Source organism: Augochlora pura, chromosome 4 (assembly GCF_028453695.1).
Source record: "Augochlora pura isolate Apur16 chromosome 4, APUR_v2.2.1, whole genome shotgun sequence".
NCBI classification, from domain to species: domain Eukaryota; kingdom Metazoa; phylum Arthropoda; class Insecta; order Hymenoptera; family Halictidae; genus Augochlora; species Augochlora pura.
This window is the reverse complement of record NC_135775.1, coordinates 2863375-2932209: the sequence shown is the minus strand read 5'-3', so window position 1 is coordinate 2932209 and position 68835 is coordinate 2863375. Positions and strand designations below refer to the sequence as shown.

The window sequence follows — 68835 nt, the reverse complement described above, 5'->3', positions numbered from 1 at the left end:
ATAAATGCTATATTTAACTATGTATAATACGGTATACTTGAATATAAATATTATACTGTGCTAAAATATACCTTTTCAAGCTTATCATTTTCAAGCTTATAGATCTATGTATTAGCTATTCTTTATATTATTATTCTATTAAAAAAGAAAACATATTTTATTATACCTTAATTATTTAATGTCAGTAAATTAAATTTGCAACAGTAAAAATTAATTTATCCATTTACATATTACTGTAGCATATAATTACGAATTAAATGAATGAATAAATAAAATTGCGCTGTTCAAAATTGAATCCACTAACATAAAATAATCTTGATATAAACAAATATGTTCTCTCTACTAAAATAATAACCACGTAAAAGAATAAAAATATAAAAAGCAATTAATAGCTAGTTAGCTTCTCAACCAACCCTTTTAAAATTACTGTAATGCAAAATACTCTCGAAAAAATCCAAGCGAACGAATTCTAAAAAAGCTTGCGCCTTCGAAAAAGCTGTCAAGATTTCGACAGTGCGACGCACATAATTTCAATCACTCCACCCTTCGGAAGCGCCCTTAACAGTGACGACGACCGTGTAGTCGACTGCGCAGAGGTCTCCGTATAAAATATGATCGTCCCGGGAACGAACAGCGCACAGGATCCGCGTTGAAAAAAAGGATCGACAACGGGATCGGTGAAATAACAGGGTGTGCAGCGGATCGACTCCGGGTTGTCACGGTTCCTTTCATCGCGTGAAGGCCGCGGGACAACGAAAATGTCTTTTGAAATATCGCCGGAATGCCGGCGGCGGAGAGAGGAGCAAGAGAAAACGAGCGAAAGGGTAAGAGAGAAAAAGGGGGTAAGAGAGAAAGAGGGAAAAGAGTAAGAGAGTAAAAGAGTAAGAGATTAAAAGAGTAAGAGAGCAATAGAGAATAAGAGAATAAGAGAGTAAGAGAGTGAGAGAGTAAGAGAGCAAGAGAATAAGTGAGTAAGAGAGTAAGAGATTAAAAGAGGAAGAGAGTAAGAGAGTAAGAGAGTAAGAGAGTAAGAGATTAAAAGAGTAAGAGAGTAAGAGATTAAAAGAGGAAGAGAGTAAGAGATTAAAAGAGGAAGAGAGTAAGAGATTAAAAGAGGAAGAGAGTAAGAGATTAAAAGAGGAAGAGAGTAAGAGAGGAAGAAAGAAAGAATAACAGAGAAAGAGAAAAATTGTAAGAGAGTAAGAAGGAAAGAATAACAGAAAAAGGGAGAAAGGGTAAAAGAGGAAGAATAACAGAGAAAGAGAAAAATGGTAAGAGAGTGAGAAAGAATGAAGAACAGAGAAAGAGAAAAATGTTGAGAGAGAAAGAAAGAAAGAAAGAGATAGAGAAGCGGATGGCAAAGAAGGGCGAGAGGGGGGGCGGAAGAGGTCGCGGGGTCGAGGGAGGGAGGACACGGAGTATCCCAGCCGGAGCATACGATCCTCGAGAGTGGTCGAGCTGACAGAGTAACCGGGTTGGCAACAGCCTAGCAGGATCAACTGCTCTTCCGGTAAGGGATGCGTTGGCCCGTGAACTCGCCGATAACGCAGAATTATAGTCTCGGTCTCTAGCCGGGGAGGGGGGACACCCGGCCTTTCGGCGGCAACCGTGCGACTCCCTGGAAAACGCCTATCACTGCACGTAGCGAGGCGTGAGCAAAGGGTCGCCTCGCCACCCCTCACCCCGTCGAATCCACACGCGTGTACCTTTCCGCCTCGGCCGCCATTACGCCTTTGTCCGGCGACCGTTAGCAACCGGTGCACCGGACTGTGCCTCCGTGTGGGATCGTCTTCGTTTTTCACCGACCGACAAAATTGTCCGCGAACTCGAAATGTCGGTGCACTCGAACGGTCAACGTTACCGCGCGATAATACGACGATAATGGCGGTCGACCGCGGCTCTGACAGACTCCGCGCGACGGAGGAGACGCCGAGGGAATAACGAGGGGCATAAACGGATCTACCTATCCCACGTATGATGATAAAGGAGCTTCGGCTTGTTGCGATCTCGATCCTGAATGGCTGCGCACTGCGACCCGACAAAGGACGCGTCGTTCGCTGGCTGGCTTCGTATTCGTTTGGAAAGAGATTTTTAATTCCTCCTTTTACCCTCGTCATTTCTCTGTCGCTTGCTCGTAGCGCCGATTTCTTCTCCGTGCACCTGGGTCTCGCAATTATTATACTATCTTTGAAGGTGGTACCTTTTTCTTTCAGCCTTTCGCGATTATTTCCGTATTTAGTTTCACCTAACCTTACATTACCTTACTTTACGTTACATTATATTATTAATACATTACCTTACCATTACGTTACGCGATGCACCCCTAAATTATAAAAATATATATATATATATATATATATATATATATATATCTTATAGAAAATAAATTTATAGAAATATACACATCACACACATACGATAAATTATATACAATATAAACGAAGCAATTCGCGAGCAACCCCTAAATCTCGCAAGAATTTCGCCGCGCGATCCATTACCACCGGCGGACGCCTTACGCGCGCCACGGAGGAGATAAAAGTGTCGGAAGGTAACCCGTTTCCGTTCGAACAGTTCCATAATTATCAGTTACGGGATTCTGTTCGTATGCGGGAACCCCGGGACTGAATCGTCTAATTGGCAGCGTGCGGTCGTAATCGCGGCCCGCCTTAATTTACGGGGGCGAAATTAACGGCGCCGCCGCCGCCGCCGCGACTATCGACTCATCTATACAGAGTAATTTTGGAGAAAATTTAATGGCGGATCGGCGTAATGGACGGCCGTGTTCGGAGGCGTTGGAGAAGGGCGCGGGCGGCCGCCGTCATGTGCACAGGGTATCGTCCACCACCGTGTACAGTTTTATCGTGCAACTTACAGATAGGATCTCGAACGCCGGTTAGAATTAAACCCGTCCACTGCGGCGATCTATTCGCAAAGCGTCCGCCAGCGCAGCTCGAATTATTTATAATCTTCGTTTCGCGTTGACCGCTGAACAATTTTATACATATTAAAATTGACGAGTATCAGGATCGTCTCGCGACATCGAGGAAATAATTAAGCACGCAACCGGTCGTAATCAACGCGGCACTGAAAGAGGTAACAGCGGAAGGGTTTAAACGACGAGAGATTAATTATTACGTGTTCCCGAGACGTCGTCGTCCGCGCAGACGTCGCGATGGCTCGGCGGTTGCAAAACCGGAATTATTTTTGCAGCCGGCTAATAATTACCGGGGCGCGACGCGCGAAACGTCTCGGTGAGGCGGCGCAAGGAGTCGCGGGGGCGGAGGGGAAGATCAATTACCTGTGACGGATGGAACCAGACGGAATTCGAAGGAGATTTGCTGGCGGCCGGGTACGCGCGACGCGACGCTCACGGCGATGAAATAAGTCTCGCTGTTCCTCGGCGGTGCGCGCGATACGAAACCAAAACTAATTTCCGCCGTGGAAGTCGGCACGGCGGGGACAAAGAGCCGCGAGAGGTAAATGAGAAGACGCGGGGGTGGGCGCGCAGAGAGAAAAGTAGGTGGATCGAGGCAGCCAGGCAAATTACTATAATCAACCTCCGCGATGAAGTAACAATTACTTACGCGTCGCGTCGCAACGGGTCCCGAACAGTCAAAGGGAATCACGGAGTTCCGGCGCGGCTGGAAAACACGTCTCATTTCGACCGGAACGTGGGGAGGGCCGGAGCGACGCTTATTGGAACTGATTTGTGCCGGCATCGGTCAGGAAATTAATCTACCGGTGTACGGGGTGTTCCTAAAGTCACCACCAATCATTAAATGACGGATTCCTGAGGGCATTTGAAGTAACTTTTTCCTTTGCGAAAATGCAATCTGTGGCTTTGTTTAAGAGTTATTGAGGAAATACAGTGACCAATGAGGGACGCGAGGCGGCTGAGTTAGAGGAACTGGCCGCGTAACGCTAGTCGCGCTACCCTCTCATTGGTCAGCGTTTTTCGTTAATAACTCTTAAACGAAGCCGCGCATTGAATTTTCGCAAAGGAAAAAGTTGCTTCAAATGATTCAAGGAACATAAAACTAACATTTTGGAGCTTTGCATTTAATTTTGCAAAAATTCGGTGGATCGCGGTAAGATCTTGCTATAGTGTACGGAGGACGTCGGTTTACGCCGTGAACGAGATAAAAGGACCGCACCGCTGAAATAAGGCCGCGATTCCGAGCCCGATAATTACGACGCGGTCGCGCCGCTGTCGTGGCGCCGCAACCCCTTCGATAAATAACGAATAATGCGCGCCGCAACGTTGTCGCGCAACCACCCTCGCTGCCGATATAATGGGCGAGCTTCCCGGATCAGGGCTATCCTGCGGAGGCCCTTCCCCTATCTGCGATGCAACCACCAACGCGCCCAGACCGGCGAGAGTTTGTCTTAGATTTCGAAGAAAATTAATTGGTCCCACCTAACGAAGATAGGAAACGGTCGTTGACCGCTCGGAGCCGCTTCGATCGCGGTCGAACGCTGGCTTCGCGGAAAATAGATTTTTGATATATCGGACGGACTATAAATAATTGAATCTGCTCGCGAAATAGAAAATTTGAGGAATAAAGTTATTAGTTAATATTTGAGATATATTTGAAATAGTATCTCCATATGTGATATGGATTATTTTATATATATTATTTAGAAAAATATTTCTTTACCAAATTCTGTATTTATAAAAAAGGATAGAAATATTAATGGTCTATTTAGTATTTAACTATTTAGTGCTCTTAACAGAATCCCAACGCAACGCTTTCTAATCTAAGAAAACCATCGATCGGAGAGAATCCATTCAAATCGAGAAAATGAAAGGAGACGCGTTACACCGACGAGAATCGTCGCGGTCCGTTCGCCGGCGAACAGCGGCGTCGCCGCTCGATTTCCGGCGGATTAATCGCCGGCTATTTCCGAACGGAACGGCGACGCCGCGTACGAAAATTTTCAATTACGCGCGTCTCGCTCGACGGAGTCGGCGTCCACGCGTGACACGTTGCTGAAGGGGCGGTGGCGACGAGGGGCAAGGTGAACCGACGGGAGAACGGGGTCCAGACGGCGGAGGGCAGAGGTGCCGGCGAAAGGGGTCGTAGGTGGACGCCGGAGGAGGAAGAGGCGACGGTGGGGAAGAGGGGGAAGAGGGGACAGCGGTTTTCGAGAGGGTATGGGTTCGGCGCAGAGACAATAGTAGGCGGACAAAAGCGTGATATACGACGAACCCCGGAGCAGTGGTATTAAAATCATATTTTTAAGCCCTCCGTCCAACGGCCCCGGGACCTCGACCCCTCTCCCCCTCTCGGCACCCCCGTGTCCCGCGCGCCGGACCACAAAATGGCGGTGGACGGGTGGTGTCCCTCCGCGGGTCTCCCGCGCGACGCCTCCGGATTTAATTGGATTCGTCGGCTGCAATTAATGTGGCCCCCATCGGTCGCGGAAAGGTGTTCCGCCCTGCGAAGGGCTGTCGATTTCTTTCGCGCGACTCGCAGCCGTTTCGACCGGCGGAGGACTCCGGGAAACCCCGAAGCTGCGGAGGAAGGAACGCCGGTCAACCCATTCGCATCGTCGCTCTATTTCAACTGCCCCGTTGAAGCATCAGCGACGTTCAACTGACGACCGACTCGTATCACCGTGGTCCATCGTGTAGTAAGACGGTCGCGGTTCGCGGAATATTCCGCGCTCGGTGATAGAAGGCGATCCACGGCTCGCGGAATATTCCGCGCCCGTCGCGCCGATAACGTCGCGTTATCGTTATCGCTCCCACTCTCCACTGTTTCCCCCCGCATCAACACCCCGCCGAGGTCCCTGAAAAGAGTGCCGGCCGATCGAAATTCGTAAGAGCGGCGGGGGCGGGGGGGTGTCGAAAAAAACTGCTCGACGGGGTCGCGTCAAAGGTTCGAGCAGCGCGCGGCGTCCATTTTCATTTGGAATTCCGTGTACACGTCGGCCGGGCGCGCGCGGCGTATCCTCGAACCGCGGCCGGGTTTATTCAACCCTCTCCTCCTCCAGGCCTGATTTAAAGTCCTTCGAAAGAGATGATACGCGGGCGGCGGCGTCGGCGGTATGCGCGAGCCCTGAATGTGCCCGCTCGCATTTGCACGCAGGCACGCGTGAAATGAACACCTCTCTCTCTCTCTCTCCTTTCTAACCACCCCTTAACCCCCTCCCCCCGCCTACCTCGAGACCGCGACCTACCGCAGACGCGTGTATTTCATCCGCCGCTATCATTATTTCAGAGAAAGAGGGGACCCAACGGCAGCCGGCGCCTGCGGAACGAAGACGGATGGGAGACCTCGGCTCTCTTTCCCTTTGAGCCGCGAAGGAGAGAGCACGGGCCCCTCCCTCTCTCTCTCTCTCTCCCTCCCTCTCTCTCTCTCTAGCTGGCTTAGTTTCGTCGCGGATGGCGGCTCCGCGGTCTCTCGACTTTCCCCGCCGCTTTCCATTCGCGTTTCAGGGAACACGCGGATTATCAATTACTTTAACCCCCTTCCCACCCCCTCTCCCGCCCGCGCGTACCCGACACGACGTTTTCGAGGTCTAGACAACGCCGCGTCCCTGTTCTCGCAGCTACCTCCCGCGCGCCACGTCCTGCGGCGGATCGGCCTTTGAGACCGGGAGAGCCACGCCGCGGATACACTTTGTGTCCCCGCAGTCGTTGACCTGTTCCACGTCTCTCTGCCCGGCTTATGGTTCTTTTCTGTTTTACGTAGGAGCCTGGCGCGTTCTTCTTCTTCTTTTTCGCCTTGGTCAAAATTTATTCTGTGCTTAGGCGGCGACGACATCGTACTTTTTGCGAGCAACGATTTTAGGTGTGTTGACCAAAGATGGTGGTTAATTTTATTCTGCTACTTTGAAGATATCTACTTTGTATAGTGATTAACAGGTCAATATAGTTTGCTTGAACAGAGACAGTTCTATTATTTTTACTTTTTATTATTTTTGATTATTTTATATTACTTTGTCTGCTTTATATCATTTTGGCTATTATATATTATTTTGGCTATTTTATATTACTTTGTCTATTTTATATTATTTTGTCTACTTTATAATTACTTTTCTCTAGTTTATATTACTTTGTCTACTTTATATTACTTAGTCTACTTTATAATTACTTTGTCTACTTTATAATTACTTTGTCTACTTTATATTATTTCGTCTACTTCGTCTAACCAAGCGTAGTTCTCGTTCACTTTCTCCGTCAGTTACTTGCAAACCCTTATCTACCTTATCTACCCGTGGCAACCAATTTCATTCGATGCAATTAACAGTTTAAAACTATCATACTTAGCGCTGTTCCAACACGAACTTTATTCTTGCTCTGTTTGACTAAGACAGTCTAGACGAACTCTTCTATCCTACCTTGTCTGACCAAGGATAGTGCTCTTCTACTTCCTCCGCCAGCCTCGTTTACCCTTTTTGTGTAGAACGCTTTTTTGCGTTGTTTGTACATGATCAACTGATTCTACTTTATAGGATCAACAAGTCTGGCCTATTTCAAGCTGACCAAATATTGCCCTTGCTTTTATCATGTTTCTTTAAAGATGGGTCTAACTACTTTGTACTGTGATGAACGCTTTTACATATTTTGCTTCAATAGATACAATTGTATTGTATTTATTTTTTATTATTTTGGCTATTCTATGTTACTTTGTCTACTTTGTTTAATCGAGAATTGTTCTTAAATTCTTTCTTCATTGGTCGCAGGTAACCCTTTCGTATAGACCTTTATCTACATTTTATAATTTTACATTTATAATTCTATATTGTGTAGAGAATATACACCTTGTCTATATTTTATATAACCTTTTACATAATTAATTTTATATTCTTTTAATCTTAATTAATTTCAAATCTTTTTATACAACCATTTATATAACAACACAACCTTGGCATCGCCAGGCTACTTGGAACCGACCAGAGACAATCCTTATTTTTCCGCTATCTGTTCAGAGACAGTCCAATCTACTTTGTGCAATATCGCATGCACAACCTTGGCACAAACTTGATACAGCCAGCCTACTTGGATCTGACCAGAGACAATTCCTATTATTCCATTATCTGCTCGCAGACAGTCCAATCTACCTTGTGCGACACTTGCAGCCTATTTAATCCACAGCTATTAGGTCGAGTCATAAATAACTTCCGATGCAAGCTAGATAGAATCTATTGTTCGTGTCTCTCCACTATGAGTCACCGAGATAGGCGACTTTTTGCATTCACTGAATTGATAGGGCTTCGAAATAAATAAAAAATAACACCGCGAAGAATGAAATGAAATGAGTAAAGATAAGATAAAAATAAAATAAAATGAGTAAAAATAAAATAGAATAAGTAAAAATAATAGTAAAATAAAATAAGTAAAAATAAAATAAGTAAAAATAAAAATAAAATAAAAATAAAATAAAAATAAAATAAAAGAACCTTGACATAACTGAATAATGTACAAAAATACTAAAGAAAGGAAACGACCTAACTACGTACTAACAATCTAAGTCTAGTTCTCGCAGGGTCCTTGCTTCGGTCGATTAAAAGCGGCAGACATATGGTTTAAAGGATAACGAACAATTCTATTATTCCCAGTCCGAGCAGGACCGTCTCGCGCGCGCGGGAACACAGAGACGGAGGGGGTGCTCGCGCGAGCCGGGACTCTCGCGCGTCGGGGATGCACTTTGTTCGAACTTTTTAAATCTCGTCCCGTGTCGTCGTCCGCGCGCTAACTCGCGGAACGACCGAGTTTCGCGATACCGAGATGAATTTGCTGGTCCCCTGAACGTCGTTATACCTACTCTCGCCTCGGCTCGGCGCCGCCACTTTTCCACGTTTTCCACGTTTTCCCGCCTAAGTGTTTCGTTCTGTTTGCCCGTTTTGTTGTCGGCCCTCCCTCCCCCTCCTCCCCCTCTCCTCTCCTCTCCGGTCACCGGCTCGCGCCGTAGAGAACGGCCGCCGGTTACGTCGAACGTTGCCGCGACGGGGAAACTTTGCGATCCCGGCGTTCACCCCTTTTCCCCAATTCTTCCCGCGCGCGTCTCTTCGCCGGCGCCGGGCTTGTTGCGTCTGCTACACCTACAAATTCACCGAACTCGAGGTATTCCTCTTTCGCGCAGAATCGCGCGTTCGGTTCGTTGGTCGACACGTTTTCCCGTGCAACCCTTTTCGTTCTACGTTACGGCGACGTCGGACGATTTCGACGACCCGTTTCAACGACGCGAAAACTCGCGGACGAAATTTTCGGAGCGGGAATTTCTCGTCAAGTTTTCTTCCTTTTTCCGCCCCGGAATCAAAAATGCGCGCGCGCGTAGAATCCGCGGTCTAATTTTGCTACATTTTCCACGCGAACGGATTTCGGCCGCGTTTCTTGTTCGACCGTGTTCCACGTGCTTTTATCAGGACTTTTTATCCGGTTTAATACGTGCCCCCGCAAAAATTCGTCGAATTTCGTATACGATTATAAAGCAATCCTCTTGTAATCCCCCGTATGCGCGCATGTGTAATGGGGTAATTATGGTTTGCGCGATGTTATGGGTTAGAGTAGAACAGCGGCCGGTTTTATTAGGGTCGAACTACCACCATGATAATTTATCCTTTGTTCCGAGTAGGTTTATTGTTAGTAGAAGTAGCATTATTATTATTATTATTATTATTAATATTACTATTATTATTATTATTATTATGGTTGTTAGTATTAATATTGTTAGGTCAACAGTAGCGTATAAAATTCTCCAGGTTCCACAAAATGGAAACGCTGTAAGTCTGAACAAATATTACGGATTTCCATATATTTCGACTCCGACTTTAAAGGGTTAAAACAGCTAACATTGTCCAGATCCTTGGACCGCGTCGATTCTCGCCGAGTCTCTACCGGCCACTCAGCCATCGAATTCCTTATTTCCTTGGATTTTCTTTGCGCCAGACCCGGATGGAAATCAGAATCCAGCTGAAAACAGAACCATCAAGACACTCGAGTTCTCGCGAAGTACTTAATGGCTTCATTGTCTGCGCAGAATTACCGGGCTTTATATTTCCTTCGAGTTATACCAACCGGCGTCTATTAAATCGAAAATACTTCTCTTCGACGAAGAAAACCCCCCGCGCGCGCGCGCCAAGGTTTACGGCGAGCAGACATTCTGTGTTATACAATCGCGTCTTTATCAATGCGCGCATACTTAACTGCCGTAGCCCGCGTTTGATATTCTCCTCCTCCCTTTTAATCGTTCCGAGCGGAGGACGGTCTTTGTGTTGTATCTTATCCGCGAACGACTCTGTAACGGTCCTCCTAAAGGATCCTCCCGGTTTGTTAGATAAATCAATAAGCGAATTAAGAAAGAAATGAAAGGAATCGATTTAAATCGATGGAAAATTTACTTAATCGAACTATCGCTAACCCTGGCGAGCGCCGGGTCAATGTGGACCCAGATTTATTATATGTAAATTCTAAAAATTATATGTAAAAATGACAGTCCAATGCGGGTATTAATAATTTATATCGATGCTGGAGAAAGTTTGAATCAATGAAAGATTCGGGCGTAAACGCTAGCCAGTCGTAAACGCTAAAAAAATGTCCGGCGTCGAAAGGTTAACACGCGGAGCGGCGTGATACGCTATCGCCGACGTATGAAACGCGTCGGCGGGACGTTCGCGGCCGGCTCGCAACAAAAAAAAAATCGTTATTAAAACCATCGGAGTCGGGATAGTTCGCGTAAACCCAATTATGAACTCGACACGGCCAATTTCATTCGGTTCTCCCCGTCGGCGGGCGGGCTACGGGGGAAAAAAATATTTGAAACGGCGCGGCCCGCGCCACCGTATCTCATGCCGCGGCGGTGTAATTTTAAACCGTTTCGCGATTGCGATCCGCGGCCGATATACACGATATGGTTCAACAATTGGAGCGCCCCCGCGTAAATTGCATCGTCGTTCCGGCTACTAGCCCCCCGCGCTTTTCTGCCGCCGCGATGCCGGACCGGAAGTGAACGATTCGCGAGAGCCGATATATAAAAAGGGACAGATAATAAGAGGATTCGTTTACGACGCGTCGTAAAGGCCGAACGGTTACCAGCTGCGGACCTCGTAAATATCAGTCGGCGGTGTCGGCCCCGGCTCATGAATTTATGGACTGGTCCGCTGCGCGATACCCTTGATAAGAATCGGCAAGTGACCAGCCATCGCAGCTCGTATTCCGTGCTGCGCGAATCTGGCGACCGGTTCGTTCCCCTCGACGTCGCCGCGTCGTAACGCGAGACAGCGAGAAACGAAGACGAAATTCGTACGGCTTTTACTGCGTCCGCGACTGTTTCGATTCGCGAGCGATTTTACGGCCGCCGGTGTTGGACGTGTCGACTGGCGTACTGCGAACGGCGGACGGCTTATTTTCGAGACGCCGTTTCGATCTCGGTTAATTTGTGACGGATCGTTAATATAAGTTCGCACGTGTCGCTAATTCGATACCGAGACATTTGAAAGGGGAATATCATTTGGAGACGCTTTAGAGGATGAAGTAGGTTTCTGAGATAGGGTAGTAACGTGGAACAGCGCCATGTTGAATTATATACGATATAGATATGTGTTATAACGAATGAAACGAAGTATTAGCTTGGAAACTATGAAACGGGCGCTTTTGTCTAGTCTGTATACGGCTGCGACGCCCGTTTCATAGTTTCCAACCTAATACTTTGTCTCTGTTGAATAGAGCGCTGTTACTTCATTGTTTAACACCTTGCCGTGATATTTTCACCAGAGTTACAAGGATGAGCGCTTTTTCTACTGTAATAATTTTTTGGAAGAAAATGGAAAAATATTTATTGCGTTCATCTGCATTGAATTAAATGATTAAATACCGGTGACGAGAGGACAAACTTTTATTCCGGCTTAATAACATTTATATCTAACAAGATATTTTCAAAATATCATCGAAATACTATCGTCAAAATACGGCAAGGGGTTAATTATTTATTTCACGGTTAACATTCAACTATAGAGAAACTCTGATCGCTGCGACGATGAAACAAATCACTCGCAAGGAACTAAAAAGACTTCTTAAATCGATGAAATCGTCGACGGATTTTCGATCGATTCCAACGACGTCGATGCATTTCTAATCGATTCCAACGTGGTCTCTGGTCTCGTCACCGTGTCTCCGGCAATCCTAAATCCTCGAAGGGTTCGCAGAAATTTCGAGAACGATTGGAGTAGCAAGGGAATCACTGCGGCGGACGCCCGTAGGCGGCGAACGCGGTCGAGAGGGCGAATTTTCGAATAAAGCGGAACGGATAATCCGGTTACTATACAAACAACCGCGAGACAAAATCGTCCTTAATTATATGCTAACGACCGATCTCGGGACGTCGACGTCGGAAGGGTGGGTTAGGTTAGGGTAGGAGGAGAGAGGGTTTTGACTTTGGACGGCCGCTCGCAGTCGGTCGGGGCCCCGGCCAAGTTTTCCGGCGCGGGGCGCGGCGTCACCGCGCCGACAGCCTCAATTAACGAGAGTCCTTTTAATTAATTTCTATTATTAGCCGCGTCGACGGCGCCCGCGAAAAAGGAGCCGATGGTAAACCAACGGGGGAGACCCTTTCCTGGAAAAGGGAACGGAGCCCCGGGGCGGTCTGCGAACTCGGAAAGAAGTTAGGGGGACGCCGCGCGCGCGCGCGCCTCGCCGTCGATGCTTCCCGGTTTCAGCAACATTGGACTCGCGACGGCCGAACGGTGGATTTATCATTATGCATTTATGCAGATCGGAATTAATATTCCGGCGATCCATCCTTATCCCCGCGTCTTCTTCGATCGTCGACCGTCTACGCGGAGTTAGGAGACTTTGGGCTTAGCCGCCTTCGAAGTTCGGGGAAGCCAATGCACTCGGCGGTGAACTAATTCTTGATTGGACGATGAGGGTTTAACCTAAACAATTTTTAGTTTAATTGTGGGAGTATCAAAACTGGTCTCTGAATTTTTCTTTTTATGATTCCTAATATTATAAATATATTTTTAGATATGCTCTTTTATTGATATATAAATACCGTTTGCTCAGACGCCATAAAAATGTCTTCAATGTCCCATGAACATCCTAGAGACGTCTTACAGACATCTTAAAAATATCCTAGAGACGTCTTAGAGACACCCTAAAAATATCCTATAGACGTCTTAGAGACATCTTAAAAATGTCCTAGAAACGTCATAGAGACATCTTAAAAATATCCTAGAGACGTCTTACAGACATCCTAGAAATATCCTATAGACGTCTTAGAGACATCTTAAAATCCTAGGACATCCTAGAAATATCCTAAAAATATCCTCGAAACATCCAAAAAAAAGTGCTATGCCACAAATCAATACATCCTTAAAACCTTTTTCTTAACACAAAATGTCCCGTTTAAAATGAAGATTTCGCCAAAACAACATCCTCGCATGGAAGAGTGGCGGCAGCGGAGCGATTACGTCGCCATGAATCCGTAGCGTTGTTATCGAGCCGTGTTCCCCCCGGGCTACGGCGGGTGCCACGGCACGCCGACAACAAAGCGTCTCGCATTTATTAGAGTCAACAATTTCGCCGGCTGCGGAACGGATTAGCGGTACATCCGGTAGGAACAAATTACCCTCTCTGTCTTGGACGCGTTTCCCCTCTTGTACAGCGTCTTCTGCGCCGTTGCTGTTCCATCGCGTCCGCGTTCGAGCAACTCGCGGTTGCACGAGTTCGTTGCACGAGGGGGGAGGGGGAGATCGGTTCGGCGACCGACGCGGCCTATCTTATCCCCGGCGCGATTCGATTATTAAGAGGAAAGGGTTTATCGTCGGATGGATGGAAAGAGGTTGAAGTAAGGGAAGAGGAGGAACGACGAAAGCGGGATGGAAAGAGAGAGAGATGGAGAGATGAAGAGAGAAGGGGAAAGATAGAAAGGGAGTGGAAGAGAAAGAGAGGGGCATAAAGGGGGTGGAAGAGAAAGAGGGGTCCCGGGGAATCGACAAATAAGGTCGATCAATCGCGGGCGAACTGGCGGCGAGTCCCCCGACGGGGAGGAACAAATTCGCTCCCATCGCTTATCATTTCTTGGCGATTACTCGGCGCCCGGATTAGCCGTGCATTGTTTCGCGAGAGGAAACAAATTAGCCGGTTCACGGGGGCGGAACGCGGCCCGTGTTCCGCCGCCGCGGGTAGAGGGGCCGTTCCTCTCGTGTCGGGAATACGGGAACACCAGGAGGGGGGAGGGAGTGGGGAGGGAACGCTCCAACGGTTCTGATCGTTCGTCAGGATTACTTTAGCTTCTGCCGAGGTGCTTCTCGGAGAGTAGCGCGGCGGCAGCCCGCGCGGCGAAGAGGAAACGCCGAGAGAGGAGACTCGCACAGACCGGCGCCCCGGCTACCGCTTTTGCTACCCGGCGGGAAGCTTCGCGGAGGAATCATTTAACCGGGGGGGAAAGAGTTAGAGACGATGGGCGAGGACGGGTGGTAAAGGGTGAGAGAGAGGGAGAGAGGAGGGGTGCCGGAGGAAGCGAGGAGACGCCTGGTAATTATTTTACCGGCACAGTCGAAGGGACAAGGGAGGCACCCTCTACCCTTTCCTTCCACCTAGTTCTTCTTCTTCCGCTACCTCCTGCTACCTTCTCCTTTATCTGGCCCTCTCGCGCCCGACCGTCGTCTCTTCAGCCCCTTCTGCCCGGCTCGATGCTAATTCTTACTAATTGGTTGCATTACTCTCGTTTCATTCACCTGCGCGGTCGCTTCCTTTCCTTCGCGCGCGCACACACACACACACACAGCCTGTTTCCACGATTACTCTCGCTTCCTTCCGTCCGTCTTCCGCTCGACGAGAGCCTCCCCTCCCCTCCCCTCCCCCCACCGGCTGCGTTGCACAGTCAGCGATTGATTCCGGATGAGTCGACTCGCTGTTTTCCCCGGCGTTCCCCGATAACAGCCATCGGGCCCGTCTTTCTTTCCCGACCCTAATCCGTTCCCCTCTCGTACCCGCGGACTTAATTCGCTCGGGGGAAAATTCAGTTGACACTTCGGATAGGATGGAGAGAAGCGGAATCGACGGTAATTGTTCGCCACGAAACGCGGGGTGGTTTTCGTCGGTGCTCGGATTCGTAATAACCCGACGACGACGGTTGAATAAACCGCGGATTAGGCGGGTCGAGGCGCTCGCGAACAAATCTACGCGACTTATTATACAGTTATATATATATAATATGTTAATAAATTAATCATTATAGACTCATATATATAATATCTTAATAAATGAATTATTATAGACTTATATATATAATATATTAATAAATTAATTATTATAGACTTATATATATATAATATCTTAATAAATTAATTATTACATACTTATATATATATAATATATTAATAAATTAATTATTACATACTTATATATATAATATATTAATAAATTAATTATTACATACTTATATATATAATACAGTCGGGATCTCTCTTCGATCACCCGGTTTTAACGACTCGACGGACAACGACGGACATGACGATGGTGAACGTTGCCGATGGTAATTGGCACAGGTGTTCATCGACGCGCCGAATTAGACGTGGATCGCGTCGAATTTCTTAGCAAAACCTGACGGTGCACGAATAAAGCGCGCGGTCGGATTGATCGAACGCGGTTAGAATAATTCACGAGCTAACACGGTTTTCGGCGCATCTGCGACCGAGAGGAACGACCCCGTGCACGAACGGCGGCCGAAGTCGCGGGTGTCGTTTCCTGTCAGAATCCGTCACGTGTCCGTCGAGGAATTCGCGAGCTATCGCTAAATTTGACGATCCCGGCGAAATAGAATATGCTAGACGACCGACCTCCCGCGATCAGTTAGCGCGGCGATCATGGCGCGAGAGGTTCTTCAGCGTCTAAATATCTGCTCACTGGCTTTGATCGTGTCTGCTTTTCATAGTAAGTTCACTCATTTGAATTAGGCTGGCTGGCGGCGTTACTGCGAGATGAACAATTGCAGTGCTTTTTATTTCTGAAAAAATTAATTGTATATTTATCGCGTAATTTTTCTAAAATATATAGAAAGTATTAAATTTTCTAAAATATATATATTATCACGCGAGATATCTTAAATTTTTATATTCAAAAATAAGCTAAAGAAAATGAACTGGAAGTATACTTAACTCTGTATGTATAGTTTGAGTCATTAAAGCTTTTAATTAAAAATAGAGAAAAATAAAATGAGTCAAAAATATACAGAAGAAACCAAAGTAAAGGCACGGTAATTGGACATCCCACAGTAACTGGGTCCGCTGTCTTATCCCAGAAAAGAAAGTAAACTCACAATAATATAAAATAATAATAATCTTCTGAAATGAGTTACGTCAACGAAACCAGTATAGATCGGAAACGGATACGCCCTATCGGTTAATTAGGAAGGGGCGAGAGATACTAGCTACGACGAGTTTTCTTGCAGGGGCGAGTTCCACGGCGGCGTCGCCGGTCGATTGCACGAGATTCGATATCGCCGAGCTCGAGGACTATTTGTCAAAAGTCCGTCCCGGGGACCCGGCCTGGACCGATACGATGATTGGCAAGTTCGCGTCGACGTCGACCGAGCCGCCCTTTGGCGCTTTGAAGTCCGACTGGCCGAGACTGTTGCTCCTGCAAAGGGCGCAACCCGAGGGCTCGATTTTAAGAGAGAAACTGGGTCGTCTTTTCAGAATTCTAGCGGTCGCTTACTCCGAGACCGTGGCACCCTCCGATATCACGGAGCCCGTCTTTTCAACCGGCAACCGGTACGTACCGTATCAACGTCAGAAAAATGTACAAGATGTTCGAGGGTTTTGCCGGACGATATCACCGGTGAAATTTCTCGGTTATGTTTTTATGTTGGCGAAAATTCCTTTAGTTATTAATCGTGGAACGACCACCGTCTGTTGCGAGTAGTATTACGGGGTTGCGAGCCGGAATCATGTCTTGATAATTAAAGTATTGTATATAAATATCATACATTGATATTATATATTATAAACGTAATTATATATATAATATAAATTATATATTAATTTTTTTAATACTAGTGCAAGTGTCGCCACGATTTGACGACAATTTCGTTACTATATAAGAACATAATATATAATATTATATAATATTTTATTAGAAATATAATAGGATAATAGTAGAAAAATTTTTGAAGACAGAAAAGCAATGCAAATTTATAAAAGCAATTTTTATTCGTTCCTTTATAAAATATGATACAAATTAGGAGGGTGAAGCACGTCGCAGTGCTTTAATATTTAGTAACAAAATTGCAAAGAAATTAAAAATCTTGCGAGATAATATCTTAAATCTAACTATCATATTGTTGATTTTATTGCAACAGTTGGGATGCTATTACTGATGACAGCACAGTACATTTCGTAGACTCTACAAAGACGAGTAAAATCATCGAAAATTCAACCCCCATCACCGCGTTACCAGACCTTAAAGAATCGAGACACACGACTGAAATTGGGCAAACTACTCTTGCAACTTCCAATGGAACGAAATCGTACATCAGGTCTGATTTATCTACATTTATGGACACCGTTGCACCCACCCCTTTCGATGCAACCACCTTCGCAACGATCGCTGTATCCACAACGCAGACACCAAGTAATCAGAACAGCACGCATAGTTTTAACATCTTCGACAAGAACGACGATCCAGGTACGAACACCATCTACGAAGACCCTCCCCTAACATATAAGTCAAGAGCGCAAGAAATAAATGGTGCAAAATTCGCGACTCCGCCCTTTGATGCAACGATCGCGACGTTCGCGACGCGATCATCAGAAAACACCACCGAAGCGGAGAGAAGCCCCGTCGACGTAAAAGTCGCGGCAGCCGACGAGAAGTCCTCGGCCGATCCGCCTAACAAGCGCCAAGGTATAAAGATGACAGGAGAGGGAGACGGAAGCCGGGACGATCATTTCCGCGGAGGCGAGCAGATCGGCGGTTTTGTCGCGGGCAAATCGAGCGTCGCCGGGGTAGTCGCTCGGCCAATTACGTCGCCGGTATCAGAGACCGATACACCGTTTACGCCGGTCGGCAGCGATTTTTCATCGAGCCGGGATCCCGGACCGGGAACTACGAGCGTCGAGCTGGCAGAAGGGATAAAGGAATTGGATTCCGTTCGGAAGGCGGGCGCTGAAATTGCGGGAGCCGATCCGGGCCGCGCGGGGGCCGGGGGGGATGATTCCGGTGCAGTTTATGCGGCCGTGAATTCCGAAGATCAAGAGAATACGGCCGGCGGCCGGGTGGTGGGGTATCGCGTGAATACAAGTGACCCGGAGATGTTGCCTGTAAAAACCACGAGCGGACCGAGTCGCGTTCATACTGATAGAATTCGGGGGAACGAGGTACCCGGCACGGACGACGACGACTTCCGCGGCCGGCTGCCGGTTTACCGGGAAGACGGCGGCCACGCGGCTCCAGGGACCAGTCCGCGGACCGTGCAGAACTCCGACGTCTACGGGGGCCAGATAAGGAAACCGTCGTCGATTTCGGACATCGAATTTTCGAGCAGCACCGTGATCCCACGAGTGGCTGGCTCGGCTATCCCGAGTGACCGGCCAGATCAGTGGCGAGATAACTGGCGCCGAACCGGCCCGATCAAGTCCAAGAAACGCGGAAGCTTGAATACGAATCTCGAGAAAACCTTCCGATGGTTTTACAATGTCGGCGGGGATCGCGACAGGTAAAGCCGAGTTTACAGCTTCTCGATGATTCGCCGGCGAATCCAGTTCTTTCACTTGTTCGATTGTTGCAGCAAGCAGCGAGGGATTCGCGTCGAGTGCAACGGAACGGCCACGGGGATTGACCAGCAGAGTTAATTACCATGGGGTAGAAGATTATTAACTATTTCTTTTTTGCTAAACATCTTTATCGTACGTGATAATGCAAATTTTGTTATTTGAGTTACTATTATCGACCTGTTGAAATAAACATTTTGCTTTCGACTGCCGAAGCACTGTTAAAAAATTTTGTATCATGTTCCTAAACAATTTTTACATTGTCCGATAAATTTAAAGAACCGTATTAATGTTAAGTGCGTAAGATTACAATTTCGTATAATCAAAAACGCGACAAAATTTCTGTGCCACACGATTCTATCTATTTCCTGAAATCCTGTGCCCCAAAGAGTTAAACAACCCGTTCGAATTCCTTTCCCATAGGATTTTCCATGGTCGCCCAGATAATCGCGTCGTCTTGCGCGGCGTCCGCGTAAACGCTGGCCGAGTGCCACGAGCAGCGGAGCAGTCGGTCCGCGAAATCCTTCGAGTTCCGCGAGAGATTTTTATTGTTACGAGGCCTATTGCCGAGGACAAAGGGCGGCCCGTCTATTTACAAGTACCCCATCCCCTCCCACGGAAAGAGAAAGCGAAGCAACGGGGTAGCAATAGGCCGCGGAGCCAGTTGCAGTTGCTGTAGCGCAGACACGCGATCGTTTTGGTTCCGCAGTCATTCAACGGAGCCTCTTCTCTCCACTGTTTCCCGTAACAACCGAGCCACCGTGCTATCGCTTTAATCGTTTCAACGCTACTCTGCCGTGTCCTCCTCGGTCTTTTGTTCGCACGGGGCTCGAATTAATGCAGACTTTTCCCCGTTCGGCGAATTAGTCGTTTGCGAGAAAAAAGAAAACTGAGGGGAAAAAAGACGAGGGGAAGATACTCGGCCACGCTCGTTACACTGAAATTAACGAACCGCGACGGATTAGTTTTGTTCTTCCGGCGACGGATGATCGGATTGACGACCGACAAATTTGCAATATTCGCGACGGAAGTGTGCTACGAGGACCGGGCTATTGTTAAGGATTATTGAAAAGGAAAACGTTTGGATTTGAGTATTGAGTCGATTTGCTATAGTATCAGGATCCATAATTGCATTCGTGTTGTCTAATCGCCACTGTCACGAACGCGTCGAACTCGCAGTCTGGTAATAAGTCACTCTCAAACGTTCCATGTTATCGTTATCTTTATTATCATCATGATCATCATTAATATTAATATTAATATTCTTTATCATTATTGTTACCACCAACGTCATCCTCGTTCTCGTCCTCGCCCATCATGATCATCATCACTCATCGTTCACATCATCATCATCATCACCATCATCGTCAGCATCATAATCGTTATTATTATCATTACTATTATAATCTTTTTGCTCCACAAATATACTCGCGCGCCTTATCTATTTATACGTGTCTAAATTTGTATCATTTGTTGGTTGTTTGTTTGTTTGTTTATTTGTTTGTTTGTTTGTTTGTCTGAAACCCTGAGACTATGATTCTACCTCGACGGCGAATCGATAAAACGTACACAAAGGAAATGCTCGTTAAAAGTCGTGGACAATACAACCTAATGACCTTTAGGATCCGTAAAAATATTTCTCTTTCTGGCCCTTTGTTCGCAATGATCGCGCGACACACAACGACGGAAATACATGTAAATCGTATCTCCAGCGTTTCATTCGTGGAACATAGGTAACATTATGCCCGCGACCGTCTGCGTCTCTGTCGATACGATCTGGTCGCAACAGATCTCGCGCCGGCTCTATCGAAGGTAATACAGAAACAACGCGGCACGGTTTTCCAAGCGGTGTCCTCGACTATCGAATATTTTTCGACCGCATACCGGTAATTCTGACGATTACAATTTTTAAACTGTTTTCTTTTTCCTGTTCACGCGAGTCTTTTTATTGCACATATTCCTAACATCGTCGAAAGAACGACTACGAAAATCATTCGTATATGGACCAGGAAACAAATATTTGCTAGCAAACGAAAGGAAATTGAACGTTCGAGGAGCCGGAGGTACAAAAAAAAAAATACGGAAACGAAGTGAAAACTGAAAAAAGTACATGCCGACCGATCGATCGACGGAAACAGTGCACCTCGGTCGCGTGTCTCCTAATATTATTGCACTCTAAAAACATTTTACACGACTATTCCGCAGAAACTGCCGGGCGCCGGCCGGCTCGGCGGCTCCGTCGGTAGAATTTCAACGTTTAATCACAATAAAAATATCATTTCATCATATTATATCTACAACCATATTCATCCATTAAACAGCCCTTGTCCAACGACGATCAACTATTTTTTTTTTCCATATTCCGTTAGCCAATAGGCTCTGGTCGCGTCGAACACCACGTTTGAACACGAGTTTGAACACTTATCCTTTATCGCTTTCAGTTTCTGAGAACCTAAATTTTTGAACGTAGTCGCACCTCCAACATTCGGCATTCGTTGACTTTAACGAAACGATCGTAGAGGCTCTACAAAATACATTATAAACATTTGAACAGTGTCTATGCCCTGTACACGCTTACAGTTTCATTCAATTGCATTTAAATGTTCGTAATGACACAAATGTTGGAAAGAGCCTATAGTAATCGTTTCGCGCGTGCGACATCGATTTCAGCGATTTAGAAAATTGAATTTCTCAGAGACAGAAATTTTTTTTTAAAAAATTTTTTTACACGATTCACCTGTTGTTTAGCGGAACACGAAAAACGCGTTGGACAACATAATTTCTCTCCTTTCTTGAACCTTACGCCAAACAACGAAACGGAGGGCCGACGAGTCGGCGCGAGCCGAAAAAAAGAAAAACCTCGCTAAACAATTTTTTTGCTTCAAAAAAGCATGTCTCTCTCTCGAAAACAAATGAACTTTTGCGTGTGAGTAGCAGCTCCGAGACGACGTCCTACCGATTTCTTCCATTTTTCGCATGCTTCGAGGAAAGCGATAATATTATGCGCGGGAGCCGCGTGTGCTGCGACAATCCCGGTAACAGTAGTAACTAGACAATAAAGATCCCTGAATACATATAATACAATAATATATAATAATATATATTCTCCTACGCTCTCTGTGTGGCACGCGCGAATAACATTTCCCATTTTTTGTCCGCACAATCATTTCAACAATCGATTAAATTTTCTTCTCTCTCTCTCTCTCTCTCTCTCTCTCTATCCTTCGCTCACATTTCCACTCTCTTTGCCAAGAGATCCCGGCGACCAGGCCAGGTATACGTTTCCAGAAACAATTTTTCTTTTCTTTCACGCCAACGCAACGCTTATCATTCTTCGAGCGTGGAACAAATAAAACAAAGTACCAGCATGGCCCGACATGGAGAACGATCCAGTCATTCTTTCGCTTACTGTCTTCTTATCTTTTTACATTGTTTACTGGCCAGCCCAGCTCTTGTTTCGCGTTAACTTGGTTCGATTTGTACAACGGCGCATACTAAATTCATCCCTCCCTCTCTCTCTCGCTCGCTCGCTCGCTCGCTCGCACGCTCTTTCTCTCCCTCTCTCTCACTCTCACTCTCTCGCACTGAACTAGAACTATGGATGCTCAATGCAACAGTATTACACGCACATCGGTAGGTTTCGTTTTCTATTTTACATTTCGCATCGGTCGACACGGATTCGATGGTATTAAAACGTGCAGCTTTTTTGTTACTCTACTATACAAAACGACGTACTCTTCTCTCGTCGACGATTTATGAAAAATATAAGAGTGACCGTCTTCTCTCTTCTTCTTTTTATTTTTCCTCGGTCCCCCCCGAAAATTGACAGACCCCCCAACACCGCCGGAGAAAAGACGTTGCTAAAACAACTGCAGCCAGCGCGTCGAATCTTTTTTGATTGAACTCTGGTAGTCATTTTTGGTAATACGATGCTAACTATATGTAACGTCAAACACCCACAGTCAGTTACGTTCGTTTCTTTCCTCTCCTTTTCTGCGATAATTAGCTGCCGTAAAAGATCCATCGACCAAATTCGATGACCCGCGGACACGCGCGGTAGCGAGCACTTTTTCAAGTAAAATATTTGAGCTATTCAAATATACGTTTTTTTTTTATACATCTTAAAAGCCATGGTCGCGGAACATCGACCGCGATAACGCTTGCCCGAGGTCATCGGAATTGGCGATACCTCCTACTCCGTATATAATTATCCTTCCCTCTCGCTTTGATTTCTACGACCACCGGGCGCGTCGGTGTGTCCTCTCCGCGCACAAAATGTACATACATTTCTTTTGTTCCTATACTTTTTTGTTTGCTCTGTTTATTTGGTAGGTTGCTCTGCCCGGATCCGGACAGACTTTTTTTTCGTTTATAGAACTATAAACTAAAGCGAGAACCTCAGGGGATAAAGCGTCTCGCGCGTCTTGTACTAGGTACCGTACCCTATCCTGAAATAACATCAAGTTTTAGTTTTCTCCGTACCTGTAAAAGGGGTACTCGAAAAGGAAAGTTTGGTTACTTCGACGAAAAGAGCGTGTGCCTGCCTACATCCCTAAAACACGAACTCTCCTTTTGTCTCTCTCTCCCTCCCTCGAGTTTTCAACGATTGCTGGGTAATTCACCGGCCGAAAAAACCCGATTCCTGCACTGTGAAAAATAAAGCCCTTTTTTTTATCTATTTTTATCTCTTGCTCTGCTTGTCCGTGAGTCCTTCTTGTGAACGAAAAACAAATAGAACCGCACACACGCACAGTTTCCCCTCTGTCTCCTCTCTCCGTCACTCTCACTCTCCCTCTCTCTCTCTCTCTCTCTCTTTCTCTCTTTCTCTCTCTCTCCCTTTCTCTCTATCTCCCTTTCTCTCGCTCTCTATCTCACTATCGGCTCACTGACACTCCCAGAGATACCTAGGAACCTGCTCTATCATGCTCATTGCCACAGTGTCATAAGTGGAACGCCGACACCGTTCGTCGTCAAACGGAGTACAGTTCTGTGCAGAGTCCTTCAGGTTTGTATTTGTTGGTTTTGAAAAGCGATTTCCGTCGTTGACACGCTTCATCGGTAGTAAGCTGCCTCCAGCATCTCCGCGAACAACTTGTTCATCGGTACCTTGCCCGTTCGGTAGACGTTCGACCAGAATCTACGAACGATACCGTCCATCTGCCTAAGACTAGGCAACACTAGGAACATGTTTTGGGTGGCTCGCAACGCCTGTCCAGGTCGCACCGTTGCTACGCAATCCGATAACGAGTTCAGTATTGCGTCACGGAAACGATAAAGCGCCTGCGGTTCATCGGACCTCGCATCACTGTTCGCCAGTATCAATGCTTTCAACATGTAATACTCTTCCCTGGTCAGGCCTAGCCGCTGAAGCCTCTCCACGATCTGAATGCACTGAACAAACAGAAGAAAATTACATCCTCGTAGATTCGGTAGGGGTGTTCTGGTCAGCTCCGGAACATAATTGTCCAACCGTACACATTGCAGAGATTTTGGGGAACATAGGGGTCCCAGGTTGCGGTGAAGTTTATCCACTTTGTTTTCAATCTAACTTCAAATCCCAGGGTGAGAACCGAATGAAACTTTGAAAACGGACTTGAATGCCAATTATGGTTCGGGAAACTAGTATATAACGATGCAACAGTGTAGTTTCTAAGTTAAATTGAACATTTGAAAATGCTACTTACGTGCGTGTAAAGCTCCGTACAGTGACACTCGCGCGCGAGCCGCTCGTCCAGGGTGAAATCCTGGGCGAACCTTAATCTACCGTTGTTCGGCATACTCCTCCATGCCAGACTGAACGTCAAGATCTCAGCCCACGTGCTTTGCAACAATCGCATCTGATCGTTCAGAGCCAACATAGTGAATCCGGGGATTTGCTTCGCCCAACCTTGCGATCATTAGCACCGTATTAATTAAGAATTATTCGAGTCTTATTTTGCAGCTTGGACATACCTTTAGAAAATGTCCTCACTTACCGATTATCCCAACCAATTCTCGATCGTACAGGTCCGACAGTTGTCCTAGGATCCTCTGATCCGTATCGAGAGTATGGGAGAGATTAGAGACTTGCAGCATGTCAGGTTCGCAAGCAGCCAATGCTTCCAGCATTTTATTATCTGGCAATAGATAAAACCGTTTATCGTTTCAGTCTCGCCACGTTTTCAGAGGAATACGAGACACGCGTTTAAACCGAGAAATATTTCTGCCGCGATCAACGAGAACCGCGCGCTTCGACCATCCATTAACACAAATTGAGAGAAGCCGTTAGCTTACTTATTATTTCGTTAGAAGCTCCTGTCCCTACGTTTGCTAGAAACAACAAAATTGTCCAGATTTAATCACTCTGGCCGTGGCTGACGGTGCATTCTACACAGATCTACTAATATTAACTCTCGCCATACAGTGCCGGGGTCTAGTTCGACCCTGACGTTATGTATATTAGGATAAGCGTATAAATTAAACGATTAGCAATGCAAAAATGAATAATATCTATCTATCCTTGAGACACCGTTTCAAAACGGTCACAGAAGCAAAGGATCATCAGCACTGTCTTCTTCAGGGCTGCATCAGTATTGCGAGGGTTAAAAGCAATGTACTTCACGAAAACAGGATTCAAAGAGGATCACCTTCCAATGGAGCCGTCTTCACCGGCGTGTAGGGATCGGTGGATCTTCTATATTTTTGCCTCCCTCCTCGAACACGGTCGAGCCGAACCCCTTCCTTCAGCATGCCCTGTCGAAGGCACTTCTGAAACCTGCACGCCTGACACGCTTTCCTCCGGCGCTTGTTTATCTCACACTCGCCGTTCGCCGGACACGTATACTCGATATTACCTGTGAAATTACTCGCTATTTTATCGTAATATACATGGTCCTTGCCCAGGTAGCACCAATGCATCATTCGTAAGAAGCTCCAAATCGTCTTGCCGTCGAACAAACACTTTTTGACAAACAAACGGAGTGGTCTATTTACTCGTTTCGTTTTATTCTACGTAGCTTGGTCACTTAGACGAAACGAGTTTTCGTGCAAGCCTCCAAGCGATATGTTCGACAAGCCTTGAGACCGGAACGCGTTGCATAGAACGCAGCAGTGTTAAGGGCAGCTCGAGGTCCCGAGGAATTATTATCAATCGAGTGGTGCTACCTGGAAAACGGTTCAAAAGAGAATATTTATAAGTACGAAGAAACTCTTCTTACCTTGTATAGTTCTTTTAAAAAAGGCTTTGCACGCTTCACAGGAAGCGACCCCATAATGGAACCCACTAGCCACGTCCCCGCACACCAAGCAAAGCCTTCTGGGTATCATGCCCTCCTCTTTGATGCCTTCCTAAAACCAGACAGATTTTTCTTTCGTAAAACTGACGAACGACGGAACAACAATTACAACGTAGAGAATTTCGACGTCGTACCTCGGGTGTACCCAGGGGCTGCGTCGTCGACGAACAGTGATGCATCTCTGGACTTTCGGGACTACCCCCGCCGCCCACGTAATCCGTCGACACCTCGATCTTGCTGCAGATCACCTAAAATCACGGCGAAGGTGTTACTCGTTACAACGACAAGGTAAAGTTTCGTCGATCCTGCTATCGGACACCGTCGATTAGGCGACGCCAAGCGAAACCGATCGTCCTTTCGTTTGGCATTACCGATACACCACGTGTACCAGCGTACTATGACGAGCTAGCATTATCGATCCCCGAGTTTCGTGGACAAGTGTAACCCCGTTGCAGAAAATAATACCTGTTGTGCAGGCGCATGTAAGAATTGAGGTATTTCTTCGTAACCATAGACACTATTTATTAACAATAAATATATATGTGCAATATAATTACGGAGGAGGGTTGTTTAATCTATTCGAAAGTTTCCCGGTTCCTAAATCCATCAACAATACCTCTTGATGTTGAAGAGTGGTGGTCGGCGAGCAGACCTGGTAGTTTTGGATAGGCGTCGTGGGATTCTCGACTTCTTGCTTGATGTTCGCCATGGTCCGGCTGTTGCCGACCATGCTCTCGGTACCCGCGCCAGACATCATACAGACCTGCAAAGAAGGAAACTTCGTTAGAAAAATGTCTCCCCGGCCTCGCGACAGACGGAGGTATGCGGCGGTGCCTCCTCAGACAGGAAACGCGCTAGTCTAGCCGGATTCGCGACGTTCCCCCAAAAACCGAGGACACGCGGGGTCCCCGTCCGTCCGCTTTGCAGTCGGCTGCAGTTTTTTTCCCCTCGCCGCTATTTTTAAGCGCGACCAACGCCGCAAGCATTTTTAGAATCGACTTCAGAAAACACTCGTCCCGCCCGGTATGCGCTATCGATGTTCTCGGAAACATGGAACCGCGGCCGAAACAATTGCGAAAGCGCAACACCACCTTTTACTTTCTACGAGCAGGCCATTTTTTTGCTCTCTCGCCTCGCACGCGAGAGATCGATCGACAGGCTACTCGGACGAACGCTGTTTGAATAGTGGGAAAAGTGAAACCGTCCGAGACGGGCTGTTCGTCAAACGAAATTTCCTATTAATTGGTGGGAAGACGATGACTCATACCCGAACTACGTGTTTCGCCGTGATCGTCCGCGAACTTCTTGGGGAACGCGATTTTTTAAAATTTGTAATTTGTCTGAACGGCGATATGACATCGACTAAGACTAGCGATGAACATTTTAAATAGTAGTCATCAATATTTAATTCTTAGTTAAAATGTCTTATCTACCAATTCAGTTTTCAGGATATTTGAAAATATTTGGAACTGTAAAAGAAAAAAATCAATCCTAGCAACAGTCTTATGAATATTTAAAAAATCCTTTTGCCATTTCATTGCCATAACCGCAGACCTTCCTACGAAATAAAAGCGATCTCCATCCAACGAACGCAAATCAAATAGAAATATCTTTATTTTTCTAAAGCCTGTATCGTGTTGAAAAATAATACACAAATGCTCTCAACTTCTCTCGTGTGAAATTTCACCTACTCGTTATTTAACAAACGCATAATATCCGCAATCTCCTCATAACATGCTGATAAATCTGCGATCTGTCCATAAATTTCCCGCAACGAAATCGATTTTTGCGGCTGCTAACGGAACCCCTAAATATTCCCCCTTCTCTCTTCAATATCAGTTCGTATTTTCATCGAGCGTATAGCCGGCCGGCCGGCGATTATTTTCGCCGAGATAATTCGGCAAAATCGCATCGATTCGGAGGCTGAAATCGAGGGATTCCTGGAACGAACGGTAGGTAGGGCGAACAAAGTAACGGTGAAAGGATTGCGTAAGCATGTCTCCCCCGTCCTGCCCCCCGGCCACGGTGTCGTATATTAAATGTACGCCGAGAAGGAGGATGAGCTGGGGGATGAGGAGGAGGATGAGGTGGAGAACGTGGAGGAGAATGAACAGAGGGAGAAGGCGGTGAGGAGAACGAAGGAGGAGGCGAGGACCAGGAGGGAAGAGGAAGAAGAGCGCGGCGCTGAGTATCTGGTTAGCCTTGAACCTGACTTTTCTGCGGGATGCAGTTGCGATCGTTTACGAGTAATACGAAAGGGAGAACGACGGGAGAGATTTATGCGGCGCGGAACTGCGAGAAGCTAGAAGGGATTGAGAGTAACCGCGAGAGAGGAGCTGCGAGAGGAGAGAATCTCGCGCCTCGCAGCCGGCGTCTGACTGTTATCGCGCGTCCCGGTACCCCCCCCCCCCCCCCACCGACCGTTTGCGAAACGATATCTCGGCCGAGAACGCGCGCGCGAGCGCGAGCGCACGCCTGTAATTTTAATTCCCGGTGAATCGCGGCGCGACCACTCACCGAGGGGAATAACGGCGAAAGCCTCCTCGAGCGAGGAGGCGAACCACACGCGTTATCGATTTTATTAGACTTCGCGTTTCGTCTCGTCTCGTCTCGCCACCTCTCTCCGGCCCTCCTCTCCTCCCGACTGGCCTCGTCACGTTAAACGCGCCTCCTCGTTACGATGTAGAGCGGCTGGAAAAAATGTCTGCGACTTTTTTCGCCAAAAATTTCACGCGACTTCTGCGAGCCTTCGCGCTCCACGAAACGGGGAAAGAGAGGAAGCGGAGCCGAACGCGTCGAGAGACACAAGTGTTTCTTCGTTTCTCGCAGGAGGAGAGCCGAGGAGTCGGTGGGTCTATGGGACCCCCTCTCGGCGGTCAATGTTGAAACAGCTGGCTCGTTTCAAGCCAGAATCTCCGAAAGTTCGTACCTTCTCGAATTTCAAACGTCGGACATGTGTTGACGTTTGCTCGCCTTGGATATAATTATGTAAGGCGATCGATACGTCGCCGAGACGTGCAATCAACAATTTCGCGAGTTCGAGTAGTCCTAGGGCGGGATGCTTGTTTCTGATCAGTAGACAGTACATTTTATAAATTTATAAGAAAAGAAGAGTTTAATAATACCGTTACAGTATTAACTTATTGTTAAAATCGTTGAAAGAAATAATTTATTTTTATCGAATTTTCGTTTCTTAAGATAGCTTGGAAAACGTCTATTTCGAATAAAAATCCACTGCCTACTGATTTATTTAATACTCTATATAGTTTGTACACAGGAATGTGTTAGAAATTACTCAGGAGACTCGGCGAGAGGCTGAGGAATTTAAAGACACCTGTTAAGGCAACAAAAATCCGATGCTCCTTTTTGAACTTGTTATACAGAGTTTCTCGCATTCTACATCTAAAAATGACTTAAAACAGATGAATAACATTTTGTCATTTGATGTTTCCTTCCTGAGAAAATGGAGTCTAAAAATTCGTCAAGCCACAGCTACCAGATGTCAGAGAACTCGTCGAATCTTTAGACTTTATGGGAATAATCAAGTATATCAAAAGAATACGCATATTAATAAAGTCAAAGTAAACCGGTTGTCTACTGCAATATTTCTTTTGACTCAGTATTCAAACGAAGCATGACTATGCCACGCGACCACCACGAGAACGGATTAAAAATCTAGTATTCCATTGAATGCCATGTCAAGAGCGAGCGAAGGCCGCAAGGTGGCAAGGAGGAAGAACGTTGCAGCCAGGAAACGAGAGAAAACTAAAAAAGGCAATGATATCGAGAAGCACGTCTGGTCGACCTCGAACTTGACTAGTCGCGCTCGCAGCTCCCACGTCCCGGCCTAATGAAATTAAAAACTGACTGGAGCGCGCGCCGGCGTTAATATGGAGATACCAACGGTCTCGGAGCATGACCGAGAAAATAGCGTAAGAACACGAGAATGTCCTTGGTTCTCGAATAGCGAAACCATTTTGCCGAGCTTTTCGCGAAATCTATCGAGCTCTCCAGTTTAAACAATTAACCGAAAGCGCGTGTATTCTACGGGAACATTCTGGAGAGGCTATTACGACGACTTTGCGTAGCAAGGATTCGAACGTGAGCCGCTTCGTCCTCTGGAATGTTTTTAAACACGACCGTGCTCCGAGGGTTAAAAAACGACGCCGGTCCGTTTTCCCGGCCGCGGTAGACAATGGCGGCCGGGTGGGCCAACACGGTCATCGTTACAGCCAGAAAAGAAAAACAAGAGTCCGAAACGGCGAAGAAAGGAGAGGATTGCGTAACCGGGACGCCTCTCGATCCGACGGCTCTCCTTTTTCCCGTCCCGTTCCCTTGTCCCTAACCCGTTCTACTGGCGTTCGATTGAGCGGTTACCGAAACCCAGACGGAAGGAACGGCCGTGAAATGGAAAAAGAAAGAGGAACGTATCGCGCGCCTTGCTATCTGGCTAGCCTTGAACTTGACTTTTCTGCTAGCTAAAGCAGGAGAGAGACAGAGAAAAATAGAGACGGAGAGAGACAGAGAGACTAAAAGAGAGAGAGAGAGAGGGAATGAACGAGCATATGTGCTGGAGAGAGAGAAAGAGAAGCAGCGTTCGCGAAGGCCGCAGAACCGCGCGCCAACACAATTTTAGCCCCCGAACTCCGACGGAAACAGCCGACTGCCGCGACCTTGGGTTCCCTCTCCCTTCTCGTGCCTTGCCGCCATCTTGCTCCGTTTCTCACTAGCCGTCGCTGTCGCGCGCAACGTTCGCCCTCCCCTCTAGCCACAGCAGACACAAGCTGTCCCCGTCCATCCCTCTCCTCTCTCTCTCTCTCTCTCTATCTCTTTTATTATTTCTTTCTCGGTCTCGCGTTCTCTTTGCTTCTCTCTCTCCGTTCGTCTTCTTTCGTTTCAGCTTCCTCGTGTTCGGTTACTCCGTATCGTGACGGTGCTTGGCTGGCTCCTTGCACAGCTTTTGACAGTCCCCGCACGAGGAACTGTAGCGTGAATCCTGAGGGACCAACCGCGGCCATGGTGCCGAAGAATTTCGCCCGGTTTCTCTCTCCGCTCGCTTCGTTGTAGGCTCCTCTTAATTTATCCTTTCGTCGCTTCCTCGCACCTCCGTGAACGCTCGTTTTCCTAAGGATCCTTTGTCCTTTACCGAATTAGCCCGCGGTGTAGCCACCGTTTTACGAGCACGAGGCAAAGCATCTACAGGGAAAATAGGTTCTCGATAGAAAATTTCATTTTTATTTCGACGAAATAAATCAATCCACGCTTCTCTTTCTCTCCAATATATTTCATGGAATAGACTCGCCGAACCACGTTTCGAGGGTTATTTATACCACGGAAACGTAAAAATTGGCACCGTTACCAAAACAGCTGTCGAATACTTTTTTAGTATGCCAGTGCACGCCATGCGAACGGTCGGATTTTGACTCCCGTTGTCGCCAACGAATGCACGTCGAATTACGAACAAACCGGGTGGGTTTATCGATCGGCGGGTGAACTTTGTTTGAAAGAGGGGTGGTCGAACATCGATTGGGGTTCGTCGGTGAATATTGAACTTGATCCCGTATCTACTTGGTAGCCCCGGTGGTACCTTGAAAGTTCCGCGGAACCGTTTACTGTATTATTTAGCAGCACGCGAGCGACCTCTGCTTGCGATTCGTCTGCGAATCAAGGCCGCCGCGCTCTTTCAAATCGAGTTTTCGCGATGGGTTTCGCGCTCGCGCGCTCGCCACCGAAAAAAAAGCGCGTGTGCCCGCGATCGGCTGTCCGTTTTTAGAGGAGGCCGTGACCCAAATATCGATCGCAACCCGTAATTTTAGTTTCGCCGCGATAACGCCGCTTAATTGCCGATAAGAACGATTGCACTTATTATTTCACCGATCGACAGGAAGTGAACCGCCGACGCGGGCGTTGCGAGCTTGCGGAAACCGGTCGAACGGCGTGTTCGATTCCGACGTGTATCGACGCGGAACGTCGAGGGATATTTCTTTTGTTGGAGACACATCGAAAAGGAAGTGTCGCGGGGCGTTTCGTAAGCGTCGTTATCGTTTATCAACGTGTCTTCTGACCCCTGATGAAGCTTGCAGCGCTCGCGAAACGGTGGGATACTTCGGCCGAGAAGATCTCGAAAAAACTCGCAACTAGAATCCTTGGTACAATAATATCTCTCGCATCGTTTCTTAGTTTCGAAACAAAGCTGAACAACTTGCGAAGACTAGATACAATTATTTGCTACGCTTTCAAGGTGTCCAGTTTTGTTTACAAGTTGAAGGTCAACTGGGGGAATTTACCATACATCCTTCGTGGAAATAAATTAGAACGTATGAAGAATATTCTATAGGAGTCCGCGAAAATGTCCGCGGGCGAATTTATCTATCAGAGTTCGACGGCTGTCGATCCGTTAAACAAACAGTCGTCGGCGTTCCGTCGCCGAGAGAATCGGGGAACGGAAATGCAGTTCTCGCGCGACGGAAGCCCGCGGATTCCCGTCGCGCGACATCGAAAAATCTCAAGGTGTGCGCCGACGAGACCCGTCCAACCTCTTTTTAAAACAGGTCGATTATGTAAGCAAGAAAAAAAAAGTCTCCGGTAGTGGTGAGTCAAAGTAAAAGAAACGGTCAACTCGGCGCGCTCGCCTCCTCCCGCACCGCCTCGCCTCGTTCCGTTTCGTTTCAACCGGTGGCTCTCCCCTCGCGATCGAGCGGGTCTTTGTTGGAAATTGGACTCGTTTCTCTTTCTCTCGGTCTCCGTTGGCCGGCCCGTCCACGATGAAAAAACAAACCCGACATCGATCGGTCCATGTTCAAGTAAACCGTGGAAGAACGCTCCGTCCCGTCGCGACGTAACCGGTGTCGCGTACATGCACAACGTGTGTAATCACCCAAGGAACGGAACACGTCCGTGATCGAAATCGCCAGCGAATCGACCCGTCCAGCACTTTTAACCCTCCCGCGGCGATGGACGAGCCGGTCGCGACCCGGTTTACTAATTATTTCTAAATTTATAATTTCGTAGACTCTTCTGTAGCCGTCTAGACATTGTCTGCCGAATCTTAAAAATCGGCTTGTTCGAACATGTATATATGTATATATAAATATGTTGCGATAAAAATTGTGGTCTAAATTTAGACAGCGGATTGCGTGATCAGCGAGCGTGCTAAGAGAAATTGAAGAGCGTGGTCTCGGGGCGAAGGATGAAACTTTTTGATCGGCGGCGCGACTGAATTTCAGGCCGGCCGATACTTTCGCTGATTCTGGCTCCGCGTTACGCAACCGCGGGCCCGATAACGAGCGAGTGGCAACGCGAAATCAAAGACCGGCATCGAGAACCGAACACCGACATCGTCGTATTTTCTCGGCCGTTACGACGCGGTGTTTACTTCCTTCGCGGATTGATTCGCGATAAAACACGGGGGGAGACGAGCTGGTTTACTGCGGCACGCACACCGGGGGCCACGCACACCGGCAACAAGTTCGTGGCGGCCGGTCGCGGCTCTGAATTATCGCAATGATCGCGATGCTGAAATATTACACGGCCGCGCGTAGGCGGTAACAAAATTAGAAGTTCAGGGAACGGAATCGATTCCCCGAGGATGAAGACCCTGGGTCGCGGTCAAGGCCGGACCAGCTTCGGTAACAAGTATGTTCGCCTGTTTTTTTTTACCGCGGGTATATCCAATAAAAAACGAGAGTCGGTACGGTAACGCCCTGACCATCGGCCAAGTAATTCGCGTCATCGGTTTCGCTGCTTTCTTCCTGCCTTGTTCCAAACGTGTCCACTTCGAGGAGGATACTACATAAATAATGCTAAGTTGATCGCGTCTTCGTAACTCGGCCAATAACGATTCGGGAGATTTTTAGAAGTTGCCCGAATATTTCAACGAGCAACTGTACAGGAGATTTCGTCCGACAGCCGTCGGCCGAGATGAAACGTTACGGGAATATTTGGTCAGAGAATTTCTCTTTTCCTTTCCCCGTGTGGGAATATTTACGACCGATTCCGAAACGGTATTCTCGCGGCTCGCAGCACCGCCTGGGTACAAAGGAAGCCGCACGTGAGAGATTATTGCTCGTTTCGTGCATTGTCCAAGGTTAGGGCCGGTCCGACACACTCGGATGACGTCACCGACGTGTCTCGCGGCCTCAAACTTCGCCTCCCACCGCCGTCGGACTCCCGAAATCTCAGGCGATCGTCCATCGGACGTTCTCGCGAAACCAGAGATCGCGAACGGCGGCTTTCAACCAATCGACGACACAATTCGTTCGCGCCACAGCCCATCGTCGTTCGATAAGACACCCGAACGACACGGTCAATTGCTCCGCCATTCGACAACGAATTAGGACCATCCACCAAAATTTGCTCTCGGTTTCCTTTCTCCAGCCGACGGTGCGAAGGAGTGCCGAAGAAACGCAACGAGAACACCCTTCGCGGCTGATAATGATTCGATGTCCCAAGTTCCTTCGTGGAAATCTTGGTCGAAACGTTTTTTTTTCGAAGAAGAGCTAATGCGCTTTCTTATCTTATTTACCAGAAAATACGCCGCTTTCACGGTGCCATAATGTCCCTATATAAATTACGTCATTCGTGTGTGCGACTATAATTAGGTAAATCGCTGCAGATCATTCTTATTCAGGGTTAAGTGTGCTCGCATGGGCGTCGATGAAGCTGGAGTTGTATTAACTAGATTTAACGGTGCTGTTTAATTTAACAGTCATGATGACTAGGACCAAAACCTTATCGCAAAGCTTATAGAACTATGATCTTCAAGAGTGCATTCTTTTCGACTTTAATAAAGTTACATGGAAGATGATCTTAAGCCTCTGCGTCCTCGCATTTTGCCAGAAACTTTCTATTGTGATCCCGCCCTAAAGTTCCCACGGTCTTGCGGCGGCCTGATCAATTTTCGTACACTTTCAACGACTAGGATCGCAGGAGCTCGGCCAGTTGGGTCGCTACACAGTATCTTTAGACTTCAGACCTTTTTCGACTTCTTCCACCTCGCTGCTTCCCCTAACTTTCCCCGTAACAGCGTACAGTACCGAAATACTTGTAAAGAAGTAAAAGCTTAGATAAAACGCCGGGCAAAAAGCGGCCGGTTCGACGAAAGCGAGCCCCGCGCGCGCGCGCGGATCTTTTAAGACAGTTTGATCCTGCTTGGTCGTTGTTCGTGCCGCTCCGGGTACCCTAAAACTTCGGTAATGAATTCTTCTCGAGCGAAGCCGCATTCCACGCGGAAAGAACTGCGGCCGGTCGTCGCAGGACGACAATCTCCGTAGAACGTAGGAGAAGCGGAGGCATCTCGCGTGGCCGGGATATTTGCAAACGGCACGGCCGAAAGGATACACACGGCCGTTCCCCGCCGGTTAAAATAGCACGAAAGTGAAGCGCGTTCGTCGCGAAAATAAATCCATCTCCGCCATCGCGAATGGGAATCCATAAAGGCACCCAAGTGTCCGCCGGTTGAACGGAGGTCGAGCCTTCGACTCCGAGCGATTTGAAAGCTTCTGTCTAACTCAAGGTAAGTCAAAAGGGTCCGAAAATATCGGCTGACGCATCCGCGCGACGGATATTCTCCTTCCTTCTTCTTTTTTTTCTTTCTTTCTTTCTTTCGTTTTCGTGTTCATCAGCTTTCTCGGCGGTCGACTCTCCTCGCCTCGCCTCTCCCCGACGATGGCGGAGAATACGGCACGCCGGAATCCGGCATTTTATTTCCGTTGCAGTGTCAAAGCTGCCCGTCCCCCGTCCGTCTAGTTCCATTTCCATGTTTCTTGCTGTGCCGTGCGCGAAATCTCGCCCTCGGATACCGGGAACAACCGTCCTCGACAATTTCGAAAGCGTTGCGACGGTCATTGATCGCGCGCGAATCTACCTATAATTTATTATATTTTACTTATTAAATACTCGTAATTTATGGACGTCGATTCGCGTGGAAATCAACCTTTAAACGATCCGCGCAACGGTTTAGTGGTAATTGTAATTGCTCGTTTAATAATTTTGAAAAATTACGCGCGGTTCTTCCGTGCCCCTGTGTCGCGCAACGTGACATTGACATCGGACGGGTTTCAAGAGCATGCACAATAACGGTCCGCACGGTGCACTCTGATGCACGCGCCGCTAAAACATTCGAGATTCAGCCGTTCCTGTGCCGAGGAGGACCTACGCACGTGGAATTGTGTAAGAGCAGTGTCGCGTGGGTGTAGGTGCGTGTCAAAGAGCTTTAACGCGCTCAACCGGCCAGACACCATGCACGCAAGTTATGGCATACGTCGTTACACGATTCTCGTTCGTTCGTGCACGAACAGCTAATGAATACCCATTATTATACCACTTCAAAAAGCCTCGGCGTATTATAGAAAAATCCCTTTTCGCATAATTTCAACGTTTTTCATGGTTAAATCACGGCTGAACAAAATAATGATAATAAATAATATAATAGTAATAATAATAATAGAAAATAGGTTTTGGTTCAACGTTTTCGTTTACGCTTTTGTTACAAAAAAAGTGGAGTAACTTAGTCCCACTTTGAAAACGTTAATTTTAAAAACTGTTTCTAATTTGGATTTTGTTGTGTCGCGTAGCCTGATTTATGCTAACTGCAATCGATCTTTCAGAGAATCCTGGGACACCCTGTATAACGAAGTTATTTTCCGTCGGCTGGATCTCCAAAGAGAAAGCAACGAATAGTCTCCGCCGCTAAATTGTTAACATAGCTTTCCGTCGTCGACACGTGCAAAAGTCAATTGTCGCGGGACTATCGTAATTATTATAAACGGGGCCTGGATAATCGTCTTCGCGGCCGTTACGCATTCATTAAACGGAATCTTAATCAACGCGAGCCGCGCGCCGCTATAGTTCCGTGCGGACGTGACGCGTGTGCAATGTGTAACCAGCGCGTTAAATTAAAAAAATAAAGAATGCGTTTCCGAATGAAAAATTCTCGCATTTAAAAAGGCGAATATGTTCGACCGTTTCCGAACTTATATTTATATATAAATCGCAATAAACGGCGATATATTCGAGGAACGTTGTTTGGTACGAGGAACACGCTTAGGGAAAAAAGGTGTTTCTAAAAGTTTCGTCGACTCGACTCGTCCGTTTAGGTAACTGACAGTCATCAAAACAAACAAGTTTTTCATCTCCCGTATTCGCATTCTACCATGGTCGTTAAATACTTCAGCTTCTGACGAATAACTCACAATTTCAGAACGTAATTTAAGCATGTACGGAATACATTCGCATCCGTTACACGTTCGATGAATCGATTTTCCTTGTTCGCGCTTATCCGGCGGTCTTAATTGTTTACAACTACTTTTTTTCGAATATTTTCGGAATAATTCGTATAAAATATTTCCTCCATTAGTCCTTGACCGGTATACGATGTTCTCTTCCAAGATTATGTGGACAATTTAAAATAGTCTGCTAACACGTTGACTACCCAGCAATTGTGTTAACTGCATCGATTATGCTGCATGTAGTTACGTTTTACCGTAGTATACAAGCGCGTTTGATTATTTCTGTTCACCTTCGGTTGTGTCGGGTTCCGTGCGGTGACGAACGTGTCCCAAACGGTTCGCGGATTAAAAACGAGCAGGTTTGGAAAAACGATCGACGAGCCGCAGGACAAGTTACCTAACAGACACACGTCGTCGTAACACGTTAGAACCGAAGTTGCCGCTAAAGCCGAGCGACGGCACACGAGCAACGATAATACATGCGTGTTCCGACGTAAGCGAAAAACAACCGATCCCGAACAAGTCCCGTACAGGTGCATTCAAATCAGCTCGAACAATCGTAACTCTGTCGAGTTAAGAATACCGAGGAGTCGAAAGAATTTTATAAAATTATTTCGAAATGCTTGCAAAAGTAATCAAAGTTATCGATGACCTTTTGTTCTTTACCTAAACTGATTTCGAGACCATAGAAATTGTTGATAAATTTTTAAAAAGAAATGTCCAATAAATAAAATGTTTAATACAGCTGATCTTAATTCTACCTCGTTGAAACTAACCGAAGGAATGAAAATCGATCGGACGGCAACTTTTTTAAAATATATGTTCGCGTAAAACAACGTCTTTTGCATAAAAAAGGAGACGCTGAAACAATAGTTAATGTAACTTCGTTAAACTTTGGCGATGCGCGCGTGTCGCAGAACGGATACGTTGTATTCGATAAAATATTTAAGCAGCAAAACCGTGCTGGCAAAGCGAGCCTGTCGAAGTCGTTCTATGTAATATTTCGTTCATGACCCAGAATAAACAGCTCCGAAAACAAACCTGTGGACACGTTTCGTTTCGCATCGAAGGACAAAGCCGTGCAAAACAAAACCTGTCCTCTTCTTTTTTTAATCAGAGAAAAGAACGAATTAACGAATTTTCGGCGGATCGGGCAGACGATTTCCGCTGGAAATGGTAACGATCCCGAGGGAAATTCGATGAGCATCGGTGTCACGGTGTACGACGGCGGCACGGGAACGCGCGCGCAGCACGTAAACAAAGCCACGAGATCGAACGGGAAGAGAGAGGTTATGTGGCGACTGGGCACTTACCACATCGTACATCCAAGCATCCATGGCATCTGTCGTTTCGTTTCTCAATGGCACGGAACGGGACACACTGTCGCCTCGTTTCTCTTGCACGTCTTTTTTTTCGCCACGACGGGAACCGCGGACGATACACGAAAACTCCGAAAACTCTTTGAAAATGACCGAGCGGAACGCGGATGGGCACGCGCGCGCGCGCACTCGTATGCACGTACACACCACCTCCTGGCACGACGACACGACGTTCACAGTGCGACGAGCCGTACGCGACTGACGGCCGATACGCCGTGGATACGGTAATACGCGAGGCGAGGCGAGCCGATCTTAACATTGACTGCCGCGAATCCGCGAAACGCGCCTTTACTACACTAATTACCTCATCGCAGGTAAGTACGGGGGAAACCAACGGTGGTTAAAAACACGGGGGTGCTTGGCGAATATCCTCCGTAATTTCAACAGAGTACACTAATAAATCCTAAAAGGCAGAAACTAGACATTAAGCGTCAATCCCGTGATATTTCGAAATCCTGCTGTACGTTACACTAATTGTAACGGCTCGTAAGCTGTGGTTACTCCATAAATGGAGCACACTGTGAACCATACTAAACTATTAACACTAAGCCTTCCACCGCCGGTCATATAACCGGTTTTGTATATTTTATTTCGTAATTATTGATAATTACGTCAAATACATTCTATCTTGTAATTCTTTTAAGTCAACACTTTAGGGCTTGGTAGGTTTAGTGTTAAAAATATTTCTTGATAGATTCACGAGTCTTTTTCATTTCCAACTTCTTATGTACCTACTGTGACATATATTCTTTTATTTGATGTAAAATACAAGTCCCTGTTCTATCGAGATTGAAACAACTATATTATCGTTATAAAGCGAAAACGTACAGCGATTCGCCGCACTGTTGAAACCGTGGACAGCTAAATCATTGGTCACACCAGTCTGAGCACAGCTGTTACCATTTTGTACAGGTAAAAAGTATCGTCGCAATCATCGAACATTAACACTGGAGTCAGGGCGTCGAGACAACATGAGGCGTCTCGTAGCTTTCCCTTTCCCTATGTCCTTTTTCAAGCCATATTAATTAACCGCGATAATCAAGTATGCCCACGTAAGTTCGTAAGAAAGCGCGGAGCAAGAATCGGACGGAGTCACGAAGGAACCGAATTTTCAAAGGGAGAGTTGCTGTGAATCGATCGAGCTGGAAAACCTTTCCCTTTCCCTTTCAGCTCGAACTCGACTGTCCGGCGGCCGGGTTCGCGTTGATACGTTACTGGCGTTATGCGTGCTACGTGTATATCAGGACGGCAGCGGCTATGTGGGTGTGAGACGGGGGCGGTGGCTGTGCTGGTGAGGCGGAGGAGGCGGCGGCGGCAGAGTCACTGGAGGCGGCGGCTAGTCGGCTGACGGCAGGGGGGTGGTGCGGTGGGGTGAGGGGCGCGCGGGCGGGGGGAGGGCTGGTGGCCTTGAACTTGACTGCCGCAGTTTTTGCACACAGCCGCCGCACGCCCAAAACAGCCCACCGGCGTAGACACTGAAACTTTTCGTCGGTGGGGAGAGAGCGCCGCCGCGGATCCGCGGAATCGGGCAGTTCTGAAGATAATTAGAATGATTCATCGCTACAATTGAAACGTCTTCTAATCAACAATCAAGGAAACATGTCATCGATAACTTTGTGCTGGAACGAAACTCCTTCATTCACGAACCACGCTCGTTTCTTTGCAACAACGATTTCAAGTTTCATACAGTTGCCGCGAACTAATTATTGAAGTGTTCGAAACGTTAACGAGCAAGGGAAGTTTCTACGGAAATCCGACCACTGAAAATTTGTCAACGAAAACTGGAGATTCTATAAATATCTGCAAGCTCCTTGTCATTGCTAATTCGGTACCGCGTAAGAAATAGTTGTGAACAACGGGCAAGGCCGATGGAATCATTAAAAAATCAAGATCTTCGAAAGCCGACGGATTCGTTGCGACGATTAAATTTGTTCGTATTGTTAAGGAGGACTCGGAGATATACAGACGGAAGAGTTATTTAATCGAAAGTTATTACCGAACTATAGCTACGGCGCTAAGCGGAAAATCAAACAGTCTATTTGATTAGTCTAATCGAATGTCTGCGAGGCTCCTGCTAGCGTCGGATGTTAGAAGAAATACGGAAATTTTGCGCGGATCGTGTATTGACGACCGAGCTATGGAAAACTCTGACGAGAGAATTGTGAAGGGCCGGAACGATTGTCGAGAAGAACGAAAAGCAACAGGCTCTACTGATGACGAAATTATTTGACGATTTGAAAAGCGAGCGTGGAATCGAGCGAAACGCGTTTCCCACAAATTCAGTACACGAGCGTGTACTCAGTGCACCACAGCATACACCATCGCGATCGCACCTATTGTCCGACGAATGTTTTCGAATGGATTATCCATTGCGGGAGTCATTACGCAACTCTGTGTTGCGTATTTTCGACATTTCCTGATACATTCGATACGGGAAACGATCAGATCGATCGCATATGATATTTGCATGAGATAACGAGCGACTTTATCAATTTCTTTAAATAATTTGTTCTATCCGCACGAAGCGAGTCTCCTTATGACACTGAAATGACCAGTGAAATTACAACTACAGTCGATGCGGATAAATTAAAAACTAAATGGATCGATATTCCTATCCGTGTCTTGTGCAAGGTGCGCGAAAGTTTGTCGTGTTTCGTTAAGGAAGCTTTCATATATCGTAGTCACAACTAATGTTAAAATAAAGCATACGTATCGGAACGGAATCATTGGAGATTCATTTAAATAAATTGTACGTTTATAAACCATGTAAAACTATTATAGATGCCAGTTTTTATACTTATATCGTTAGTACATTTATTGGATGAGTATTGCGGTTGCATTTCGATCAACTCGCAATAAAATTTGATTTAAGTTAATATTTACAGTAAAATTTGTGTATTTTATTTTAAGAAATTTGATAATATAAATTTTTGTTATTTTTCATATTTCGAGCTTATGTAATCATTCGTACGTCGAGTATATTTTAATTGATTATGCTCCATCGAATGTTATTCTCCAAAATGGAAAGTTAGATTGTCGGTAATAGGGGAATTCGTAGTTACATCGGTCGGTATAGTCGTAAGTAATTGCAATAATATTAAATTCGTTTAAGCATGAGCTTAAATAACCGAAGAACACATAGAACACAGCCACGCGAATATTATCAATATTGCTGACTTTCAAGTTGGTGCAATCAAGTGGATAATATTGACGATAACGTGAAAATATGTGGCACACTTGTGCTGTTACAAAAAAACGTTAAAATTGATGACAGGAAGTATTCTTTCGTAAAATAGTGTCTCGAGGTACATTAATAATGTACAGTCGTACGTCACAAACCACACGTTTTGGATTAAAGTAGATGTTGAGGTTCCAATAATAATTCGATATACACTCAAAAAATGGAGTAAATACTTCAAACATTTCGCATAGTTTATTCTACTGTTAACCATTCTTATATCGGTCGAAAAATGAGGAAGCACTGAACAAGGATAAAACCTCGAATTTTCGTTACTCGCCACATTCGATTTCATAACTCAAGTTTTTTTGGTCGAAAAAAATGAAGGCCATGGCAGCCTTGTTGTGAAACCCGCGCACCCAATTTTGAAATCAGGAAAAAAAGGATACTGCTCATAGATTAATTCGTTCCGTTGACGCCGAAGATGGGATTCGAGGAAATATCTGTTAACGAACCACGAAATACAAAACAGTAACAAAAATTGTAATATACACAGCGACATGTAAACGAATTCGTAACAAAAATGGCGGAACAAAATTTGGCAGATCTTCGATGCCTATGTACTTATCGTCCACAATGAAACGGAGCACAGAACGGACAAGCAAATATAAAAGACCGAATGTAACACTCACTTTGAAATCTGTAATTGTGCACGTATCTCCATCGACGTTTGTATATTTTTGAACACAAGAAAAATATTGTAGCAATGGCCGACTCCACAAGTCACTAGAAGCAGAAAACTCGATGGTTCTGATTGTCGTGCGTGTGGCGCCATCACACGTTTACAAAATAAGACAAAAATCACGTTCCGCCAACATATCCGGTGCTAACCTCTAACGGAATAATAACGTAATACCATCCACAGCACAGCGATCGAAATTCTGTGGAACGATCTTCGAGAAATCAAACAAATAAATAATATTTCAGTCATGAAAATCAGGAACTACGAACTAAAACATATACACTTTATTATCTGCATTTCAAACCGGACTTTTTAATCTCATTATACGAAGCTTAAAAATATTTCAATAAACTCTCAGATTTTCGCTATCTCGCAGGATACATCGTTCGGATCCCATTTCCCATCGGCGTTCGGTCGAACGCATAACCTCGCGTACATGAATTTTTGCAATCGCTCCGGGTTTAAAACAAGACATTCGTTCACTAATTTGCAATAATGTTTAATATCGGACGGTAAAATCATGATATGCGGTTGATGCTCGAAAGAACCATATTTTTTCGATAGCGTTATGTCAAAGTTTAAACCCCCGTATTGTGGATACAAAGGGTAGAATGATGCTTGAGACAACACATGATCTGCTAAACGACTCAATCTATCCATGGCTAAGGTGTTCCTACAAAAAATATTGCATTAAAATTCTGACCGCTTCTCCCGCATCAGAATGGGACAATATTTAATGCAGCCAACAATTGAATCTTTGATAAATAATGAAATTCTTGGGTTCTGGTCGCTGTGTTTCACTTACGATACTTCGTGCTGTCCTAGATGTCGAATAACATCGACTGAAGTTACTCCGATCTGTAGCCCGGCCACATTTATTATACATGGATCCGGCATCATGTGCAGATTCGATGAATTCGATCCAATTTTATTCGTACAAATACTATATTCCGGTGTCGGGTAAACCGGATCATGGTGGACATCACGGTTAGAGGATACTATTACGACCCGCGTATGTTTCCTACATGTAAAGATTAATGACAATTAGAAGTAGAAAAATATCAGCGCGATATTCATGTTTGCAAAGGCACACTATTGCGTCAGACTATCGTATTTAGAATCTTTATTATTACGTAAGATTTTGTCGGGATTTAAAAAGTCTTCTACGTGTATATTGTAAAGTAAATAATAAATTATGTACCCTTGCAAACGCTGCATAATTCTTGCTACAAGTTTGTCAAATAAATCATTGTAAGTCTGTCTTAATGTAAGATTTTCAATTTCGGAATGCATGTAATCGATAGAAGGTCCAATCAGTATTAAAACATTCGGTTCATCTTCCGCGACGCGATCCATTAAATACCACAGGGGCTGACAATCCAAATTGTCGGTGGTTGTGAATTGTCCAGCGGCAACGTATATTTTTAAATCTTCCGTTAACATTGGCGGTTTAGCAACCGGCGCATGGCCCTTTACAAATAATTCGTTCGCCAACAGAGCGTTTCCAGTAGTGTTAGTGCCTTCCACCGCAATTATTTGCCCCGGAAAAACTGAATAGCGCTTGATTCTAGAGAGATCCAACTGGATAATGTATTGTTTGCTACCACGTTTAGATCGTATGCAGCCTTCCAGCAGCACGGTCTTAGTCCCGACTGAATTATCGATCGAGGTTAATATTCTACCGCACGTTCTAAACGCTACTTGGCTGATAGACATCACGTTCTTCTCGAAACGCGTGTTCGAATCGGCGGGCCCCATTTCCTTCCAAATATAGCAGAGTCGCTCGCCGAAACTTTCACTATCGAGGCTAAGTGCGGCCACTTGTTTCGACAACATATCGTACATGTAAACCACATCTTTGGGCACGTGGGCATTATCACCCTTACAGATCGATACATCTTGCTTGTTCTCGTTCTTCCAACTCTCTACGCTTCGGCCAAAGTGCAAGAGAATTTTGCCTCTGTCTTTGATACCCGGAGCACGAATAGGCAAGCTTCTACAACAATTATTACAAACAATGCGATTACCATTTTACTGTCGTCAAATATACTATATCATCGAATCGTGTCATAAGATCACACAAATTTCCGATTTAATAAATATATTTATTTTTTAATACAAGAAATATATAATATATTTACAGCTAATTAAAATATAATTCATATAGATCAACAATTCCTTATATAATTTCTATTTCGAAATAATATCTGCTTACGCTTTGGGTTTGTGTGTGGATGGTGAAAACGTTTGGGATACTGCTCGTCGTTTATTGTCGTTTTCCGCTTTCGATATCGGACTTCTCTCTCTTTTAGTTAGCTTGAAAGGAAAAAAATAAAATAAAACACAAAATGAAATATATACCACTGTGAGCTCGATTTCGCTGGAATTGTAAGATCAGGGATATTACACGTGTACAAAGCCCCGAGAGAAAAACAGACCACCGTAGACGAGTATGTATCTAGTCACGAAATTGAATGAAACGTGCACCACATTCATACTCGTCTATGGAATCATCTGTTTCGCATGGTCTCCGGTTTAGTACAATTTAACCACAGTATATGTAAACAGCTGTATTTCATAGTCGAATTATTTGACGAAGTTCCGACGTATGTCTCTAAACGTGCTTAATGAGTGTGGATCTAGTCACAAGTCAGTCATCTGTGCACTAGACCTTCACTCATTCAGCAAATTCAGGGGTGTGTGTTGCGTGTCCTGCTCTTCCCTCCTTAGCCGGTTACCATTTATTCACCGATCGTCGGTAATCTGCGAAAGGAAAACGCCTGGAACGAACGTCGAGGGAAGATTTTGTACCGATAACGCCGCAGCGGAGAAATATAAATAGTCATGGCGGCTTGCGTTCAGGAGTTCATCGCAACGAGAAGGGTTAACTGTTGTTAACCTAACCGTTCTTGCCGTTCGCTTTATTACGTATTATTTCAATCAAGTTCAGACCATTTCTTGTAATTCGCGTTCAATACCATTAAATTGTAACAAACAAAACAAAAAAATACTTTCTTCGAATCTTCCTCTTAAATTCACCGACCTCGTTACTTATCATCTATTTCCCTTTTTTTCTTCGTTTCCTGCTTGAAATTAAAATTTATACGTTTACCACCGCCTAGACTCTTCGACTTCTATTACGTGTCATTCTTTATCGTTGCACGCAATAAAGAACGGAATTAAAGAACCCCGATTGTGGGAACTAATCGAAGAAAAGTATCGGCAATTACACTCACGGAATCTTACGTTACATAAGTCTTGTTCGAAGGGGAGACCAGAAGTGTCGGGGAAATTCATTCGAACGATACTTGCTGTACCAGATCATGTAAAACTTTGGGTCGATCACCGCGAGGCCTAGCGCTCTCTGCCTTCCCCTCCCCACCCTTGCCGTGCCCGACGAATAACACACCGAGAAGACTATTTCTCCTTCTATCCCTCTCTCTCCGGGAACTAGCCGCCCCTGGCAATCCTTCGCCCCACTGTTCTCGGCAAAGATACCGTGGGAAATAACGAGAAGCTTATACCAGATACAGTTGTAACCGACCGTCCACGGGAAATAATCCGTTGGAGATTTCGAATTGGTTTCGGCGATGATATCGATCCCTTTTTCCGTTTCCACCCCTCAAAGGCAAGCGGTTTTCGAACATGTTTCGCACGATGCGCGAAAAATCAAAGGCGAGCCACGAACAGGCCGAGGCCAATGAAGAGAGAAAGGAGGAGGGAGCCGTACGTCGTTGTTGGCCAATTGCACTTAATTAGTAGATGCAAGCGACTCCCTAAGGAACCGATCTTCTCGGCCGAGTAAAGCTCAAGGAACCCAATGGTTGTACATTATAGGTTTGTATCGTACACGCCGCGAAGCGAACCAATATGCAACCAGCCGTGAATCTCGCGTGTTCCAAGCGACCATATTTAATCGTTTCATTATCGTGTATTTCGTGGAACGCGAGATTGTACCCGGAATGTACCTGACTCATATTCGATGTATTCCCGTAATAACGTGGTGAAAAAAAAAATTGCTTCAAAATGGCTGTACACTCGCGCGCTCGATATAACATATTTGCAAAGAAACTTTGCCGATTTTACAGACGTTGATGATATCGCTGAAATGAAAAATATTATTCGTTTTAATTCGAACGAACGGATTAGAGGTCTCACAATATTCAAAATATTTGCTTCCATGCTCTTTACGCGTACACTCGAAGGGCAAACGTTATATATATTTTTCTGACTCTCTGTACGCACGTACAGTCTTTTTGCGCAATTTTTTCATCGCTATCTGTCGAGACTACGTGGTCGATGAAAAAAAACCAACGCCAAGTATCCGGTGCGAAAAATTCTATACACAACTAGCGAAGATTATACGAGCGATCTTAAAAGAACGTATTACGCGAGAATACATCAAACAGACGTATACGTACACTGTGGTATATACGTATCTGTATAAAGAAAATATTATCAGTCGGATATACGACGTCGGATAATAGATGTAGCACGAGTGGCGAAGAATAATATCGTGTATCGGGGAATCGATCGTGTGTTCTACGTTCGAGTTATTATTCGATCAACGAAGGGATAGGAGTTAGCGTGAGAAATCACGAGAGAAAACCAGCAACTCGCAACCAGCATGTGACACGATCGAAGCAACAGGTTGTAGCGACGCGACGCTCAGGACTCAACGGAACGGTCGACGACATTCGCATCGCGCGCGCGCGCGCGCGTGCACACACACACAAAGAAAGAGAGCGAGGGGGAGAGAGAGAGAGAAAGAAAGAGATACACGTATACACTGAAGAATTACAAGCTTCTCTCTTTCTGTCCCTTTCTCTCTTACACGCACACTGGTTCGCATGCAAACGTGTATACAAAAAGATAGCGCGCGGGGTTATCCATAAATACTCTCGGTGCTTGGGAGTATTTCTACCGTAACGAGTCGCGATCGAAAAATAAGGTTGATGCAACCGTAAGAAAAGAAAATGATTTACCCGAATTGTGGTACATTCCGTTCCCTCGGGCTTGACCGTTTGACACGAGACTAGAGCCGCGAGACTATCATTTCAACGATCCCGAAACGAAAACGCAGAAAAGAAACGCGGAACAATAGCGGTAACAACCAGTAGCAACAGCAACAGGTCGCCGTGACGCGAGGCGTTGTACGATTGGCGGAATGACTTTCGAGTATGAAATTCACACAAATCGGATTCCATGATGGCCGACGCTCCGGTCGACCGTTTCAAGATGTAATGCACTGCCTCGCGCACTTCCCTCTCCCCCCTGTTACAACATACCGTCGCGCACAAACAATTCCCTAAGAAATTGAAAACGGTTTAATACCACGATTCGCAAGCTGCGCGAACGAAAGCGAACTACACAATGAACCGGCGAACCACTCGATACACTCCGAATCCGCGTGACGCGCTGACAGACAGTTTGTGGCGTCGCCGACTCGACGCCATCGAGATATTCGAACACATGTAACGACCTTTTGCGGGAATATCAGAAAATAATTGATCCGGCGTACCGTCGCGCGACGGTTATTTCAAATCGGCTAACGGAATCGTCGAAAAAGCACGCGATGAATAGAATATATTCGCTTGGATATATCTTCGAGGAGAGAGCGCACGCGCGCATCAGGATGATAATGGAGTCTGGGTCCTTGAAAACTGAAATCGTACCCTTTGAAGAAATCTGGTCAAGCTCTCTTAGATGGAAGGAGAATCCCTCTCTACGCGATTCCAACGAGGAACGCTATCTTTTTTCCACCAATAAGAACGAATCCGACTATCCCCCTCCATGGGAGCGTGTCCTTTGTGGGAGACTGGGACCGAAAGGGGAGGGGATAATGGCGGCGATCTACCTGGACGATTTTTGTGGCGGGAATTACGGTGCCTCGACGAGATCCTACAACAACGCTTCGCTACGGGAGAAGAAACCACCTGCCTGGGAATCGAGTCGGAAATTTCACTCGTACCGTAAACGCCTCGACGTCGATAGTAAGCTCGACCAGATACAAGAATTTTTGCCCGCCGATGTACGTTTGCTATCCATTCAGAATGAAACGCTGCGGTTTCGTTGGAAATATTTTAATATTACGAAGAAATCGAGCTTCCACAAAGACGATTAATTAACGAACGCGATCGTCTGAACGCAACCGTCCGATAAAAAGAAGGCTAAAGCAAATAATGTAATGGCGTCTAAAATACGTTAGCGATGCAATCACGTTCCGTAGTATGTTTTTCAGAGTTGAATTATAAGATAGAAACGTTGAATATTAAAAGAAAACTGTTAGCTGCGAAACTTTAAACGTGATGTAAGAATTATTCGAACGATTATTCACGTTCTTATGCATAATAAATGTGATTGTATTACTAAAAACCTTGATGATCGTTGAAGAAATGAGATTGCTTGATTTTTAAAGGACATACAGCATTAAAAATATTCTTTTCGTTACATGGAAGGCTATACGTTTCCCGAAGAATTAGATTCACAGGTAGAAATCTTACGTCATTGCTACTATAGACCATAGATCGACCATAAAGAATGTGAGACAGTGTTGCCAAAGCGAGTAAATCATTGCAATGCCAAGGTTAAGGTTCCACATAGAACGCATCCTTGTTACGACAACATAACACAATTTTACATTGTCCCCCACAATAAATTACGAAGACCCGATCGAAATTTTCTTATCAGTTAACTTTTTGTGAAGTTAACTTATTGAATTCACGTTTAACCAAATACAGAACTTGCGATCGTAAGCGTGTCTACGCAGAACGAACTCTTTCTTATTGCAAATTTTAAAGGCTTGAAAAAGTAATTCTTCACGAGGACTAAAAAATATATTACGATCTGAGGAATAGTTCCTCCGCATGGAATATTCCTCGTTCTAAGTTTCGTTGATTAATAAAAATATCTTTGGACGCTACTGTCCTGACGAATTTCTACGAAGACTTCGATAGAATCGAATCAGTTGTTCGAAAGCCAACTAACAATTTCACGGAACAATTGTATTTCAAGTAATAGTTTGTACTACTCGCTTGGAACGAGTAGGTTCATAAATCTGGCAACATTGTCAGAAAGCCATTACAGGGGTGGAGACCTTTCCCTCTTGAAAGAGAGAATAAGGGGAACAGGCAGCTTTTGAAATCATCAAAGTAGCCTGTTCGAAGTTTAACAATAGATCAGCGTAGACCGAAAATCTGGAGCCTTACTAGCAATCGTGCTCGGTAAATACGTGGGGTGAAATATTTTTTTAAGTCTTTAAACGTAAATGTTACTTAAAACGGTTAAAATATTTTTCTACTTTTTCAACGAGAATAAGAACGCATGCCAATCATTTACGTATAAAAATTGCATACTATATATATATACAAATAACATAATAAAAATTGTTTACTATACATTTGCTAGCACATGAAATACCTAAGATTTTTTAAACAATTTCTGATCGTTTTATTCTAAAATCTGCTGTAATTTTAAACATAGTTTGAATAATAGTCTCAAGATTTTTGAAATAAGTTTAAGATTATGATTTTATACTTCATAATTGATCGGTAAACAAAGTGTTTGGAAGTAACAGGACTTACTTTTGGTGGGAGAGCCGACGCACTACTGTATATGTCTAACACATCATCATCACTGTCATAGTAATAATATAACAGTTTCATGTAAGGAAAATATCTATCCATTATACAAAATAAAGTACCATAAATTTCAATTGTAACACGTGAAAGGATACCAAAACTCGTCATTAATTTGTATATCGATTTCCAAATCTTCTTTTGCACATTGATCCGCTTCATAATCTATTTTACCTTTATTCAATACCTCTTTCTCCCATTTATCAAGATCATCAAGAGTTGGAATGATATTTAGAGACAGTGGAATACTATATTCCATCCATGATTCTATAAATTCTTCTACGCCAATGAGATGCTGGCTGCAAAGCCGAAGACCTAATCCAAAAATATGCTCTTTTAAATTCAAATACTAATGATATAGTATATATACACAGAATGCATATAATTATATATCAACGTAACAAAACATTATGTACATGTGTATATAACAGCATCATGAATTTATCTTTGAATAAGGTTATAAAAAGTGGTTAAACGTTTAAATATATTAAAGATACTCTGCGCACCTTAAATTGCACATAATAACACGGAGAATGATATTAATTACTAATAATAATCAAGCTATATAAATGTTACATGTTAATTTCAACTTTTCTAGTCGGTGAACCTATCAATCAATCATTGTTGAAATATTTATTTGCACGAGATTTTATGATGGCAATAGTTTGATAATGAATACAGTTGATTAAATAAATAACTTACATCTGTCGATGATAGGCTTATCGGGAGTCTCACAGCCTAAAGCATGGAAACACTTAATTAACGTACTTTCCGACACCATATTGTTCAGTAAACTACGTTCATCAGGATTTTCCCGCCAACCCGGCGAATAGTGCACATGCGCAGTTTTGGCACTCTCCTCCCCTCTCCGCTCTTATTGTGGACACATAAATTTAGATACACGTGACACACACAAGCTGTGTATGTATTACAAAAAAAAGAGAGAACTTTTTTGGGATAATGAATATTACAGGATTAAGTATAAATGCACGTTTTATTTTGTATAGAAGTAATCCAAAGTTAGAAATTACAAACTATAGCTAAGGATCGTTTTAATCGTATAAATGTTGCAAAAGGTGTACTATTATAGCACATAAAATAGAAAGAAATGACTAATTCTATCCACAAATGAATTAGCTCGAATTGTTTGTCTTCTTTCCACAAATCATTTATCAAATATTAAGTATAAAATAAGTTATAAAATAACTAATTCTTTTTGAAATTGTATTAATGTCGTAAGGTGTATTATTATAGCATATATAATAAAAAGAAATGCAACAATGAGTAATTTTACCCACAAATGAATTAGTTAACATTAAGTGTAAAATGTTGTTTATCTTTTTCCCACAAATCAATGAGAGTTTGTGAAGTTTCTGAAGAAGGGAATCTTTCCATCCAAGACTGAATCAACCCAGCGAAATTGGGTTCATAATTCTTCAATTGTACTCCATCTGAACCTGTTACATTGTCGAAACAAATCAATATAATAAAAACATTGTATAAGAAATGAGAAAAAATGATTTAAGTAAATACCTTTTACGAACGTATTCGATTGTACAAATATCTTCCGAGGTTCCTTATGAGCGAGAATTATGTCTCTCCAGCGTGCCCATGGTTGAGGTCCCGTTTCAGGTACTTCGCTATATTTGTCATACATCTCTTTAGCCGCCGCAAAATCGCCGGTACTTTTGTAAACTTGCAATTTTGTTAAGAACTTCCCGATCGCTTTTTTCCCAACAGTCTGTATCTTAGATCTGTCTATTGTTAATTTTAAAGTCTTTCCAGACTCAGCCTCGACTACAGTCACAAAGTCTTCTCCAGCTTCGATGCACACTCTCAGCAACACATATCTCGCTTGAGAATGAGCTTGCAACCATTTCTTGGTAGACGGTTGATACATTTCTAAAGCCCTCGCGCAGCCGGTCCACAAAAGTGATAACCAATTGACATACATTACATTGTCGGCTTTCGAACCTTCGTGTCCCAATATGCGTAACACGTCTTTCTCCAAACACAGATATAATCCAACAGCCTCCGCTCTACATTCCTCGTAAGACGATCCTAATGCACCAAACTTCGAATCGTACGTTTCACCCGGCAAAAAGTATTTATCTACTAGTTCTCCGGTTAAAGGATTCTTTGTTTTTTCTTTATCAAAATTGTACGAATCTGGTCCCAATTGTCTTAACAATTTACCCGTACCATGACCAAGAAGCTCGTGCAAACTTACTTGTACCTCGAAACTAATAAGTCTGTAAGTATTCAATAAGGTTTGATCCTCTTCGGACAAAAATGGTACCACTTCCAGCTTCATATTGCCGGGAATTACATTTCCCAGAGATACGTTTTTGAATCCCTCCGATTGTCTAATTTCATCGTAATTCGGAATATTTATTCCATTTGGAATTCCAGATCCAGAAAATGTAAGAACGTCTAAGGAGGTGAAGTCGGGTCGTAGGAATGTGTCCATTTCGAAATCTGCGCCCCAAGGAAGTTTTGGGATAAACTTCTCGGCATTGCTTACTAAATTCGCAAATTTTGTGGACATTTCTTTATTTACCATTGCTACAAATCCTTCGAATTCTCCTCTCTGGCCGGCAGGGTCTCTGTAAGTTTCGATGAAGCCTATGTACGTTTCTATAACTGGACCTTTGTCCTTGATCCAGAACCTAGAACCATCTTTATGGTCCGCCAATGATCCTGTCCTAAAATGTTCTATGTATTTATTCAACATACTTTTTTCAGTTTCATTCGCAGCATGCTCTGTTGCTTTTTGTAAATTATCAACAACTCCAGCTAGAAGCTTGCTATAATCTCCTCTTGTGACTTTGAATTTAGAGTTCTCGAAAACTTCTTCCGGTAATGTAATCTTAGGATCGGCATCGGTTTCCACAGAAGCTAATCTAATTTCATAAGAATTTACATTATCAGAAGTGACCGTTTTAAAGCATCTCGCATTGTAAGATTCTAATTTTTTCTGTTGCATGAATTTATTGACCAATTCAGCATCTTCATTTGTGCAGTTGGCAGAAAAATATGTCGTAACTCCTTTGTTGCCCAGACCTAAAGACTTTAGATTTCCTCCTAATCCATAAGTCACATCTTGAATCTTATTCCAAATATCTTCTATACTAGTAGAATCATCCTTATACGCTTGGGAAGCTTTCACTATGGTCCCAAATTTCTCTTTCGGCAAATTCGGAATTATTTTACTGTCACCAAAGGACTTGTAATTACCAGCATTTGAAAATAATCCACAGGCGTATACCAAGAAAGCCTAAAAGTATATACACATATGCAATTAACCATAGAAGAATAAAATCAACATTTAATATCAACAATTTACCGTGAATTCATCTTCACTGACTCCAGCATCGAGCGCAGATTTTTTCAATTCTTCTATGCTTTGTGCCTTAAAAATTTTATGTAAAAGAGCAAATAATAGCGGCGATTCTGGAGAGGTTTGTACATACACAATAAGACCACCGTCCCATGCAGCTTTACTTAAATAATGTGCATACAATTTCTCCTTTGCTGACAAACCATTAAATGCGGTTTCACAATCTAAGGCTACCAGTGGTTGGTTGTTCGGCAAAACATATAAAGACGTGTCTTCGGTCATTTTCGTGTAAAGGTGCTTCACACTGAAATTGTAAAATTACAATCTATATTTTAACAATCGATCGGTGTACCGACTGACAATCAACTGCACGACGGACTTATTGTAAAATCAAACATATCAGATTGATACAGTGAACCGGCGAACATAAGTATGTCAGTTTACAGCTCTGCGGTGAACAGACAATGATAAACAAGAAGGGAGGGGATAACTCGCAAGACACTTGACGACGTTTGACCGCTTATTAACATGTCTGTTTATAAACTGATAACGACTCTGCCCGGCAAAGGTTAATCAGATTTAATAAATCCAACAAAGAAGATGACACAGAAAATTTCATACACGGATTATACATTGGCGAAATCTCTGCCATTTTCTCGTAAACAGTCTATAGTTTATACCGTACATGATTTTTGAGTATTTAAGGTTAACACGGCTTTTGGAATCAGTAACTCTGAATAAGCTGTATTATACAGTTACACAGATCATTTCGAATGTACAACCCACCAGAAATTCAAATTTTTATTGAAACGTTTAATTTTCCTACTTGTCCATGAAAATGTTTCAGTATGGTATTTTCGCGAAGTCACGTCGTTGCAAAAATACCGTGCAAAATTGTAAAATACATTTTTTAAAATAATCGTTTTGCGGCCAGCTATCGCTACATGCGAATGAAGCATTGTAATTAACAACAAATAATCCGAAACAACTGTAATATAATTTAATTATCGTGCTACAGTGATACCTCGGATTTTGCACGTTTGCTTCACGTTTTGCCCTTATCTTTCGCAAGTATCCCCACCACTTTACCGCGCACCCAATCCTTAGTAAATCTTGTATTAGCATTAAATCATCAGCCAATCGGAACAAAGAAATTTCTAGTCCTATTCTCGTAACAAAGCGCGCAGAGGCTGCAGAATTTTGCAAAACTTAAAGGTGTTATCGTAAAAGTTTGAACATTATGGTTGCCGCTTTTCCTCCGATGACATATGTTATACGCGAAAGTTTAAGAGAGACCGGGTAACAATAGAATCTTACCTATTACAATTTCCTGGATAGACAGGTACCAAAACTATTTAGCAATGTCTAAACTTTACCGACCGCTGCGACCAGTATCGGACGATCCGCTCGAGCTGATACCGGTTTTTCAATTATTTGTCCTGCGATCACTAGCGATATCCTGATTACTCGATATCCAGTCTAGCAACGAGTTAGGGTCGTTACAAGTTGTAGTCGTTATAACGTTATCGAAACCGGTGAGTCGACAGGAGACCGGTGTCCCCACTACCACGCTTCAGGAGACGATGGTGGCGGTCTATAGTGGCACTTTATCGCGCCCGATAAATTCTGCAATGATTCAAATTGTACGACATAATCTTCATATCCTTATCTTTAAATAATACTGCTTCAAGTTTATTCCTTTGCACTGACAAGTATATCTTTTCCAATTCCTGCGATAGCATTCTATTGAGTGCGCCAATTAGTCGAGCGTTAATTTCTTCCTCATAAATCCTTATCACGATGATTGGACTGTTGGTTCTCGAATCGACGTAAATTTAACCGTGCACTACTGCGATTCTGTTATTATAGAAATATTTATTTGAATCGATTAATTCTTAAGAATAACAAAAATATAAATTTTTTTAGTTATGTACAAATAAAGTATATTTATAAATTAATTTTTGATTATATCTAAGTGGATAGAATATGGCAGTATTCACATAATAGTCCGGAAATTATGAGAATATAAAATATAAATATGAAATGGTAATATAGTGTTATTCTTTAACATCTCCGATTCCATCTGCATTGATTGCAAACATAGCTTCACTTTCAGGTAAGCAGGGTGAACCATATATTTTACATATCCTTGTTTCTCCCCTTCCTTTGCGCAAATAGAGCCTGGTGGTACTCGAATGTGCTAAAATGTGACCACCAATTGGTTTCTTTTGATCCCCGCCAAACATACTTGCTGCACCATCGACCTGTGCCATAACTTGATTGGTAATAACAACAGCAACACCATGCTCGTCGGCGATTCTCAACAGCATTCTGAGAAATCTAGCTAAATGGAGTTGTCTGGCACTCAACTCTCCTCTTCCTGAATAATCACTTCTATAGAGGCCAAGTGCACTATCCACGATTAGCAGCGCGTACCTAGATTCTATCATCATAGCACTGGCTTGAATTAATAACTGAGTTTGATGATCCGTATTGTATGCTCTGGCACAAGCCACATTGTCTAAAACAGACTCCCCCGCAATTTTATACCTTTCTGCTACAGCAATTAATCTCTCTGGTCTGAAAGTGCCCTCTGTATCGATGTAAAGACATTTTCCTTCCGCTCCGCCCATGTCTATAGGTAATTGACAATTCACGGCCAGTGTGTGACACAATTGAGTTTTTCCTGACCTAAATTCTCCAAAGATTTCTGTGATGGACCCAGTCTCTATACCACCACCCAGTAACCTGTCTAATTCGCTGGAACCTGTAGTTACAAAGACAATGTTCGAACGAGTTTGATGAATTTCTGAAGCACTTTTAAAACCCATGACAACCAATTTTGATGCTTCCTGTATTATCTTGTCCGCTTTAGCTTCGCTAATACCCTTTATGCCGATTAGCTGCTTTTTGGGTGCATACGCCACAGATTCTACAGTGTAGAAACCTGCTTCCTCCAGTTTTTTAATGTCCCCTGCTGTTATGCCATTTCTCTGAATAGAAAATGCATTCAACAAATGAGATGTAAATCAACGATTGCAACCTAATTTTGTCAGCAAATTTGAAAAAGGTTATAGACTTACCTCAAGGGTTTTTATCAGCTTTGCTTGTGGTTGATAGTTTTCAAATTCTTCATCACTCTCGTGGAGAGTGGCTGTTGTTGCTGCGGCTGTCATTTTTTAATAAACTGACGTCTTTCATGTAAAAAAACAACGTATTCAAAGTTTAATTCGAGTTGCGTGCAACAGTTTGAAGCAAGTGTTGGTTTTGCGCCGAAAAGTTTTGGCGCTACAATTTTGTAATCCCTTGACGAGAGATGGCGCTTTGAAATTTTTTTCCCATTTAAATACATATAATTAAAAGTATAGCTGTAATAATTCTAAACGCAATTTATTAAAACATTGCATTGAGAATAAACCAAAAACCCTTAAAGTTAATATATAGTAACTATTTCTTGTTAAATAGTTCAGCCGAGAGTAATTTCAAGAGTAATTAATATAATCGTTCTTATAAATATTACAGATTCGTTTTCAGCGATTTGTCTGGTAAAGCACTAAAAATTCTATCATTTACTGCATCTTTCTTTTATTTTCTATTTTCATGTATACAGCCTGCGGTCATTGATCGATAATTTGCTCGTTTTACCGTTAATGGTGCAAAAAAATGAGTACAGAAATTGCTTTGTTCCAATTGGCTGCTAAGATAGGGTTTACTGCGGATTGGAGGCACAGTAAAATAGTGGGGATATAGACGCTTACTTAAAGAAGAAAAAAATGTGTTTAAGTTTTAATCACATTTTGAGAGAAATAAAATATTTGCAAAAACCCTAATACCAATATTTCTTATTGCATGTTACCATTTCAGAGAAATTGAATAAATAATCTAATAACATCATAGAAATCATATAATTATAACTATCCTAATTTTATTGGAATGAAGACAACACGTGTGATCACTTGTTGGTAATTCCTGTTCCCATAAGTTGTTGATGTTTGTATCGTTCATATTTTAATAAAAAAAATGATTGCACTGGACACATCGGTCAAACTCGGAAAATCTCCAAAAAAACCGCAAGGTTGTAAATCAAATTCATTTTGCTAATATCTTATTCTAAAATGATGTCACTTCTATTTACTTAACCTTTTCAATAGAGACACAGGTTAAAGATGTTTTTCATTTTAAAGTTTTATCTATTTGTGACATAAATTTCTATGTAACATACGATAAGATGGAAAATATAATAAGAAACAGACTTTATTTGAAAATATTTGTATGCGGCTATGGTTATCGTTGACATAAAGAATTTTTATGGCATTTAATGTATTTACTTATATTTTTGTAATTGTAGTTGAATTACGAGAAGACAGCGATGACAGTGGACAAGATAGCAGCGATGACACCATGGAATCAGAAACACAAGAATTGGAAGGTGCTGGGAATGGATTCAGGGAAACTGAATCTGAGGAAGAAGAATCCAATACTCAGAAAGTTGATGGGAATCCCAGTTGGGCAGATGCTATGCAAAAGATTTTGAGGACAAAGAAACCGAAACGCAAAAAAACCATAGTATTGTCCAAAGCTAAAAAGCTGTGCGACGTGAAGCACGAAGAAAGTGAGGCTCTAACTTTTGAAATCAAGAAAGAAGATGGGGAAGTAAAATCTGAGGATGTAGAAGATGTCAATAGTCCTGAAGAGAAACCATTGAAACCAGTAAAAGAAAAAAGGAGAGATCATTTGGGTATCAGAGTGAAACCAAGCATAACAGATAGAGAGCGCGAAAGAATGTTGCAGAAAATAGCAACAAAGTAATTATATTTTATTTTGAGATTAGAAGTAATATTATTCAACTTTTTGTTTTAAATCGTTACAGTTATTTCAATGTTTTACAGAGGAGTGGTACAATTGTTCAACGCTGTGAAACAACAGCAGGGAGAAATTACTAAAAAGTTAGCAGAGGCTGGCCCATTGGGAAGGAAACGGGAGAAAGTACTTAAAAGCATTGATAAGAATTCGTTCTTGGATGTTCTTATGGGTGGAAGCAAGAGTATTAGGGTAGATAATGATGTGAAGGGTGAAGAACAGAATGAAAAAGTAAAACAGAAGGTAAATATATCGTATCTTGTAGCTTGTTTATTCATAAATTAATATGAATAGTCGTCAATAAAAATTAAACTTTTGAAGGAGAAAGAAACATGGAACGTTTTGAGGGACGATTTCGTAATGGGAACGAAGTTAAAAGATTGGGACCGTAAAAATAACGAAGACGAGGACTCGTCGGCGCCAGAAGATATGGACAGTGATAATTAAATTATATAAAAATGTAAGATATTTTTCATCTTGTAACGATGCAGTTATTAAGTGTAACATTAAAATTGAGTAAAATTACTGTTTTAAATTTAGAAAATAATAGCCTTTTCTTGTTGAAAAATTTAGTGTGGCACGAAAAAGAAAAGAACATCGAATATCATATTAAATATTTTAATTTATATCCGATAGTTTTTGAGCTACTCAACAACAGTAATAATAATGTGTATAATGTATAATTTTTCATATAATTTATCATATGTTTATAACGCATATATGACCCTATCTAATATTAATTCCTATTGTTAATTTATTTATGCCACGTGATCATGGCTGAAGAATAGTGCCATAAGATTTTTTTCCCGTAAAATGACACAACATATATTTTTACATACTCAAGCCACAGTTTTGGAATAATTAAATTCAAATTCAATTTCGGGATATGGTGACATACATATACATAGTCTGTACATAGGACTTGATTTGTCCAACAGTTATTCTATACACATCTTATTTTTATTTGTCTTGTCTTTGTCACTTTTAATGATATTCGTCAAGTTACCGTTTTAACAAACATGTACAAATACAAATTATAAGCATCTTGTGCTATTCTCGTATGTTCCATCACGCTGCCTCCCATAGTAAAATAATACAAAAAGCAAATGTATAATAAATAGGTTCTAGCATGATCCACTAATAACATGTACAAAATATTTAACTCGACTTATGGTGATTATTTTCTTAATATACATATACTGAATCTAGTGTGTAGATTAACCCTTGGACGGACTGACCTAACATCATCTTGTCATTTCCCTTCGATTATTGTGCCACAATTAAATTGATTGTACATTTTTTCGTATATAAAATTATGTTTAGAACCTCGGCCGTACTATAATCCATGATTCTGTTAGGTGGTTGCGTTTAATGTAGCGTCAAACTTAAAATTACTGTACATTTTGTTACAGGCTCGCCTCGATGCATCATAACTAATGTAACAACCGATTAAAATATTTTCTAATTCCTTTATTCGATGCTTAAATCAACAGCAATTAAATTCAGTCAATGAGTTCTAACGTCGCGTCGTGTTCCATTTGAAACGTGTAATTTAGAGGATGAATCAATATAAGCACCAGTGTACTCTTCCTCAGGGTCCAATTATTTCAGTCTGTTTCTCAAAGAGGAGACCCGAAACAACTTAATGGCCGTCTATTCCACAATGATCAGTCTTCAGTGATTACGGTGAACTGGACAACCATGTAGAAGAGATAATACAGGTCTCCTTTTTCCCAAGAACAGACTATAATAACATGCTAGCCAGAGTCTTTCTCGTGCCGGCCGCTGTGTTTCGCGCAACTTTGAAATAAAATATACTTTCTAAATCTCTAGATCTCGCGTTACACGCGACTTTCACGAATGTCCGCGAGGGCTCCAAAGTTCCTGGTCTCCTCGTCAGAATAATTGGACTCTGTCTCCACTGCCTGCGACCTGCCGGCATCGTCGGAGCCCCTACTTCTAATATAATATCCTGCCGGATTAGATTCGTTGTTGCAGTTTGATTCGTTTACCTCTTGACTCTCGAAGTGTATACTTCTGTGACTAGACGGTTCCTCTTGATCCACCTGTGACCTGGACCTATCAGTCTCGTTGCACCTTTGCGAGGACTGGCTGTGAGCGTCCCTCTGCGCGTTCTCAATGTTGTTCCTGCTCTCCTGGCTGATTCTCGACAAGCTTCTAGCTAAATTCCTAGTGTTCATTACCTCGTTCGCTGGAACCGCGCCTCTGGGCACCTCTTCGGAGCCGTTCATGCTTATTCTTTCGTTGTTTCGGACAGAGTTGTCGGTAGTGGAGCAATAGTTGCCGTTTTCTTGCAACATCTCGCCCTCTCGTTGTTGACCCCCGTTCCCATTGACTATGTGGAACGAGGTCTCGTGCTGGTAAGCCCTCAGCGCCTCGAAGTTCGCGTTGCTGAAGACACGAGGCACCATACCCTGCGCCATTCGGTAGAATTCCAGTTCGTTGTCCACGTAGTAGCTGTCCAGCGGATTGCTGATTATCGACGGATTCCTGCAGACGGTCCTGCGCGGGAAACTCTGGCTGGAGAAGTTCGTCATGTAGGGATAACCTATCGCGTCCATGGGGTTGCGGAGAATATGGGGACAACCGTCCAAACTCTGCATCTCGATCTCCTCTTTGCTGTCGTGGCAATAATTATGCATGTCTATGTCGTGTGGAAGATTGGCGAACCTGCGATCAAAGTTAATTGAAGAAATGTTCTACAGGATCTATCTGTTAAGATTAACCAGCGTCTGACGACAAAACATCGACGACTTAGCTTTCAGAGGAAACCCCTATCGCTGATGCTTGGTTTAGAGACCCTATCGAGGTCTCTGGAATGTACCTGTGCAATAAAATGTCGGAGTACGATGGCGGCATATCCGATTCCTCCTTCCCGTAGATACTCTCGTACGTCGGGGGTGGAAAACAGCCTATAGAACCCAGGCTGTCTTTGCTGGGCGTCTCAGCGTCCATCTCTAGTATACTGCCCTGGCTGTTCTGCAGCTGATGTCGGTTTATACTTCGTGGATTCCTCTGTGCGCGGAGGACGCTGTCGCCGAGCTCTACCAAGTCTAAGCCTGTTAAACGACGACCACTGATAACTAAATATTATCGGTACACCGTGGATGAGCGTGCATTTATAGCATATTTGAAGGGGTTGAAAATTTCATAGAAATTCGAGTGCAATGATATGTCCGATACAGTTGAAACCGTTTTAGAAAAATATTCGTATATTCGATTTTATGATTCTTTGCGTGCTCGTTTCTCTTCGCAGGTATGTGCAAGGAGCTAACATGCGCGGGGGTTGGGGAAGTACATAAGTGGCCTTGAACCGGAAAGGAACGCGTTCACGAAAAGCAGGTCAAACATGTAAAACGAAATCGCTTATCACGGAGCTCCGGTTGCGAGAAAATTGATTTTAAAAGTTTATCTGATCTAATAAGGACGCCGTATTTTCTATACCACCGCTGAAAAACATTTTCCCGTGTTCATAACTTTGAGAACAAACATGCGCCGAGATTGTTCAGTGTCTTGCATTTTTCATTCTATTTTTGCCGGTACATCTTCACCTGACATGTTGCAACTGTGTAGGTACGGTCACAGTACCAAAGGGGTTCACCCTTAGCATACTAAGCAAGCAGGGTCGCTGAGGGTTCCTAAGATAATTTTTTTTAGAATGTATGCTAACTGTTAAATTATTCCTATCAGTTTTCGGAGGAAACATCGAAAGTCTCTGAAGGTTTGGTATCGTGATTTCGGTATGCTAAGTGTAGGAGTATCCCGGAGCCAGAGTCTCTTCATAGGGACAAGGGTTAGTATCCAGTTGCACTCTCACCAGTGGGATCGGTTTGGAACTGCGTGAAGATTGTGCCGTCCACAACGAGCATCCTACCGTGCGGCAAGAGGATGATCGTCGGCGTTGCAACCATTGCCTGGTCGCTGTTGCCGAATCTGGAGTCCGGCTCGGGGTCTTCGAGGCGGCAGCAACAGTACCGTCTGCACAGGGACCTGCAGAACGGCGCACCCCAGCAGCAATACGCGAATATGAAGCAGAGAACCGCCAGCATCACCAACAGGGCGGCCACCCCTTGGCCTTGCTGAGCGGCCGCGAGGGTTGGCCCGCCGGCGACGCCGACGCCCACGCCGACGCCGAACCCTAACCCTCCGCTGCTGCTCATCTCGCCTGGAACGTCGTTCGAGTCCATCAGTCTGTGTCTAGCAGGACAATGGATTGTATCAGAACACTTTCGATCACAGAAATACGTCGAGTTCTACGGCCACCCCGTCTACATTCTTATAATTACAATTTTAGAACAATTTTATAATTTATTGACCTAAGTCTCAATCTTTTGAAGTGGTTTTGTAGTTAAAACAGGCATTCCTAGCGGTCTTCTCAATCACATTTTTAATACTTCATCACTTTTATGGCTGCGTGAGACTTGTTTAAATATAGTTAACAGCCGTGGTCCACAAGGTATCGTTTATTGTTACTGCGGTAAAGAAGCGATCCTCAAAATTAACGGTTTCGCACAAACAAAGGCCTCCACAGTTTCCCATAAACTCAGGACGAATTTAATCGGCAGTTAACCGGCGAACATACGAACTTGTTTTAAGACGCATTTAGCTCCGTGCGTTTTTCGCGACAACACCGTGTCTCGTTCCTTACGAGCAATAAAATCTTTCGATCCGCAATGCGGAGCACATGGCAACACTAACGTACGTGCTCCTGGCACTAGTCCAGTGATGATGAAGTTTTCTAAGTCTGGTTCCAGCTCGCTACTCGTATATCCCCATTATCACCGTTTCACTTGTCCGGCGGTATCCCAAAGATCACACTGTCATTCCATCCATGAAAGTGAGTGTTAGTTTCGGACATCACTCTCTCTTATGCTAATAGAATAAATTTCGTTCTCCGCTCGGAAGAAAGGCAAGGTGAAAGTGGAGGAGTGCGGTAATTCTGTCGTATTTGTAATTGGCAGCAGTAGGTCGGCGATTTTTTCGAAAACCGTGAAGGCCGTATGCATTTGATCGCCGGGACCTTGAATGTCATTCGGGCAACCGTTGCATAAAATGGTTCGAAAATCCTGTGCGCGGTGTTTACTTCGTTTGCGGGCTAATTTTTTCATTCGAATGAATCGATAACGCGAGAGTAATTATTTTTAACTGTTTCCCTGTGGATACAGAACACGGAATTGCAACGTTTATTATATGCATACAAATCCATAATCTATTTATACCCAAAGCAAGTTGGAAACGCAAAGAGAATATTAAAAATATTTTAGCAGCCCTACGCATCCACCATTTCGCTTTACCATAAATTCGTGCTTATTGCAATTTCAACTTATGATTTCAATAATAATAGAATACTGCCAGATTGGTCGTTTGACCAATCGATGATCAAAGAATAATCTTTTGCTCTGTGGATGCATAGCGCGTAACACTATGCACAAATCGTTTCGCTTATACCTTGGGTGGTGATGTTGTAGTGCCAAGTGGTGCCCGTCGTGGTCGTTGCTTCCGATGCCTTGCGCGTCCCAAAAACCATGTATGCAGAAAGTCCTCTCGTACCCCGAGAAACGGATAACCCTTCTCTCCTCAACGGTTTCGAAACGTGACGCGATCACATTGACAGTCGTCGCGTGTAACGCGTCGCATCACGCGATGCCCATCCAAGCCTTATAACCCGGGAACCAATAAACCGGCAACCGAATTAAAAATGCCGCGATCTCGTTCCGCCGGTGATCCCATTTCTCTCTATTCCTACCGTCTCTCCTTTTCGTTACCTTCTCGCGATTAATCGGAACTCAACAAGTCCCCGCGTTGCGCCGCTAATGACATCGTAAACAATGAACGCGGTGTCGCCGGCAACAACGGCTTCCGTACGATACTTCCTATTTTGTTAATGATCCTTGGTAGATGTCCGCAGGAAGATCAATCCGCGAGGAGACGGGCTTGAGGTCGAACGACGTGCACTGTCATCGCAAAGGCTCTCTTGACCCATTTCAAATCGTCTCCCCTCTTTACGCCAACCCGTTGGTTTTCGCCTTCGACGACTCAATTTCGCAACAGGGGACCTCCTTGTGCCACCGGCTCAATACGTTTCTTTATCTGTCCCTTCGACGAGTCTCCATCTCTCAACGACCGCCTTTGTTCCACCTCCTCGAGATCTATTATTATGACAGAACATTAATTCCACCGACCCTGTTACCGTTCCCTCCTCTCTTACACCCCCCCGTTGTTCTGTTTCTCTTACCGTTTCCGAAGTGCTCCTCCCGTCTGGCAACGCCGAAGACCGTGATTAGACGCAATGCAGTATTTAATTAACAACAGAACCGTTAGCGGTCCTATAAACTTTGCGAAACACTTGATAACCTCGTATGTATATGTATATCTTGCGTCAGACGTGTATCTAATTTCTCATCGGTTATGTATCCTATATTACATTCTGCTTGTTATATGTTCTTACGTACGATCTATATAATTCCCATTTAGCCAGCAATTTACTTACAAGTAAAATGTACAATGCGTCTCATCGAGTCGGAAATTGCAACTACCAATTGTCAACGGTGTCGCACGGTGGTTGCTCGTCTATCGGGCTCGTTAAAGCGAAACATCGTTGAACGTTTCGTCTCCGTATCAAATCACTGGCATCCCCTCGCGTTTCGTGACTTTGACGTCACACCGACTGCAGATGAAGCCGCGCCATATTATTTACTATCGATATCGGTGCATTGTGCGTTCACGCGATACCCCTCCGAACAGCTTGGCCCGATCCACGGTGTAGAATCGTGACCGAATCGCCGAGCATCGTTCGCGAAACGAATTTAGCTGACACCGTGGCCGATGACGATAGTCAACAACCCCTCCGGGATTAACATCGATTGATCACAATGTCGTGACACATCTGTTCACGCGACGGACCGTGTTTCTCGAAGACTTTCTTCACTGTCGTCGCGTCAGCTGCGTTCAATCTCCATTCGGATATCGATTCGGAAGAAATACTTCACCGACAGTTTTAACCTAAATTTTCTCTTCCGTACGTCCTGTTCGATTTCCTCCGCGGGAAGCGTTGATCACGACACCTTCACCCGACACCGTTGTCGCACGCTCGTTAACGTGTAGGACACCATGGGGTTTAGGAGGCCAGTGTGTCAAATGTGCGACTACCCTCGAAATTCGCTGCAGTTCGCAGGGCGCAGCGATCTCCCCACAGCCCCTCGAGACACTGGCCAACGATTCGTCGATGGCCTCGTCGGTGGCGCTTCTTTTATTTTTCCCACCCCTGTGCACAGGATGAAAGCGACCGTCACTACTTCTTTCACCCCTTCCCCGATCCGATCCCCTCCGTCGTGGCCCCGCTAGTTTTTAATCCCCACTCTTCGTTAACCTGTTAACCAGCGACGACCCTTTGAGTTTTCACCCTCGGCTGATGTTTACTTTTTTATTTCGCTTATCCGGATAAATAATCAAAGTGCTTCGCATTATCGATTTTCAATGCGTTCATAAATTGCAACTTTATCCATTAAATGAAATCGCGCCGAATCATTATCAACTTACTTGTGACCATATAGGTGTTTGCGGTCGGTAAATCGTCTGATGAACCAGTTAAACCGGTCATGTACACGCAGCGGAGTAATTACAGATGTACAATAATGATTCAGAGCGATTTACTTGGTAATATTGTAACAGTGTTGTATTGAAGATTGTTTATACTAATAAATACGAAATGTAATTTGAAGAATGATGCTCTGCATGCGTGCTGCATGTAATACTATCTTCCAAAGCATAATCTCGGTATAGATTAGATATCGCTATATATATAAAGGAAATAAAATGGTACGATTTATTCATGATGTTAATCATTGTTTCTGATCAAAAAGCAAATATACAAAATTTCTTATGACTACATATGTACATACAAATAGACATCTTATTTTTCTGGCAAAATGTCTAAAACCCAGCTTTTAAAAGATTTTATTTGGGATGAAGTTAATTCATGGTGTCGACCATCCAACAGTTTGAACTGGCCTTTCACACCAAATTCTTTTAAATTGTTATAAGTTTCCTCGGCCCATTGTACTGATACCAATGCATCTTTTGTGCCATGATATTGTAAGAGGGGTGGCATATTTCCTGGGTTTGTTTTTAAATACTGAAAAAGAAAGATCATGTTACTGTGATTCAAGAAGAGAGAATAAGGTATATTAATTCTTTGACGCGTGTACCTCATATACTGTTGAGTTTCTATTAAGGAAGCTGGACATGGCGGCGCAGCCAGCTACAGATGTTTTATATCTATATGCCAAATACATTGACAATGCACCGCCCATGGAGAAACCAGAAACAGCAATGTTTTCATGAGGGATTCCTTGGGCAACTTCTGTATCTATAAGTTCCACTACATTTTTACAAATCTGATCAATAGAGTCCAATTGCTCAGGTGCATTTATGTCTATGGTCTTCCGATCGAACCACACATTGCTATGCTGAAATAATAATTGTTTTATGTGCACTATAACCAAGTATCATGCTGTAGACGATGATATGTAATTTATGATCTAATTACCATTCCATGAATAGGTGTGTAAGGTTGAGCTGGCGCAGTTGGGTAAACAATTTTTATGTGTGGAAACTTCAGCTCTTCCCTGAGCAATATGTCAATCCATTGTTTCGCATCGTCCCCAGAAGATCCTGCAACAAATCTACGTAACGTTTTATCTCAATTAATTTAAAAATAGCGAACTCAAAATATCTCACCTGAACCATGAAAGAAAAACAATGTGGCAGTATGTTTCCTTGTCGCATTAACAATATTGAACTTCCGTATTTTTAAAGCTCCTGCCATGTTTAAGTTAGGAATGATTATAAAGATCAGTGTTAAATTAAGAAATATTGTTCTACTATCCTGCATGCCTTGCTGTTTCGTACATACACATGATCATTATGTCCAACATTCAAAGTCCATAGTTCCTATCTGAATGTAGTCAAATATTCCTACGCTTACACGGTACAATGTTGAGTGCTCATTGTTTTAAGCGCGAATTTCTTTCCTCAAAATGATATTTAAAACAATGTAATCGATAACACAAAACGATAACATAAAATCATTACAAATATAATAAGGTTAGAATACGGTGAGAGAGCGAAACGAGCAGCATGTTTAGGTGAACAAAAAAGTTTAAAATATGATAATGAACATTATTGATTTTTTAAAAAATTGTTACTGTTAGTGTTATTAATGTTGTTATTGATATCTTGTGTAAACAGTACAAAATCTCAGAAAAAATCGTGTTCGATGTAAAATTAATATTTAACTCGAAAAATTTCGTACATAATTTTGAGAAATGTTGTACAGCAGTAAACAACTTTCAAATTTGTCCCCGTGCACGTATTCAGAACCTGTTGCATTTTTATTTTCGACAGTTCAAACTGACGTTTCTAAAAGAAATTCAAATATTAAAAAGAACCATCGATTCGATCGGACTGTGGCCGCGAAAGTATCGAGCTCGAATTTCGAACGTCAGGCAGATTCGGCAGATTGGACGTTGTTTGTTCGATGGCAAAAATCTCGATCGTATGAAATATCAGTATGTAAGTATCGCAACATTTGAACGGCGAACGGTTAGCGGTTAGATTGAATCTTGGTGTTTGAATGGTTTCGCGGCGGCACGGTCCCCCCAGCGGTGATCGAGTTGTTTATGGGAAGTCGTTGCTCCGCGGTACCGTCGCCGGACCGTTGACATAACCGTGTTCCTGCGCACGCATGTCTCGATTTCTGCTCAAGCCTCTTCGAGATCGTTTGAAAACGCTTGCCAGACGGAAGGACCGTCGCTGTGTTGTAGCACGAGTGCACACGGTTGCGTTGACAAGGGTACTGGTGTCGCGTCAATGGATACGTCGGCGGTGGCTCGTTGATTCTCGTCTCACGTTGCTCGGCCGACAGAGTTATGTTTAATGAGTCGTCGTAACGATCCACCGGAACGATGCAGCGAAGTGGTGAGTAAACGATCAGTATCTAGTTACGGACCGCGATCGCCGTGGAAAACCGACGGGCGGCGAACGACGACCATTTTGAAGGCGCCAAATTTTTGCGTCAATACACAGCGCCGTGTCTGCCCGGTCAATACGTCAGCCAACCTAACCTACCAACCTATCCCATGAAATCATACCTGTACCTTTAATCGAGCAATTTTGATCGTGTCATAGAATTTTCCTCGTTCCATAACCGGCCAGCGTGTTGATGGAACACGGAACCGTTCAAATCCCGTCGCCTTTATATCGTTCGCAGTTCCCTTTTCCCATCGTTTTTATGCCACACACACGCATACCGCGTTCGCCTCGCAGTTTCTTTCTACCTGTTCACTGACAGTAGACGATTTTTTCGAAAATACTGTATGGCACTCGCGTTGCCGTAACAGATTAAGTACACGTGAAACGTCGACGCGTTATGACAAATTATCCTTTTCGCTGT

General features: G+C 44.0%; 8 protein-coding genes across 16 annotated transcripts; 2 read left to right on the top strand and 6 right to left on the bottom strand.

The window, feature by feature from the left end:
* Positions 1 to 15819: 15819 nt before the first annotated feature.
* LOC144468341 (uncharacterized) lies at positions 15820 to 18804 on the top strand. Its single transcript, XM_078177752.1, has 4 exons — positions 15820 to 15886; positions 16404 to 16725; positions 17313 to 18668; positions 18741 to 18804. The coding sequence occupies exons 1-4, from the start codon at positions 15820 to 15822 to the stop codon at positions 18802 to 18804; spliced, it is 1809 nt and encodes a 602-aa protein (XP_078033878.1).
* Positions 18805 to 21935: 3131 nt separating this feature from the next.
* On the bottom strand, positions 21936 to 39001 carry Err (estrogen-related receptor). Of its 4 annotated transcripts, none has more exons than XM_078179583.1 (9): positions 38539 to 39001; positions 26614 to 26760; positions 26132 to 26245; positions 25920 to 26049; positions 25350 to 25571; positions 24997 to 25032; positions 24699 to 24839; positions 24408 to 24610; positions 21936 to 24114 (listed from the first exon to the last, which is right to left on the bottom strand). In XM_078179583.1, exons 1-9 carry the CDS (start codon positions 38560 to 38562, stop codon positions 23776 to 23778), a joined length of 1356 nt encoding a protein of 451 aa, XP_078035709.1. In that variant the 5' UTR covers positions 38563 to 39001; the 3' UTR covers positions 21936 to 23775. The 4 variants fall into 4 exon arrangements, with proteins under 4 accessions (XP_078035709.1, XP_078035710.1, XP_078035711.1 ...); XM_078179584.1 differs by having other exon boundaries at positions 25350 to 25556; positions 38539 to 38995; XM_078179585.1 differs by lacking the exon at positions 24997 to 25032 and having other exon boundaries at positions 38539 to 38998.
* Positions 39002 to 42783: 3782 nt separating this feature from the next.
* On the bottom strand, positions 42784 to 51077 carry Dnapol-alpha73 (DNA polymerase alpha subunit B). The gene is made up of 7 exons (XM_078179582.1): positions 50864 to 51077; positions 50260 to 50476; positions 50108 to 50159; positions 44740 to 44840; positions 43726 to 44520; positions 43330 to 43545; positions 42784 to 43197 (listed from the first exon to the last, which is right to left on the bottom strand). Exons 1-7 carry the CDS (start codon positions 50940 to 50942, stop codon positions 42879 to 42881), a joined length of 1779 nt encoding a protein of 592 aa, XP_078035708.1. The 5' UTR covers positions 50943 to 51077; the 3' UTR covers positions 42784 to 42878.
* Positions 51078 to 51136: 59 nt separating this feature from the next.
* On the bottom strand, positions 51137 to 55035 carry Dppiii (dipeptidyl peptidase 3). 3 transcript variants are annotated; one of them, XM_078179578.1, is made up of 4 exons: positions 54819 to 55035; positions 53508 to 53805; positions 51695 to 53438; positions 51137 to 51618 (listed from the first exon to the last, which is right to left on the bottom strand). In XM_078179578.1, the coding sequence occupies exons 2-4, from the start codon at positions 53781 to 53783 to the stop codon at positions 51467 to 51469; spliced, it is 2172 nt and encodes a 723-aa protein (XP_078035704.1). In that variant the 5' UTR covers positions 53784 to 53805; positions 54819 to 55035; the 3' UTR covers positions 51137 to 51466. The 3 variants fall into 3 exon arrangements, with proteins under 3 accessions (XP_078035704.1, XP_078035707.1, XP_078035703.1); XM_078179581.1 differs by lacking the exon at positions 54819 to 55035 and adding an exon at positions 54526 to 54600; XM_078179577.1 differs by lacking the exon at positions 54819 to 55035 and adding an exon at positions 54288 to 54426.
* Positions 55036 to 55544: 509 nt separating this feature from the next.
* On the bottom strand, positions 55545 to 56762 carry LOC144469383 (DNA repair protein RAD51 homolog 1). Its single transcript, XM_078179587.1, has 2 exons — positions 56585 to 56762; positions 55545 to 56494 (listed from the first exon to the last, which is right to left on the bottom strand). Exons 1-2 carry the CDS (start codon positions 56675 to 56677, stop codon positions 55559 to 55561), a joined length of 1029 nt encoding a protein of 342 aa, XP_078035713.1. The 5' UTR covers positions 56678 to 56762; the 3' UTR covers positions 55545 to 55558.
* A 542-nt stretch (positions 56763 to 57304) lies between these two features.
* On the top strand, positions 57305 to 58908 carry LOC144468887 (RRP15-like protein). The gene is made up of 4 exons (XM_078178682.1): positions 57305 to 57576; positions 57850 to 58306; positions 58391 to 58604; positions 58683 to 58908. Exons 1-4 carry the CDS (start codon positions 57522 to 57524, stop codon positions 58806 to 58808), a joined length of 852 nt encoding a protein of 283 aa, XP_078034808.1. The 5' UTR covers positions 57305 to 57521; the 3' UTR covers positions 58809 to 58908.
* Positions 58610 to 65632, bottom strand: LOC144468886 (uncharacterized). 3 transcript variants are annotated; one of them, XM_078178681.1, is made up of 6 exons: positions 64873 to 65632; positions 64618 to 64797; positions 63831 to 64531; positions 62257 to 62547; positions 61207 to 61441; positions 58610 to 61052 (listed from the first exon to the last, which is right to left on the bottom strand). In XM_078178681.1, exons 3-6 carry the CDS (start codon positions 63907 to 63909, stop codon positions 60203 to 60205), a joined length of 1455 nt encoding a protein of 484 aa, XP_078034807.1. In that variant the 5' UTR covers positions 63910 to 64531; positions 64618 to 64797; positions 64873 to 65632; the 3' UTR covers positions 58610 to 60202. The 3 variants fall into 3 exon arrangements, with proteins under 3 accessions (XP_078034807.1, XP_078034805.1, XP_078034806.1); XM_078178679.1 differs by having other exon boundaries at positions 62200 to 62547; positions 64873 to 65628; XM_078178680.1 differs by having other exon boundaries at positions 62200 to 62579; positions 64873 to 65626.
* A 550-nt stretch (positions 65633 to 66182) lies between these two features.
* Positions 66183 to 68083, bottom strand: LOC144469029 (lysophospholipase-like protein 1). Of its 2 annotated transcripts, XM_078178888.1 has the most exons (5): positions 67274 to 68083; positions 67122 to 67206; positions 66931 to 67055; positions 66590 to 66850; positions 66183 to 66516 (listed from the first exon to the last, which is right to left on the bottom strand). In XM_078178888.1, exons 1-5 carry the CDS (start codon positions 67316 to 67318, stop codon positions 66295 to 66297), a joined length of 738 nt encoding a protein of 245 aa, XP_078035014.1. In that variant the 5' UTR covers positions 67319 to 68083; the 3' UTR covers positions 66183 to 66294. The 2 variants fall into 2 exon arrangements, with proteins under 2 accessions (XP_078035014.1, XP_078035013.1); XM_078178887.1 differs by having other exon boundaries at positions 67122 to 68083.
* Between the last annotated feature and the right edge of the window lie 752 nt (positions 68084 to 68835).

Excerpts from the sequence above, each read along its gene's own strand:
- LOC144468341 (XM_078177752.1), top strand. The coding sequence starts at position 15,820 with ATGGCGCGAGAGGTTCTTCAGCGTCTAAATATCTGCTCACTGGCTTTG. Across the intron at positions 16,726-17,312 it reads GTCTTTTCAACCGGCAACCG|TTGGGATGCTATTACTGATG; the intron begins GTACGTACCGTA and ends TTATTGCAACAG. Across the intron at positions 18,669-18,740 it reads GTCGGCGGGGATCGCGACAG|CAAGCAGCGAGGGATTCGCG; the intron begins GTAAAGCCGAGT and ends CGATTGTTGCAG.
- Err (XM_078179583.1), bottom strand. The coding sequence starts at position 38,562 with ATGGATGCTTGGATGTACGATGTG. Across the intron at positions 24,611-24,698 it reads AGAATTGGTTGGGATAATCG|GTTGGGCGAAGCAAATCCCC; the intron begins GTAAGTGAGGAC and ends AATGATCGCAAG. Across the intron at positions 24,115-24,407 it reads GTACGGAGCTTTACACGCAC|TGCATTCAGATCGTGGAGAG; the intron begins GTAAGTAGCATT and ends CTGTTTGTTCAG.
- Dnapol-alpha73 (XM_078179582.1), bottom strand. The coding sequence starts at position 50,942 with ATGGTGTCGGAAAGTACGTTAATTAAGTGTTTCCATGCTTTAGGCTGT. Across the intron at positions 44,841-50,107 it reads CGTCGGCTCTCCCACCAAAA|CTAACTAAAAGAGAGAGAAG; the intron begins GTAAGTCCTGTT and ends TTTCCTTTCAAG. Across the intron at positions 43,198-43,329 it reads CTAGGACAGCACGAAGTATC|GAACACCTTAGCCATGGATA; the intron begins GTAAGTGAAACA and ends TATTTTTTGTAG.
- Dppiii (XM_078179578.1), bottom strand. The coding sequence starts at position 53,783 with ATGACCGAAGACACGTCTTTATATGTTTTGCCGAACAACCAACCACTG. Across the intron at positions 53,439-53,507 it reads TCAGTGAAGATGAATTCACG|GCTTTCTTGGTATACGCCTG; the intron begins GTAAATTGTTGA and ends ATATACTTTTAG. Across the intron at positions 51,619-51,694 it reads ATCGAATACGTTCGTAAAAG|GTTCAGATGGAGTACAATTG; the intron begins GTATTTACTTAA and ends ACAATGTAACAG.
- LOC144469383 (XM_078179587.1), bottom strand. The coding sequence starts at position 56,677 with ATGACAGCCGCAGCAACAACAGCCACTCTCCACGAGAGTGATGAAGAA. Across the intron at positions 56,495-56,584 it reads AGCTGATAAAAACCCTTGAG|AGAAATGGCATAACAGCAGG; the intron begins GTAAGTCTATAA and ends TTTTCTATTCAG.
- LOC144468887 (XM_078178682.1), top strand. The coding sequence starts at position 57,522 with ATGATTGCACTGGACACATCGGTCAAACTCGGAAAATCTCCAAAAAAA. Across the intron at positions 57,577-57,849 it reads ATCTCCAAAAAAACCGCAAG|TTGAATTACGAGAAGACAGC; the intron begins GTTGTAAATCAA and ends TTGTAATTGTAG. Across the intron at positions 58,307-58,390 it reads TTGCAGAAAATAGCAACAAA|AGGAGTGGTACAATTGTTCA; the intron begins GTAATTATATTT and ends AATGTTTTACAG.
- LOC144468886 (XM_078178679.1), bottom strand. The coding sequence starts at position 63,909 with ATGGTTTTTGGGACGCGCAAGGCATCGGAAGCAACGACCACGACGGGC. Across the intron at positions 62,548-63,830 it reads CTACAACATCACCACCCAAG|GCGAGATGAGCAGCAGCGGA; the intron begins GTATAAGCGAAA and ends ACGACGTTCCAG. Across the intron at positions 61,442-62,199 it reads GTTCCAAACCGATCCCACTG|GCTTAGACTTGGTAGAGCTC; the intron begins GTGAGAGTGCAA and ends GTCGTTTAACAG.
- LOC144469029 (XM_078178887.1), bottom strand. The coding sequence starts at position 67,275 with ATGCAGGATAGTAGAACAATATTTCTTAATTTAACACTGATCTTTATA. Across the intron at positions 66,851-66,930 it reads ACACACCTATTCATGGAATG|CATAGCAATGTGTGGTTCGA; the intron begins GTAATTAGATCA and ends TTATTATTTCAG. Across the intron at positions 66,517-66,589 it reads GAAACTCAACAGTATATGAG|TATTTAAAAACAAACCCAGG; the intron begins GTACACGCGTCA and ends TTTCTTTTTCAG.